The 72,089-nt window shown below is 41.7% G+C and overlaps 2 protein-coding genes and 1 long non-coding RNA gene across 3 annotated transcripts; all 3 read left to right on the forward strand.

Annotated features, from left to right (window-relative positions):
• Positions 1–23,278: 23,278 nt before the first annotated feature.
• SERPINB5 (serpin family B member 5) lies at positions 23,279–34,555 on the forward strand (the record flags this gene model as incomplete). Its single annotated transcript, XM_081322496.1, is given in 7 exon segments — positions 23,279–23,446; positions 25,494–25,595; positions 25,598–25,633; positions 27,807–27,924; positions 31,772–31,914; positions 32,808–32,975; positions 34,143–34,555. Coding segments are annotated over 7 exon segments (1,128 nt in total). The 3' UTR covers positions 34,536–34,555.
• Positions 34,556–41,645: 7,090 nt separating this feature from the next.
• LOC308664944 (leukocyte elastase inhibitor-like) lies at positions 41,646–55,375 on the forward strand (the record flags this gene model as incomplete). Its single annotated transcript, XM_081322495.1, has 7 exons — positions 41,646–41,831; positions 43,386–43,493; positions 44,803–44,922; positions 46,414–46,531; positions 49,036–49,178; positions 52,050–52,205; positions 54,971–55,375. The coding sequence occupies 7 exons, from the start codon at positions 41,646–41,648 to the stop codon at positions 55,373–55,375; spliced, it is 1,236 nt and encodes a 411-aa protein (XP_081178621.1).
• An 8,729-nt stretch (positions 55,376–64,104) lies between these two features.
• On the forward strand, positions 64,105–67,203 carry LOC308666891. The gene is made up of 3 exons (XR_014026188.1): positions 64,105–64,125; positions 65,594–65,696; positions 66,471–67,203. It is a non-coding gene; the product is annotated as an uncharacterized lncRNA (long non-coding RNA).
• The last annotated feature ends 4,886 nt before the right edge of the window (positions 67,204–72,089 follow it).

The raw sequence follows: 72,089 nt of genomic DNA on the forward strand, positions 1-72,089 counted from the left end.
TTGTGGTCGTAAGCCAAGGACCACCTCTACCTTATTCCTTATGCCTTTTTATATTTATGTGAATCTGTTGGAAGGTATATATTAGAGATTTAGAGTGAGACAAGGTTTTCTTTAACGTTCAGCTAGGCAAATTTTGTGAAAACAGACCTTTTGTGCAGGAGAAATAAATTTTCAGTTGTTGTTATGTACATTAGAAAAATAGGCTAAGATGTTTGTTTAAAAGACCTAAGTGATAATAACATTAAGAAAAAATAAAAACGCCCTTCAATTTTGTCTTCATAATCTTTTATTAATATAAATTATTAATATAAATATATTTATTAATTTATACTGAACTCTACTTAAACAATATATGTAGGCATACAAGCTTATATCGAAATGAAAAATAAACACTAAAATATTACATTATTATAGGTAAGTCCTCTCACCTATTTGGCCTTATCAATTTCCCCCCCCAAAAAAACCCACTTCTGCTTGTAAGAATTCATACAACAAACTAAATCATATTTTAACCATGGTTTGTTAAATGGCCATTCAAATTTTTCCATATGCTAACCCAAAAGCACATTATGAGTTACGTAATGTTGTTGTAATATAATGAATGAGGTAGATTATGGCTAGCATAATGATGAGATACAGTTGATAACTGTTGTTGTATTTCTGCAGTTCTGGACTTTCTGTCAAGCAATAACATTCAATGTTATTTCATTCTAGTATAGAGTGATAAAATAGTCTTGCAGCAAATGAAATGTTTAGCAAAACAAAATTATCAGATCTGAGATGCAGAAGTTCAGATCGTTATTAGTGATTCTTTGCTCTATCTGGTGGTCATCCAAATTTTTGTATCCCATCTCCAGATATCCTATTAATAGTGATAATCCACTAATATCTAAGAATAGAACTATTCTAAGATAGTGTTGCTCACCCTGATTCAGATAGCTGATGGATTCAAAGGAGTGATGAAACTCCTAGCTGACATTCATTCATGGCTAATTACACCCAAACATAGCTAAATCTGAATGAACAGCTGTAGCATGCAAAGTTTCCTAACGTTCTTATTTTCCCAGTAACACCTTTTCTATTCCTTTTCTGAGGGTATCTTTTTGTCCACTGCCATTTCCTTCTCTCCCTCATGGATCAGGATCACATTTTGCTACAGTTAATGAGTTGTGTAGGAGCTGAAGGATTTTTGAAAGTCTTAATATACACCATCTGTTGAATCATTCTGTCCATATTCAATTTGTTTGCAATTGTGGAGGTGTTGGCTGCAAAGGAACTGGCTAGCTGGATGGCAGTAACTAGCAAACTTTGACAGATTTCAAAGAGCTAAGCAGCTAAACTGGGAGGTCATCTGGAAATATTTGGTTGTATGTAAAGAACCCACCCCACCCCCAAACCAAAAAACAGTCAAAGTAATAACAAACCACTTGAGTATTATTGCAAAGAAAATTACTGGAATATATCTGAATAGAAAGGAAGCACCAGTTTGGTGTAGTGATTAAGGAACCAGGCTAGAAACTGGGAAATCAGGAGTTCTAGTCCTGGGTGACCTTGGGCCAGGCGCTTTCTCAACCGGAGGAAGAAGGCACAGGCAAACCACCACTGAAAATTTGTCAGGAATACTGCAAGGCGTAGTCCATACAGGTGCCAAGAGTCAAAAACTGACTTGAAGGCACCACCTCCCATGAATCCATGAAGTCACAACTTTCCATCACTGCAAAGTGACGGAGACCACACGGGAGAAAGAAGCGAACTGGCAGTTTTGCAGTCCACATAAGCTTCCCTGAGAACTCTGATAGGCATAGTGGCAGAATAGTTCTTTTAAAAAAGTGTATTGGTATGCATGTGCACATGACTAATGTTTTTTTCCATTTTATAGCAAGGCATTTGCACAAGCCACCTAGTTATAAGAATGTAAAGTTAAAGCTTAAAGCAATCCAGTGTAACTGCTTTTAATAATAGAGACGAGGCAATTAACTTCTGTCTGTGATCCAGCCTTTTCTCCCCACTTGCAAGCTAGACCATTCCTTTAAACAAACGACTTTCCTGTGAGTCACCCTTATGCAAAATACCGTAGGTATTGTAGGAATTATTAGAGAATCACCTGTCTCTAGGGCCATCTGAGGCATTAATAGGTCAGACTGCTCCCAGCCCCTAGAAAACCCACTCTTGATAGGGGTGTGTGTGTATGTGTGAAGACCTTGACAGAGAGCCAGTGCCAGCTGTGTTGTTGAGTCCCAGGAATTGTATGTATTAAATTATAGGTTCCCTGTAAATCTTGATAAAGCCAAGTCATTTTATTGTCTACTGCAGCTTTAAGAAATGTACAGAATTAAAAATTGCAGTTGAGCTGAGCATTTTGCTTAGCCTGGGGAATGATTGTATCAGTGTGCAACTTTTGGGTGTCTACAGATTCTTGGAAGAGAGAAAGAGAAAACTATTAAAAACTGTGCTCTTCCTATAAAAAAAGATATACCTTAGGCCTAGGTTTTATTTTGGGCGTACTGAAATTTAGTATTTGCAAATCAACTGAGTGGTATTAGTGTATATCCACTCACAAATAAATAACAACAGGGGCAAGACCGCCTGGTCTGTACATCTGACTCTCTTCTGGTCAGTAGATGATATTTCAAGGAAGGATAGTTGTGTTTAGAATGGTCTGGCCATATTGGAATCATCCAGCAGGGATGTTGTGCAGGCCACAAATTGATTGAATGAAGATCTGCTTTGATTTGATTGTCTATGGAGATTCTCAGTCATCCAGGTCATGGCTGTCGCAAAGGTGCTTTTTCAGGAGGCAGCTGGACTTTCTGTTTTTTCTTTGAAGACGTTTCGCTTCTCATCCAAGAAGCTTCTTAAGCTCTGACTGGATAGTGAGGAATGGAAGGATTTATATTCCTTGCAGACAGCGGGGTCATTTGCATTCTTTTAGAGAATCGCTGAGGCCATTTGGAGGTTTATCTGTGCCCTCAGGGTCACCTGAGTAGTGCAAATGAGTGTGGAGCCTTCCTGACTGCAGGATGTTTTCTGCCCTGTGTCCCTGTTGAACTATTGAAGACAGATGCAGGCTGTTGGGAATGAGTCTATGTTGTTTGCATCTCAAACTGAAGTGCAAATGGTTCCTATAGTCTGCAATGTTTTCTGGAAATCCATTCATACTCACACACCATTTGAAGGGTGTTCATTGCAAAGTGCATAGCTACATGTCTATGGAGATTCTCAGTCATCCAGGTCATGGTCATCCCAAAGGTGCTTTTTCAGGAGGCAACAGCAGTTTCTTGTTTTTCTTTGAAGACATCTCACTTCTCATCCAAGAAGCTTCTTCAGCTCAAATGGTTCTTCAGGAACCATTTGCACTTCAATTTGAGATGCAGACAGCACAGACTCATTCCCCACAGCCTGCACCTATCTTTAACAGTGAAGGGACACAGGGCCGAGAACATCCTGCAGCCAGCAAGGCTCTACAAACATTTGCACTACTCAGGTGACCCTGCGGACACGGATAAACCTCCAAATGGCCTCAAGGACTGTCTAAAAGAATGCAGATGACTAGCTGTCTGCAAGGAATAGAAGTCCTTCTATTCTCCACCATCCATTCAGAGCTGAAGAAGCTTCTTGGATGAGATGTGAAACGTCTTCAAGGAAAAACTAGAAAGTCCAGTTGCTTCTTGAAAAAGCACCTTTGCGACTTTGATTTGATTGTAGAGATCAGGCAGAGGAAATGAAATGGCTCAGGAAAGCATCATCATTTTATTCCAATGCAAGCCCTTCCCCTTTTATATGTGCAATTATGCTGTTGCAGGTGTAGAACACATGGCACGAAGACACAACACCACTTTCATCAATGTGATGATTTAGCTTACAGATGCCTATGGCAGTAAGAATTGAGCAAGGGTGGATAGGTCTGCAGTGTGCACACCTGAGTAATAAACCAAAGGATCTGAGCCAAGTTCTGAATGCCTTTTAAAATTTGGACTGTACTTTTTTTGCTCTGAGTTTTTTATTGATACTAAATATATTATTTTTGCCTTAAAACAGACTCCCCCCCCCGCTCCTTGGATCAATGGAAACTAAATAGCTAACAAGGTTAATTACTATTGTTTATGGCATTTTAAACTCTAAAACACTTAGTTAAATACATAAGATGAGTAGCATTTAATGTTTTAGGTCAGGGCTTTTCAACCTGACCAAAAAAAAAGGGGGAAAAAAAATAAAATACAGGTAGTCCTCGACTTACAACATTTCACTTAGTGACTGTTTGAAGTTACGACGGCACTGAAAAAAGTGACTTATGACCATTTTTCACACTTATGACTGTTGCAGCATCCCCAGGGTCATGTGATTTACATTCGGATGCTTGGCAACTGATTCATACTTATGACGGTAAGTGTCCCAGAGTCACGTAATCACCTTTTGCAACTTTTTTGACAAGCGAAGTCAATGGCTGGGTGGGGCAGCTCATCACTCAGGTTGCAGGGTGCCTGTGTGGGGGGAATCCATGGGTCTCTGGTGGAGGGGGGTGGGACTGGGGTGGGTGCCCTCCTTCCTTCCTTCTCTCCCATTGTCCCTTCCTTCTTTCCTTCCTTTCTTACCTCCTTCTTTGTCCCTTCCTCCTTCCCTTCCTCCCTTCCATTGTCCCTCCCTCCCTCCCTCAGGTTACAGGGTGCCTGTGTGTGTGTGTGCTGGCGGGGATCCATGGGTCTCTGGTGGAGGGGGGTGGGACTGGGGTGGGTGCCCTCCTTCACTCCCTCTCTCCCATTGTCATTCTTTCCTTCCTTCCTTACCTCTTTCTTTGTCCCTTCCTTCCTTCCCTCCCATCTCCCCCTCCCTCCTCCCCTTCTCTCCCTCCCCTCCTCCCTCCCTCCCTTCTCTGGGAGCTTGAGGTTGCTAAGTGAGGCCAGTAAATACTTGCTGCAAGGAAAGCAATTGGGACGGCGCAGCAGAGGGAATTGGTGTTTCTCCGCACGCGCTGATTAGCGCGTGCGGAGAAACACCGGATCTCGAGCTCCTCATACTAATTGCTTGCCTTGCTGCAAGGAAAGCAATTGGGACGTGCAGCAGAGGGAATCGGCGTTTCTCAGCAAGCGGTGATCAACAGAAAGCAAGCTGAAACAAACAGAGGGAGACTGTCAGGAGCGTGAGATCAGCGCAGGCTTTGAAATGCCGATCTCGTGCTCCTGGCAATCTCCCTCGATTTCCACTCGTGAAGGTCGGGACCAGCCTTACGGAATCGCCAGAGCTCCTGTGGGCTTGGGAGGATGCATACACAGGGCCGCTGATCAGCTGACGATTCTGTACCACTGGCCCCGACCTCCGCCGATGGGCTCCAGTCGGCGGAGGTTGGGGCCAGCTGTACAGAGTCGCCAACAGTGCGGGCGGGAGGGAGTCAGGCGGGTGCACTTTTCCCTCCACATTCTGATGGCTTCGCCTACCTTGGCGTGGATCAGAAAAAAAAGTGGGCCTTGATTCCCACCTGCTGCTGCGGGATGAGTCCTGGGGACTCATTGCCACTTTGCTTTCCCCTCCATAAAGAACATCGGGAAGAGGAGAGGGAGGAGGAAAAGAAAATGAACACCTACCTGCCAAGGATGTCTCTGTCCCCTTCAGGCTCAGGCTTGCTTCTGGGGGAAGGTTACTGACAATGAGTCCAAGGGGAAGGCAGGGCCTCACTCTTCGCCTGCAGGCTGCTGGCAAGCAGCATGTTTTCTGGCAGCAAGTGAGCTGGTAAAGAGCGGGGGGGGGGGGGAAGGCGGCGGGGGTGTTCTGTTCCAGCCTACGACCGGCCCTGTTGGAATGTCAGGGACAACCCCTTTTTTATATTCAATAGGCTGGAATTAAGCCAACCAAATTTATTTGCAAAAACTAAACGAAACAGTTCAAAATAGAGTTAAACAAATACAGAACGAGAGTGTCAAGCCCTACGGGCTCGACACTACAAGGGGAACCAGGGGAGCACATCCAGCAACGCCCACGTAGCACCGAAGGCCCAGCCGCGCCCGCACCCACCAGCTGTTCGGCGGACGAACGCCGGACCCGCGGCCGCACCAACAGCTGATCGGTGGCCGGAGACGACTGTGAGCGGCCGCAGAGGACCCACGCCGGCACAGACAGCTGAGAGGCGGCCGGAAACGCCTACCGGTGGTCGCGCAGCTCGATCAGCTGGGAGGCGGCCGGGGACGTCTACCGGTGGTTGCGCGGCTCGGTCAGCTGAGCGGCGGCCAGGAACAGCCACCGGCGGTCGCGCGGACCTCACGGAACTTTGCGGAACTGATGACGGCTTGGCGGACGTGGGCGTGGACGGCTGCTTCGCGGTCTCGGTGGCTGTAGCGGCATGCAGGCCGGCGGCGATGCGGGGCGCTGTACAGCTGCATCCGGACTTTGGGGACTGCCAGGGGGCCAAGGGTGTGGTGCAGGGTGTTGCGGTGGGGGGGGAGCACGCTCGGGACCTTAGGGGGGAGGTGGGCTTACACTTTTCTTCACGCTGGGGTTCTCGGTGCCGGTGGGAGGAGCTGGGCGTGGGTCGATGGGGTAGGGGGGTGGAGTATTTACGCAGGCCAGGTGGATGCTGGTCTGCGCGGGGAAGGGGTGGGGCCCATGGGTGGGGCTGCTGCCTAATTACAGGCACGGGATAAAAGGCGTGTTGGGGCGTGTAGTTCCCAACGCTGACTTTGCATTTGCATGGATATCCTGTTAGTAAAGGTTTTCTTGCAGTCAACCGTGCTATGTTGTCGTTCTTCAGGCTTGCGTTCTCCGGCGTAGACGTTTTGTTTGACAGTAAGTCAGCGTTTTGTTTGACAGTAAGTCAGCGTTCCCTCATCACAGCGCTCCTTGTTGTTGTGCTCCTGACTCCAGCGTGCCAACATGGCTGAGGGGACTCAAGGTGGTGTGCCTGTGGCAGGGGGGGAAGAGCCAGCTGGGGTTGCTGTGCCCCTTGAGGTGGGGTTGAAAGGCCTGCCTTCGGCCCGGCGCTTGGCCTGGCTGTTTATACCACACGTGTATCGCTTACACGGGGCGCCTAGGCGCGTTATCTCGGACTGGGGAGTGCAGTTCACTGCCAGGTTTTGGCGTGAGTTTCTTCGGTTTATAGGATCGTCCCAAGGATTGAGCTCAGGGTACCATCCCTGCACTAACGGTGCCGCTGAACGGGCCAACGCGGCAGTAGAACAATATTTACGCAGCTACATCTCGTACCAGCAGTCAGATTGGGCGGACCTACTGGCGTTTGCGGAGGTTGCCCACAACAACGCTGTACATAGTAGCACTGGCCTTCCACCATACACAGTGGTGTCGGGCTACGCCTTCCCTCCCATCCCCGAGTGCGACCAGGGAGCGACCTCCCCCTGCCAGCCCTGGGAGTGGATGCTGCAAGTCAGGAAGGCGTGGGCAGCAACCAAGAAGGCACTGGACAAACAGGCCAGCATTGCAAAGGTTCAAGCGGATAAGAAGCGCCAGCCATTCTACACCCCAGGGGTTGGGGATTGGGTGTACCTGTCCACGAAGTACCTGCGCCTGCAGATACCCAGCAAGAAACTAGGCCCTAAATACATAGGCCCCTTTCAGGTTACTCACATCATCAACCCAGTCACAGTGCGTCTCAGGCTGCCCAAGTTCCTTGGCAGGGTGCACCCCGTATTCCATGGGAGCCTGTTGAAACCAGCTCCCGTTCCTGTCAGGGGGGAGTCAGTGGGCCCGGGGCCTGTGGGGAATGGGCAGTACGAAATACAGGAGATTCTGGACTCCAGGGTGCGGAGGGGGCGGCTGCAGTACCTAGTGCTATGGAAGGGGTATCCGGCTACGGAGGCGTTGTGGGTGGCGGAGCCAAACGTTCAGGCTCCTCGGCTGGTCAGGGCTTTTCACCAAAAGCACCCCAGTAAACCCTTGGGAGGGGGTCGGAGGGAATCTGCTGCTCATCCTGGTGCATGTATAAATTCTGTGTCTTGCCTTCCAGGAGGAGCTCTGGTAGGAAGGGCCGACTGTCCAGCCCTACGGGCTCGACACTACAAGGGGAACCAGGGGAGCACATCCAGCAACGCCCGCGTAGCACCGAAGGTCCAGCCGTGCCCGCACCCACCAGCTGTTCGGCGGATGAACGCCGGACCCGCGGCCGCACCAACAGCTGATCGGCAGCCGGAGACGACTGTGAGCGGCCGCAGAGGACCCACGCCGGCACAGACAGCTGAGAGGTGGCCGGAAACACCTACCGGTGGTCGCGCAGCTCGATCAGCTGGGAGGCGGCCGGGGACGTCTACCGGTGGTCGCGCGGCTCGGTCAGCTGAGCGGCGGCCAGGAACAGCCACCGGCGGTCGCGCGGACCTCACGGAACTTTGCGGAACTGATGACGGCTTGGCGGACGTGGGCATGGACGGTTGCTTCGCGGTCTCGGCGGCTGTAGCGGCATGCAGGCCGGCGGCGACGCGGGGCGCTGTACAGCTGCATGCGGACTTTGGGGACTGCCAGGGGGCCAAGGGTGTGGCGCAGGGTGTTGCGGTGGGGGGGGGAGCACGCTCAGGACCTTAGGGGGGAGGTGGGCTTACACTTTTCTTCACGCTGGGGTTCTCGGTGCCGGTGGGAGGAGCTGGGCGTGGGTCGATGGGGTAGGGGGGTGGAGTATTTACGCAGGCCAGGCGGATGCTGGTCTGCGCGGGGAAGGGGTGGGGCCCATGGGTGGGGCTGCTGCCTAATTACAGGCATGGGATAAAAGGCGCGTTGGGGCGTGTAGTTCCCAACGCTGACTTTGCATTTGCATGGATATCCTGTTAGTAAAGGTTTTCTTGCAGTCAACCGTGCTACGTCGGCGTTCTTCAGGCTTGCGTTCTCCGGCATAGACGTTTTGTTTGACAGAGAGTATATCAGAAGCTCTTCAAACGGTTGCCTTCAGCAACCAGCACCTCCCACACATTCCCCTTTTAAACAACAGTCTCAGGGCGTGGCTTCTCTTTGCCTCCTCCCGAGGTGCCTCATTGCTTTTCTTTGTTCACTTCTGCTAGTCTGCCTCCTGCTTCGAGCGTCCCTGGACAGAGCCAGCTGTGGATCATCTTCGTCTAATCTTTCAGGCTCACACAGCTGGGGCTGAGGAGGAACAAGATGGGAGGGGCCTGGCTGAGAGCTCTGCGATGCATCAGAACTTTCCTCTGCAACCAAAGGCTCTCCAAACCCCTCCTTCTCCTCCTCTTCAGAATTGTCCAACTCAGCTGCCGAAACCACAGGCTGATGCTGAATCACAACAGGGGGGAGGCGGGGGGGGGGAGGAAGGCAATGCTGCGTACCACCAGCCATGTTCTCACGTACCACCAGTGGTACGTGTACCACTGGTTGAAAAGCCCTGTTTTAGGCTGATACATAAAGAAAAGTCCAAACACAACATTATAACAGAGGATGTCCTGCAGAGCAATGATGAAAAATATTTTTAAAAGAGTAGGAGGTGTGATAACAGTATTGCTTGAAGAATATATCAAATATTTTGCATGGTGGCCATTTGGAATCAAAAAGTAACAGAGATCCCAACAAGATACCTAGTGCTTCTATCTAAGTTTATTTTAAAACAGGAGTGTCCAACCTTGGCAACTTTAAGACTTGTGGACTTCAGTTCCCAGAATTCCCCTGCCAGCATTTAAAACATTGCTTTCAAATTGAAGCTCTGCTCTTCAGCAATGTGTATTTATTTCTTAAACATAGGGAATAAATCAAAGGAGTAAGGGACTGGGAAAGTTAGTTATGAGATAGTTTCAGCTATAATGAAACAAAACAAAATTCAAGGTGTGGGATCTTTGTTTTATCATTTTTATTAATCTCTATTCAATGTGATGTTCCTATCATTTGTAGTTTACAACCACACTTGAAACTTTTCTTCAGTTTGATGAGAAAGCATTTCTGAGATACTGAAATGTTACACTCAGCCTATTTGGGTGGGAACCATACCTTGCTTTCCTATTAGTCTACATCAGATAACATAGACTCAGGCTACCTCTGGTTTGCAATAGCTGATCAGCCAAAACATTTCTAATTTTCAACTAAAGAGTTGCAGTAGGCTTCCCATTTCACCTTTCCCATGTGCCCCTGCTAGAAATAAAAACAGGAAGAAAAAAAAACATATGCTAGCTAGAGCAATCCCATTTCAAGTCAGTCTGTATTTGGAAGCTGGAGAGTGGTAGTTCACTGATTGTTTAGCTGAGAGTGGACTGCATAAGGAATCAGGACTAGGATAAGTCAACCAACTACAAACCTTTGTGCCAAATCATGGTCAAGGCATTCTACTTTAATCATAATTTGACTAATGCTCAAGCCAGAAAACATACTGAAGGCAGATCTACCCCATCACCCAATGCTTAAGAATATGAACTGATGATACTGTCCTTCACTCATTACAAATGCACCCTCTACCTGTTTTTTGAAAGTTTGCAAAGGAGTGGTTTTCCCTCCCAAGCTGGAATGCAGATGGTTTGTGGTGCTTCCTTTTATCTCAGGGGCTGCCACAAAGAGGAGGGACTCAAGCTATTCTCCAAAGCGCCCAAAGGCAGGACAGGAAGCAATGGATGGAAACTAATCAAGGAGAAAAGCAACCTAGAACTAAGGAGAAACTTCCTGACAGTTAGAACAATTAACCAGAAGCTGTGAATGCTCCAACACTGGAAGTTTTTAAGAAGAGACTGGACAGCCATTTGTCCGAAATGGTATAGGGTTTAGGCAGGGGGTTGGACTAGATGACCTCCAAGGTCCCTTCCAATATTATTATTATTATTATTATTATTATTATTATTATTATTATTATTATTATTATTATTATTATTAATCTATTGACAGTTCTAAATCAGATTGGCCATTTTGCACAAAAAATGCCCATTGAATTAAGATGGATTTGGAGTTATGAACATGTGATTTGCTTAATGATCATGGTGGCTTAGTTTGTGACTGTTGTAGAAATGGTCTCAGGGTGACTCAACATACGACTGCAACAATTTATGGTCAAAATTCTGGGATCGGGCTTGGCCATAAGTCAAGGAATACCCTTTGGATCATGGATGTCAGAACTGTCTTCTAGTAAATAATCTATATGACATTGGTGGGGGAGTGAGTTGACTGGGTACAGTTAGTTTGATTTTTTTAAAAATCTGGGGCTAAACTTAATTCCTCCTTGATTAACTCAATTTTTGAATTTGTGCAGGTTGTTTACTTCTGTGACTCCCAAATCAGTATGTCATGGAAATGGGGCTTTGAATTAGAAAGCAAAGCATGATAAGAGCCAAGTAAGGATGGTAAATGGTGAGGAAGATTTTTCTGACTTTTGAGATTTCTTTATTGTCTAGTCCAATTCATATCAATTCATTTCAAGAAGCATGAAGCTCATTCATTCATTCATTCATTCATTCATTCATTCATTCATTCATTCATTCATTCATCTATCCTGTTTCTAAGCAGCCCACCTCCCTCAAAGGTTTAAACTTGCATGATGGGGTTTTAGGCTTTAGTTTCATGAATGCCAGTATCTGACTTTTCATGAGACCTTCTTTGGCTATTTAAAATGCTGTATCTTCATGGATTACTGCCTTGTCGTGGCGAAGGGGCTTGCGTAATTCAATGAAGCTATGAGCTATGCCGTGCAGGGCCACCCAAGACGGACAGGTCATAGCTGAGAGTTCTGACAAAACGTGATCCACTAGAGAAGGAAATGGCAACCCACTCCAGTATCTTTGCCATGAAAACCCTATGGACAGTACCAAAAGGCAAAACGATATGACGCTGGAAGATGAGCCCCTCAGGTCGGAAGGCGTCCAATATGCTACTGGGGAAGAGCAGAGGGCTAGTACTAGTAGCGCCAGAAAGAATGAAGCGACTGGGCCAAAGCCGAAAGGACGCTCAGCTGTGGATGTGTCTGGTGGTGAAAGGAAAGTCCGATGCTGTAAAGATTTTTTCTCCATAGGAACCTGGAATGTAAGATCCATGAATCAAGGAAAGCTGGACGTGGTCAAACAAGAGATGACAAGACTGAACATCGACATCTTAGGTATCAGCGAACTAAAATGGACAGGAATGGGTGAATTTAATTCAGATGACCATCAGGTATACTACTGCGGGCAAGAATCCCTCAGAAGAAATGGAGTAGCCTTCATAGTCAATAAAAGAGTAGGAAAATCAATACTGGGATACAATCCTCAAAATGACAGAATGATCTCAGTTCGAATCCAAGGGAAACCATTCAATATCACAGTAGTCCAAGTCTATGCCCCAACCACCAGTGCTGAAGAGGATGAAATTGACCGGTTCTATGAAGCCCTACAGCACCTTATAGAAGTAACACCAAAAAATGATGTCCTTATCATCATGGGGGATTGGAATGCTAAAGTAGGAAGCCAAAAGATAACTGGAATAACAGGCAAGTTTGGCCTTGGAGTACAAAATGAAGCAGGGCACAGGCTGATAGAATTTTGTCAAGAGAATACGATGGTCATAGAAAACACTCTTTTCCAACAACCCAAGAGACGGCTCTACACATGGACATCACCAGACGGTCAACACAGAAATCAGATTGACTATATGCTCTGCAGCCAAAGATGGAGAAGCTCTATACAGTCGGTAAAAACAAGACCAGGAGCTGACTGTGGCTCAGACCATGAGCTTCTCCTTGCAAAGTTTAGGCTTAAACTGAAGAAAGTAGGGAAAAGCACTAGGCCACTCAGGTATGAATTAAATCATATCCCTGTTGAATATACAGTAGAGGTGACAAATAGATTTAAGGAATTAGATCTGATAGACAGAGTGCCTGAAGAACTATGGACAGAGGTTCGCGACATTGTACAACAGGTAGCAACCAAAACCATCCCAAAGAAAAAGAAATGCAAGAAAGCAAAATGGCTGTCTGAGGAAGCTTTGCAAATAGCTGAGGAAAGGAGGAAAGCGAAAGGCAAGGGAGAAAAACATAGATATGCCCAATTGAATGCAGAATTCCAGAGAATAGCTAGAAGAGATAAGAATGCCTTCTTAAATGAACAGTGCAAAGAAATAGAAGAAAACAATAGAATAGGGAGGACCAGAGATCTTTTCAAGAAAATTGGAGAGATGAAGGGAACATTCCATGCAAAAATGGGCATGATAAAGGACCAAAATGGCAGGGACCTAACAGAGGCAGAAGAGATTAAGAAGAGGTGGCAAAATTACACAGAAGAACTATACAAGAATGAGCTTAATGTCCCAGATAATCACAATGAGGTGGTCACTGACCTCGAGCCAGACATCCTAGAATGTGAAGTGAAGTGGGCCTTAGAAAAGCTGAGCAACAACAAAGCTAGTGGAGGTGACAGTATTCCAGCTGAGCTATTCAAAATCTTAAAAGACAGTGCAGTAAAAGTGCTACACTCAATTTGCCAGCAAATTTGGAAAACTCAACAGTGGCCACAGGATTGGAAAAGATCAGTTTACATTCCAATTCCAAAGAAAGGCAGTGCCAAAGAATGTTCAAACTATCGCACCATTGCACTCATTTCTCATGCTAGTAAAGTCATGCTTAAAATCCTACAAGCTAGACTTCAGCAGTATGTGGATCGAGAACTACCAGAAGTACAGGCAGGATTTCGAAGAGGCAGAGGAACTAGAGATCAAATTGCTAACATACGCTGGATCATGGAGAAAGCTAGGGAGTTCCAGAAAAACATCTACTTCTGCTTCATTGACTATGCTAAAGCCTTTGATTGTGTGGATCATAACAAACTGTGGCAAGTTCTTAAAGAGATGGGAGTACCAGACCATCTTATTTGTCTCTTGAGAAACCTATATGCGGGTCAAGAAGCAACAGTGAGAACTGGACACAGAACCACTGATTGGTTCAAAATTGGGAAAGGAGTCCGGCAAGGCTGTATACTGTCGCCCTGCCTATTTAACTTATATGCAGAGCACATCATGAGAAAGGCAGGGCTAGATGAATCAAAAGTTGGAATTAAGATTGCTGGAAGAAATATCAACAACCTAAGATACGCAGATGATACCACTCTAATGGCAGAAAGTGAAGAAGAACTAAAGAGCCTCTTGTTGCGGGTGAAGAAGGAGAGTGCAAAACTTGGGTTGAAACTTAACATTAAGAAAACCAAGATCATGGCATCTGGCCCTCTCAATTCCTGGCAAATAGATGGGGAAGAAATGGAGGTAGTGACAGATTTTGTTTTCCTGGGCTCCAAGATCACTGCAGATGGGGACTGTAGCCAAGAAATTAAAAGACGCTTGCTCCTGGGAAGGAAAGCCATGGCAAATCTAGACAGCACACTAAAAAGCAGAGACATCACCCTGTCAACAAAAGTGCGTATAGTCAAGGCTATGGTCTTCCCAGTTGCAATGTATGGCAGTGAAAGTTGGACCATAAGAAAGGCTGAGCGCCAAAGAATTGAGGCCTTTGAACTATGGTGCTGGAGAAGACTCCTGCGAGTCCCTTGGACTGCAAGGCGATCAAACCAGTCAGTCCTAGAGGAGATCAATCCTGACTGCTCTTTAGAAGGCCAGATCCTGAAGCTAAAACTCAAATACTTTGGCCACCTAATGAGAAGGAAGGACTCACTGGAGAAGAGCCTAATGCTGGGAAAGATCGAGGGCAATAGAAGAAGGGGACGACAGAGAATGAGGTGGCTGGATGGAGTCACTGAAGCAGTAGGCGTGAGCTTAAATGGACTCCAGAAGATGGTAGAAGACAGGAAGGCCTGGAGGAATGTTGTCCATAGGGTCGCGATGAGTTGGACACGACTTCGCAGCTAACAACAACAATCTTATCTTATTTAGAATGAACCATAGTGAAAACTATTTCCAGAAGTGCAGAATAGAATTGCAGTTAATCTCTGACATTGTCAAAGCAAAATAAGCACCAAATGCCAAGGCTTTCTTTTAGATATGTACAGGATTAAAATTAAGAACATTTGCCACGATTACTTTATAGTACTTTATAACAATTAGATAATCACTTAGAAGTTTGATAGATAATTACCCCTTCCCCTCTTAATCATATTGGCTTGACAGGCATGCTAGTAATAAGCATGTTGATATCCCTAATGTAAATGCTCTCTGATTGAAGTAATAGGGCTCAGAAAAAAAATCAAGAGATATATGGCCAACTATTTATCATTTAACTATCAATTGTTTTTTTTATCTTCCTCCAATTACAAATACTGTTTTTGAAATTGCACTGAATAGCAAGGAATTATAACTGCCACAATTTCACTTTAGTGGCTTATTTACACATACATTTTTGTGCTAGATGCTAGTGACAGTGGTACAGAACAGTCATAACCATGGTATTTCACTGCATTTAAACTATTTGCAATCAATTTACCATCTATCCAACTGTAGTTTGGTTAATAGGTAACATTGAAGGTATGTTCTGGAAAATTCAACTAATTTTGCTATGGTGAAGTTGGGGGAAGAGAATGTTTCACAACATGTTTGAACAAACTACTCTAATACTTCAAAGGGAGTGGCAGGGCATTAGCTGGCATGAAAACTGAAGAAAGAGCAAACTTATTATAGGACTGGCATTTGTACATAGTGCTAGATTGCTATCTAAGAGTTGCTTCCAAGATGTGCATAGTATTTGTGTCCAGCGTTAGAATATTCTCACCTAAAAACATCCATGTGCTTTCTTTTTGTAAAGGTTGCACCATCTTTTCAATGGATGGATGCTCTGAGATACCTTTCTGAGGGCCACATCATAGGCCACTGAAAACATTTAGCCCTGATGACTTTGTCATTTTTCTTGAAAAGAGCCCCAAAGGTAAGGAATTACAATTTTGATCTGGGAGAGGAACCTTTTTATCTACATGTCCTCTGTTAAATAACAATCCATTTGATCCGATGCTGCAGTGCGCCCTGGGCAGGAAAAACCTGTTGTAGTTGTTAATGGGAATTAGATCTCTACACATTGATTACATTTGGATATAATCTGTGAGTTAGAATTTCAACAATGACCCCAAAATTCCTCCTATACACATATGTAGATTTTATTTTCCAACATAGCTGTTAGCAGGAGACAAGAAACATTCATTTCCACTTCTATTTTGGATTGACTGCAGTCTACTGTGTCTTCTGAATGCTAAATTTGGCTTAAGGTTAACTGTTGAGACTAATCTTAACTTGCTCTGCTTAATGAAAACAAACTTCAAGAAGTATGTTTTGAAATTAACATTAATACAGTCAGTCTGAGTTTGGATGACCCAGCCAGCTGTGGTTAATTGTAAAGGGAAATAAAAAAAATTCAAATTCTTGTAGCCAGAAAAGGAGGGGAAGTGCATAATTTGGGAGGGGGTTAATGTTGGTCTTCCGATGCTAATTTGTGTTTCTCTACGGAGGATCCACTTTGGACAGAATGTTTGGGCAGAAACATTGATTTCACCTGCATTAAAATCCAGGATTTGCTCAACCACAATAATAGCTCTTAGCAGGCAGTGTTTTTCCCCCTCAAAAGCTTCTCAAGGACTACAAAATGCTGAGCCATACTGAAAGTAGAAAAATCAGACTTGTTTCTCTATGTTCTAATGCTCATCCCCCCCCCCACACACTTTTTTTAAGGTATAGTATTGTCTCTTTTGAGATAGCTGCAACATCTCAGAGTCGTTTCACCCCAAACACATTTAGAATAGAATCCATAACCATATAGTCTGGTCTTGCACTACTTCTTAGTCTCTTTACCAAAACTTCTTAGCAGTGAGAAAGAAACCTTTGTAAAATGGCTTCATCCTGCTGGAGCATGTTACAGCTGTTGGAAACTTTTTTACTTTGCCTGTTCGGCCTGAATCCCATCATGTGTGAAATGCCAAAAGGGGGGGGGGGAAGAGAGAGAGAGAGAGAGAGAGAGAGAGAGAGAGAGAGAGAGAACAAGCACAAAACAGGGTGTGGCATCAGCATTCAAGTGAACTAATGCAGTTCAGTCTTTGTGCTTCATACTGTCACCAGTAACACCAGTCTTTCGATTGTGCTTTTTTTACACCTTTCTTTTCTCAGTTCAGGAAATAGAGCTGCTACATAAGGTAAGTGAGGAATATCTTTTTACGCCCTTTGTAGACGTCTAAGCAAATACCCAGGATTCCTTATATAGGGCCCAGTGGGGCTGAAAATAAAAAAAGAGGGGGGCACTGCAGGAGAAATGGAAGGAATTTACCATTTTGTATAACTTCATTTGGACGATAACTGTCAGAGTGAATAGTTGCTGGAACATTTCTATCGTTGTCTTGTTTATACGCTGTATTGCTCGTATTGATCTAACCTGTATGTGGTACAATAGTTTACTTTTAGCAAGTGTTTTGAAAATCACACCTTACAATGTGGAACAAGAATGATAAGCTTTCTTATAAGCTTGTTTGACTGGGTGGTGAATAACCTTATTGTATCGTATGGTATAAGGGATGCGGTGGCTCAGTGGGTTAGGACACTGAGCGTGTCGATCAGATGGTCGGCAGTTTGGCGGGTCGAATCCCGAGTGCCGCATAACAGAGTGAGCGCCTGTTACTCGTCCCAGCTTCTGCCAACCTAGCAGTTTGAAAGCACGTAAAAATGCAAGTAGAAAAATAGGGACCACTACGGTGGGAAGGTAACAGTGTTCCGTGTGCCTTTGGCGTCTAGTCATGCCAGCCACATGACCACGGAGATGTCCTCGGACAAGCTCTGGCTCTTCGGCTTTGAAACGGAGATGAGCAATGGCCCCTAGAGTCGGAAACGACTAGCACGCATGTGCGGGGGAACCTTTATTGTATGGTAGGCAAGACTTCTTATGCAATTGTCCTGTTTCATTTATAGAATTTAAGGTTTTTGTTTTTTTAAATAGTGTCTTCTACTTGTGATCCTCCTGTGCTTCCACATTACTGTCTCCCCCCATCTCTTTCTCCATTTTTTCCAAGGTCAGACAAATCAGTTAAGGTAGAATAGCTATCTAGTGCAGGGGTCTTCAAACTTGGCCTTTTTATGACTTGTGGACTTCAACTCCCAGAATTCCTCAGCCAGCATGCCAGGCTGAGGAATTCTGGGAGTTGAACCCCACAAGTCATAAAAGGGCCATGTTTGAAGAACCCTGATCTAATGCCTTCTCACTGGTTGCATTAGGAGCTGTCCATTGGAATCATCCGAAGTGTATGAGATTGCAAGTAGAAACTTGATTAAAGGTGAGATTTTTCATAGGGGTGTGGGCCTTTGACTCAGCTTCTTTTTATATTGTTCATCAAATAACAAATGCTAGTCAGAGTAAGAGGACGGCAAGACTGATCTTTCTTTCAGCAGGACAGGATCATTGTCTGTTCTTGTGCTTCTATATACAGAAGATTACAAGCATGTGATGACTGTTTCTGGCTCTTTAGATTGTATCAGGCATGAGAATGGGAATGAATGAGTCTAAAGTTTGCATAAGGAATACTTTCCATTTGACCTGCATTTCCCTTCCTTCCCTTTTCTGCATGAAAAGAAACTCAGTTGGAATCTGAGGAGGAAAGTAAGGAGCCATTAAGTTTTTCCACCTCGTATTATATTTTTTTTAATCCTGAGGAGGAAAACCAGCTTTTATGATCTTATGCAAGCATACAATATTTTAATAAAAGTGAAGTCTCTCACTTTTAGTCTGATGGTAAAGCCACGGACCTCCTTCTTTATGATGTAAAGGTAAAGGTAAAGGTTCCCCCGCACATGTGTGCTAGTCGTTTCCGACTCTAGGGGCCGGTGCTCATCTCCGTTTCAAAGCTGAAGAGCCAGCGCTTGTCCGAGGACGTCTCCGTGGTCATGTGGCCGGCATGACTAGACGCCAAAGGCGCACAGAACGCTGTTACCTTCCCACAGTAGTGGTCCCTATTTTTCTACTTGCATTTTTATGTGCTTTCGAACTGCTAGGTTGGCAGAAGCTGGGATGAGTAACAGGCGCTCACTCTGTTACACGGCACTCGGGATTCGACCCGCCAAACTGCCGACCTTCTGATCGACAAGCTCAGCGTCCTAACCCACTGAGCCACTGCGTCCCTCTTTATGATGACTTGGCTTCTATTCATGCCATTTATAAATGGTGATTAAGGTTTTGGACCAAAAGACTCAGATTCAAGCGCACCCTTAGCCACCAAACGTACTTAAACTAGTTCACCAGTTTGCTGTTATGGAGATAAAAGTGATTCTTATGAAAGCTGCTCTGAATTCTTGAAGGAATGATGGATATAAGCCCTGCAAGATAGTTGAGGGTAAGAAACCTGTCCTTCAAGGCTATTAAGTATGCATTCTACATCAGAATATAACTTGAACAAACGTAATTATTAACATAGCCCAAAACATTTTATTGACTGAGGCAAGGAACCCAATGGGAACCTGTCTCCTTATACAAAATCTGCTTTGACAATACTAGTGTTAGGATTGTGTTCTTCACTACACCTGTACAAAGCAGTATCAGCCCTTTGGGGTAGGCCAAATCAGGAAAGAGATTCCACAAGAAATACTGGAACTTTACTTCAATGTTATAAGGTATAATAATAGTATTTTGAAAGCCTGGTATAATTTTTCTCATACAACTATTATACTCAAGAGAATCAAGGTGAGGCAATCTTGAGTTTCTTTCTCATCCCCTCCTCTCTTTCAAGGTAAGCTGTTTATATAACTGCTTTTACATTCACACTTCCACAAGCAGGCAGCTTAAAGGAGAGCAGAGCGTCCCTTGTAGCCGTTTCCCTTCAAGAGCCTTTTTGTCATCTTCCATGATTTGCTGCCTTGACAGCAGAGCCATCCCTGTTTCTAAATCTTTTCCCTAAAAACAATTTAATTAAGATGTAGCATGAGGCCAGGGCACTAGGAGAACTATTACATGTTTTTCAATATTTTAGCATCCCAAAAGTAGCCAGTGAGCCTGAGCCAATGCCAGTCTATATGTCTCTTGTAATTTTTAGCTGATGAAGATGAAATTATGTTTATTAACTTATTTTTAAGAATCTGATAATGATCCAACTCAGTTGTGCTCTTGCTGCTCATGGGGCTTATAGGATCATTGTTAAGGCATGGCACAGTTTGAAGAACCATGATGCAACAATGGTGCTCTCTTGCTCAAGTCAAGAAAATCTGGGTTGGGTCAAAACTTCATGGGAGATCCCTGGGGACTGCATGGCTGCAGTTCCTTCTGCTGGACCATGGGGAAAAAAAAGGCAGACTATAAGTATACTAAATGATTGTAATATAAAGTTTAGTACCCCCATTATCCTCATGATGTGTAGAAATTATTCCAGCATCTTTTTTACTTGTGTTGATGGGATAAAATGAAAAGCTGCAGCTTTCTCTAGAGAACCTCATGCTCTGGCAATTTCTCATATTTTATGCAAAATCTGAGTATATATGGATACATGGAAAACAAAGGTAAATCTTCCATAAGAGTGAGTATATTTTATATTATCCGGGAAGCTTGAGATTAAACAATACTTCTGTGGATCACACACAGCAAAAGTAAAAAAATACATAATGTATAATGCTTTACTGCATAGCTTGTAAACTAGCACAATTATTGATCATATAAGGTTGCCCTTCCAGGGTTTAACAGATCTTATGTTGGTACTTTTCTGGGATTGCAAAGACAACCAACTTGTCAAAGTTCTTGGCAAGCCACAGCCCACAGTTTGTGAGCTGTCTGTTCAGATTGGTGAATCACAAATTATGGAGATTTCTCCCCTCGCCTCTCTACATAAGATGGGAGCATAAAATATTTATCTCCTCTATTTGGTGTTGTGAGCAGAAGCACTGGGAAATTTGGGGGGGGACATGTAGAGCAGTGGCCCCCCAAACCCTTTTGGGCACTAGTTCCATGGAGAGATTTTTTTCTGTGGACTGAAGGAGGTGTGGTTTCTCATGCTGCCTGCATCCCGTGGATGGGCTTCACACTTGTTTGTACGGCCCGGTTTCTGGCATGCCGTGGCCTGGTGCCGGTCCATGGACCGAGAGTTGGGGACCCCTGATGTAAAGGACTGGCATAACTTTCTAATAATTTGGGAGATAACTCTCAGCTTCTGCTACAGTAAATTAAATGTCGAAAATACTCTAGAAAGAGCCCAGAATGATTTTTGTGTGGAAAAATACTATATGTCAGTCATATTCCTAAGCTTAAGAACTCTTTAATTCTATATGTGGCTGTTGTACAGCTAGTAGAACTGGAGGTTCTGTATAAACCAACCAAGAAAACAAAAATTTCAAGATCTCCCAAGCCTCAAATCACTTAAAAAATGAATTTAATTGAAATTTTAAAAGAGATTTCTGGAGAAGAGCAAGATTAATAAGTAAAGTAGTTCATCCCAGGGATTTTAGTAAAATGTGGGTGTGTTTCAAACTCGCTGTACTTCAAAGATGCTACTATGCCTTGAGCAATTGATTAGAGGTGCTGACTTAAGCATAATTCTCCATACGAATTCCTTAACCAGTATGTCAGTTATTCCCTGGCTCCACCTTGCTGAGGTTTTCCAGTGACTAATAGCTTCATATTCTTCTTTCTGAATAGTGCTTCATTGGGAAATTGATATTAAATATGGCCTCTAGGTCTATTGCTGAGCTTTCTTACACTGCTGCTTGTTTCCTAGGGAGGCTTTCAACAGGGGAAATTGGATGGAGATGTATCTGCACTAAGCCAAGTTTTATGCATATAAACAGTGGCCTGTTTTGCTTTCTTCAGTTGCTGCTGATTTTCCATTGCCGCCTTCTATGTAGTATATTACTTTTCATGCTATCTCAGTCGCATGAGAAGGGTAATGCTTCTGTGTTCACCTAGAACAGGGGTAGGCAACCTCGGCTCTTTTATGACTCAAGGACTTCAACTCCCAGAATTCCTGAGTCAGCTATGCTGACTCAGGAATTCTGGGAGTTGAAGTCCATGAGTCATAAAAGAGCCGAGGTTGCTTACCCCTGACCTAGAACAAGAATATGTGAGCATATTTTGTTTTCTGCAGTTGTTACTGAGTTCAGGTGCCCTTTGACACGCCTCATCTTTGCCTGTTCAGAAAATTGTTAAGATTTACTTTTTGGAGAACTCTTTTTAAGCTGTAAGTGGATTGTGCACAGGTGCACAGGATTCTTGTATTTTGTATGAGACAAAGCATGCACCATGTGAATTGCTAGTGGGAAATGTTCTAGTCCAGTGTCATCATAAATATCCATGTGACCTATGAGTTATACTTGGGAAAGTTTTCAAATATTTTTGTTTTAACACTGATATGGATAAGCCCACATGAGGATTTGGCCACCTCAGTCAAGACAATAATTGTTACATCTAAAGCAAAATAAAATAAAATACTAAATTAAGCAGAACATTAGTTAATTGCTTGTTTAGGCACACAATTTAAACACTCTGTGTCTTTTAAGAGAATAAAACATGAGTTAAGAGAGAATTCTGAGGTGGCACTTAATGGGGATGACCCTGATTCTTCTTCATCTTGTACTGACCAAAAGGGTGTAGTAGTGTATAAATACTGAATTAAGGATTATCGGAATCTCCTCCTGGTAGGATATAGTAAGATAGGGGAAAGGTTTTGCCTACTTTTGTGACATTTCCCCCTCTAAGTAAGTCTCTCTGCTATATTTATAAAACTTGCTTCAATAATCACTTCCCAGGTCAAATTCCTCAGCAATGTTCATACCACCCACAGAAACACTTCAACTCCCAATAACAATTCCTTTCACATTTTATGAATTCAACAATTGTAAATTCTCTTTAAAAAGTATATTTGTGTGTGTCTGTGTGCGTGTGTGCATGTGTGTTTATGGCTGCAGTTTTATAGGTAGCAGTTGGATGTCTGGTATTGTATTATGATTGTTGTAGTGAGGTTTTTACCACTAATTAGTGGATCTAATGTGAAAAGGCAAAATATTCCCAAATGTTTAAATGTCTTAGAAAGAAAGCTTTAAATTTCATTGAGGTAAGGGAAAGCAATGAACATATATCTGATAGCCCTAATCTGAAACTTGGATAGATCTGCTTTAGCTTTCAGAACTGTAAGAAGAGAAATTTTGTCAGTTGTGTGGATTTCGTCTGCTGTAATGCTGTGATGAGATAATTCAAGAGGTTGTAGGGACTGTTTCAAAGCTTTTTGACTCAAGACAACTTTAGACCACATTGTGCCCTCCTTTCTATACATACCGCATGTAGATAGTATTAAATGTCATGATTGTTACTTCAGGTTAAACATTTGTTAACTTGTACTGCAAGGCTACAGTGCCATTCACTGTTTTTTGGCATGTGGGATATAAGAAAGTAGCAATTATTCACATGCAAGATTGTTTGGCTGATGAATTATTTTTCCCTTTTGATTTCAGAATCTTAACCATGGATGCGATACAAGCTGCAAATACAGCTTTTTCAGTTGATCTTTTCAAAAAACTGTGTGAAATGGACAAAAGAGCTAATTTTATTTTTACTCCACTTTCCTTATCAACTTCTCTTGCCCTGGCGTATAAAGCAGCTAACGGTGACACAGCGACCCAGATTAAACAGGTAGGATGTTTACTTTAAACATAACTCTTACTTATTGTTTGGGAATATTATTGTATATATTTTTCTATTTTTCCTTTGCTACATAGATGATAATTGACCCTTCTATAAATTCAGGTATTGTTGTATTCTTCCATTAAATCTTGGCTTGGTTTAGCAGCAAAGGTGCTCAAACATAAGGCAGGAAACAGAGTTAAACCTTAAGATGAAACAAAGACAACATATTGCCACATATTTTGCCTTAAAAAAAGAGGTTTACAGAACCTGAAAGGTCCCTTAAATATTTCCTATTGTTTATAAATTTTTCTTGTTCTCTCCTCCGCTTAGTGTGGCCACTTGGTAGGGCTGCATTTGCACAAGGACATAATGTGTGGGTTGACATTTTGTGGTTGTGGATACTACTACTACTACTACTTATTTTGTCTAAATCTAGAACTAAATTGTATTAGCAATATCTTGATATCACATAGTTGATAAGAAAATATTAAGGAAAGCTACTTGGGCCATGTAAAATACCATGTTTAGAAGTAGTCACACTTTTTAGAAGAGCAGAATATGGAAATAACATTGTAGCTCTCATATGCATTTTCTTGGTTCAAGAAAATGTAGTTCCTCACACTTTCACTTAGGACCCTTGCATTAAATGTTGTTGAATTAATCTATTATAGAATAACTTAATAACAGAGTTAGAAGGGACCTTGAAAGTCTTCTAGTCCAACTCCCTTCTCAAGCAGGAAACCCTATACCATTTCAGACAAACTGTTGTCCAATTTCTTCTTAAAACTCTCCAGTGCTGGAGCACCTACAGGTTCTGGAGGCAAGTCATTCCACTGATTAATTGTTCAAACAATTAATAATTAATTGTTTAACTATTAATTAAAGCTGTCAAAAATTGCCATCCTGATTTTATATAAAGAATTCCCACAGCTGAAACCTATTGTATTTAACAGGCATTAGCTATGGCATTGCTAATCTCTGCATATATATTTTTTATATTAATCCCATTTATATCCCGCCCTTCTCTGAAGACTCAGGGCGGCTTACACTCTAAGCACAAATCAATGTGCTTAGCAATAGCCTTCATTCTATGTATATGCCTGCTTATTAGGGCTTTTGCCCCCCCCCAGCAGCATTATTACAAAGTCAGCTTATTGTCCCCAACAATCTGGGTCCTCATTTTACCTACCTCGGAAGGATGGAAGGCTGAGTCAACCTTGAGCCTGGTGGGACTCGAACCTGCACTAATTGCAGGCAGCTGGTGTTACTTAAGGAGGCATTAGCCCACTGCTCCACCAAGGCTCTATGGCAGCAAAGGTGAAGTAAAACTATCAAGGCAAACCGAACTGCCTATACATTGATGGAGCTGAATTAATTCAAAGTAATTAAATTTTTTGCTGTATTCTTGGCCACAACTATAACTTAAGTTAAAAGAGGTGAAGCCCATACAGGGAGGAAAAGGTTATTAGGGGCCATTTGTGAGTACTAGTTGCTGGTGAAGGTGTCACTCTTCATGTCCTACTTGCATGCTTCTCAGTGACCTATTCTTGGCCACAGTAAAAAATAAGAAGCTGGACAAAATATCAGATAGGAAAGAACTCTTAGGTAAAGGTAAAGGTTCCCCTGCACATGCGTGCTAGTCGTTTCCGACTCTAGGGGCCGGTGCTCATCTCCGTTTCAAAGCCGAAGAGCCAGCGCTTGTCTGAGGACGTCTCTGTGGTCATGTGGCCGGCATGACTAGATGCCAAAGGCGCACAGAACGCTGTTACCTTCCCACAGTAGTGGTCCCTATTTTTATACTTGCATTTTTACGTGCTTTCAAACTGCTAGGTTGGCAGAAACTGGGACAAGTAACAGGCGCTCACTCTGTTACGCGGCACTCGGGATTCGACCCGCCAAACTGCCGACCTTCTGATCGACAAGCTCAGTATCCTAACCCACTGAGCCACCGCGTCCCTAAAGAACTCTTATGTTTTGTTTAATTGGGTTGAAAGCACTATGGCAGAAATCTTTACTGAAATCCATATTTAAACTGGTATTTGTTTATTAACAGGGGCTCCATCTAGAAGATGTCAAAGATATTCCATTTGGATTCCAGACAATTACCTCAGATGCTTCCAAACTTAGCTCATTTTATTCATTAAAAATGATTAAGCGCGGCTTTATGTAGAAAAATCCCTTAACCCTGCTGTGGTAAGTTGGGAAGAAGTAATAGTAATTATTGGTTGACAGTTACCATCTAAATTCCATAATTAATTACATTATGTTCATGGGTTGCTTTACTAAATTTATTATTTTTTTTAATCTATAGGTATTCTCAATTTATGACTGTAATGGAAATGGCCCATTACTGTGGTCAGTTGTGATGATCAAAGTGGGTCATCACGCGACCGATCCAATTTTACGCCTTTCCCTTCCCCCCCAGTAGTGAAGTGAATCACCATGTTCGTTAAGTGAATCTGAAGTTGTTAAATGAACACCCTGGTCGTTAAGCGAACACATTTTTCACTATTGGATGTTTTTATTGAAAACTAGAAGTATAGTAAACCATTTTCCCAAGGGGCTGATAACATTCTGAGAGTTCCAACCATGGAAATTGTTCTTGCTTGGCGGCAAAAGCGATGCATGAAATTGCAGCCCAAATTAGAATCGCTACAGTCTCTCTCTCTCTCTCTCTGTGTGTGTGTGTGTGTGTGTGTGTGTGTGTCCAACTTTGGCAACTTTAGCACTTGGTGGACTTCAGTTCCCAGAATTCCCCAGCCAGGATTCTGGGAGTTGAAATCTACAAGTCTTAAAGTTGCCAAGGATGGACACTGTTGCTCTGCAGGATCTTAATTATAGCTTGTAGTTTTAAATGAGAATTACTGGAATTCAGTTGTCATAAACTGGGTTGTGGCAAGTAGCGCTTTTCTGTTGACAGAAGATGTTATTAGAAGCTTCAGGCAGTAGAATAAAAACAGAAATTTGGGGTTGGGGTTTGTTTTTCTTTTTTGGCAGCTTGATCTTACGCTAAAGAACTGTAGAGAGAATCCAGGGGGATGTGAGTATGAAAGCTGATTTTCTCCTTTTTCTGCTGCCAGCAGTCCCCAAAGAAAATTCCCTTGAGGAATATGAGTTTGAAACAGACCTGTAGTTTTTAAACTTCTGGTTAACTTATGTATTTTTTCCTTTTATCTTCATTTTTATACGCTAACTGAGGAATTTTTCAAGTTGAGTTTTGCACATTTGAAGCATATGCCACAATAGATATTCATTTGATTTTAATGCGCTGGTGTTATTGAATTTTGAAGCAGTTCATCTTAAGTCCAAACACTATTGATGCAAGGCCACTTTTACTAATGTGGAGAACATACAGGTAGTTCTTGACTTATGACCACAATTGGGATGAGAATTTCAGTTGCTAAGCAAGGCAGTTCTTAAATGAGTGTCGCCTGATTTTACTACCATTTTTTTTCCACTGCAGTTGTTAAGTGAATAAGGCAGTTGTTGAGTAAATCTGGCTTTCCCCATTGACTTTGCTAGCTGAAAACCTGCCGGAAAGGTAACAAAGGATGACCATGTGATCCTGGGATGCTGTTGCATCTGTCATAAATACATGCCAGTTGCCAAGTGACTGAATTTTGATCACAGGACTACAGGGAAACTGCAATGGTCCTAAGTGTGAGGATCAGTTATAAGTCACATTTTTCAATACCATTTTAATTTCAAATGGTAATTGAATGAATGGCTGCAAGTTGAGGACTACCTATATATTAATGTTCAATGTTTAATTTGGAATTAAATTGATTTATAATTTTTATTCAGCTTTAAAATAGGACCTGCCCCATGTTGTGTATGATAGTATTGTACACTGGATTAAAAAAAAACACTTTCCAGTTTGCTTACTTTGCTGCCTTAATATTTCTTGATCAGGGAAAAATTTGAACCCATTGAAGTTTATTACGGTATAACCTATGTGTTCTAGGCAAAACTATTTAAATCAGATTTAATTTAATTCATTATGAAAGCAGTTGATGGAGATTTGTAAATGGGACATTTCTTGCGAAGTGCACGAGAGCAAGAGTCATCAATATTTGGGCCTCTTGACATATTTGGCTTTGGTTCATGGAAATACAAAAACATAAATAATCACATGTTATGGATTGTGCAGGTTTGGCTTAGAGATTGCCAGTTGCCCCCCAAAACTGCCTAGTGTGCCTGATGGTTTCCAGTCCTCCTGTGTCTCTCTGTATGTAGAATCCCAGTCAAAGTCCCCACCCTGTTGTTATTCAAGTTTAAAATGTGCGTCATAGTTTTGTCCTTGGTCTTCATTTTCATGTTACCGACGGGGAAACTAGGTCTTAACCTGGAGCCGTCTCCCTTTCAGGAATTCATCAGTTCTGTCAAAAGGCCCTTCCCATCAGAATTTGAAGTTGTAGATTTTAAAGAGAAACCAGAAGACACCAGGCTGCAGATCAACAAATCTGTTTCTGACCTTACTGATGGCAAGTGCATTCTTTATCAAGAGATCTCTTTTAAGTCATGAATTGTGATGTCCTTGAATCAGGAATTATCCCTTCAGATATAGAGTTCATCCTACTACATGTTTGCTTATTTATGGCTTCTGTGCTAATAATAGAGTACCACTACACCAATACTAATAAGTTTGAATATATTTCAGTTTTAAAATGGAAGTCCCTTTTCCCTGGTAAGGTTAGGCTTTTTTAAAGATTACCTTTCATTGGCATTCAATAAATGGCCTACTGTGTCAGCAATATGAAAGCCTTTCAGTGTAATTAAGCCAAGATTTTTTTGGCACTACATATCACACTATTATTTATTTATTTATTTATTTATTTTATTAAATTTTTATACTGCCCTTCTCCCGAAGGACTCAGGGCGGTGAACAGGGCATATAATAAAAATACAAAAGTACAAAAGTTAAGAAAAAATTAAATTATTGCCCAAGTAAAACGGTAAAAATATACAAATATTAAAACCCTAAATTAACTCCCCATCAGGCCAGGCCAGCTTGTTCAAATAAATGGGTCTTTAACCCGCTCCGGAAGGAGCGGAGATCCGGTGCCATCCGGAGCTCAACCGGCAGTTGATTCCACAAAGCCGGGGCGCCCACAGAGAAGGCCCTCCCCCTGGGGGCCACCAGCCGGCATGCTCTGACCGGAGGCACCCTGAGGAGGCCCTCTCTGTGGGAACGCACAGGGCGGAGGGGAGTCGACGCCGGCAGCAGGTGGTCCCCAAGGTATTCCGGACCCATGCCATGTAAGGACTTAAAAACCATCACCAAGACCTTGAACCTCACCCGGAAGACAACTGGTAGCCAATGCAGCTCGCGGAGCAAAGGTGTAACATGGGAGTACCGGGAAACTCCCAAGACAACTCTCGCGGCCGCATTCTGTACCAGTTGGAGCCTCCGAGTGGTCTTCAAGGGAAGCCCCATGTAGAGAGCATTGCAATAGTCAAGACGAGAGGTCACGAGCGCATGAGTGACCGTACACAGGGCATCCCGGTCCAGATAGGGCCGCAACTGACGCACCAGGCGAACCTGAGCGAAAGCCCCCCTAGTCACGGCTACTATGTGGTCTTCTAAGGTAAGCCGTGAATCTAGGAGGACTCCCAAGTTGCGAGCCCTATCCACGGGGGGTAAAAACTCACCCCCCACAGAAAGCGATGGAACATTTTGAATGTCCCGGGATGCCGGAATGTACAGCCACTCAGTCTTGTCAGGGTTGAGTTGAAGTCTGTTCCTCCCCATCCAGACCCGAACCGCCTCCAGGCAACGGGACATCACAGCGAGGGCATCACTGGGGTGGTTTGGGGTCGAAATGAAAAGTTGGGTATCATCAGCATATTGATGATACCCAACTCCAAAACCACGAATGATCTCACCCAGCGGTTTCATATAGATGTTGAACAGGAGAGGCGAGAGAACCGACCCCTGAGGAACTCCACAAACGAGAGACCTAGGGGTCGATCTCTGCCCCCCTGCCAACACCGACTGCGAGCGTCCCAGGAGATAGGAGGAGAACCACCGAAGAACCGTGCCTCCCACTCCCAATCCCCTGAGATGACGCAGCAGGATACCATGGTCGATGGTATCGAAAGCCGCCGAGAGGTCTAATAGGACTAGGACAGAGGAATATCCCCTATCCCGGGCCCTCCAGAGATCATTCATTATATCCTATTAAACTATTATTTTTGCATATAGTAGACAAATAGAAAAAATGTCATTGTTTTTTCAAAGGTATGGAAAAATAGTGTATGCATTTAGTGCAAAAAATAGATTCTTCCTCACTTCTCCCTAACCAAGGGTTGAAAATCCCTAGTAACATTTTTTTTCTGGCTATGGCATTGCCTTCATCTCATTCTCAGCCCATTTCTAAAGTCATTGTCACCTGCTTTAATTTTAAAGTTGTCTTTTTCCTCTTTTCCTGAAGCATTTTTTCCCAGAGATATAATTTTGTAATGCTTCATTGACCATTTGGTTGCTGATGGAATCAAGAGTTGTGATCTGCCCAACTCCTACTGGTCACTTTAGGCTTCCCTCCCATCATTGATTCTGTCTTGGGGATTTGGGCTTCGGCTGTACAGAGGCATCTGTATCTATAATGCTTGTCCAGGGCACACCATACTACTAGTTGGGTATTCTGCTGATTCCCTGTAAACATGGGCTTGCATTTGAAAGAGCAATACCTTATGCTACATAGATCATTTAAACCCAGAAAGAAAGTTTCAGCTGTGTGTGGCTAGTTCTGTCATGATTGCTTGTTAATACAGATTCCTGCTGCTTCTGCAGACAAAGGTTTTCATATAGCTAACTTTTTACTATTTTTATTATTTATATTTGGGAACTTGTACAAGGGCACCACAACTACTAGTGACCAGGCAATGGTCAGAGAAGAATTTGCAATTTATATAGTGGTTTGTACAATATGCCACAGATAGTTATGTCAGAACTGTCCTCTGCGGTGGCTCAGTGGGTTAGGACACTGAGCTTGTCGATCAGAAGGTCGGCAGTTTGGCGGGTCGAATCCCAAGTGCCGTGTAGCAGAGTGAGTTGCTGTTACTCGTCCCAGCTTCTGCCAACCTAGCAGTTCGAAAGCACGTAAAAATGCAAGTAGAAAACTAGGGACCACTACGGTGGGAAGGTAACAGCATTCTGTGCGCCTTTGGCGTCTAGTCATGCCAGCCACCATGACCACGGAGACGTCCTCGGACAAGCGCTGGCTCTTCGGCTTTGAAACAGAGATGAGCACCGGCCCCTAGAGTCGGAAACGACTAGCATGCATGTGAGGGGGAAACTTTACCTTTACCTTTAAATACAGTAGCTTTGCAGCAGCTTCATTAGCTCTTTGGGGGTGACCAACTTGCATGTGAAAATATAAAACTCCTTAAGCTAGGTGACATTAATGGATAGGTAGGATTAAAACCACTTATTAAAACAATTTAACTAGAAATTAAGAATGTCTGATCCATTCTTTTTTGGAGAAAAGTTAGAAAGCCATAATGAAAGACTTCTGATGAGTGCCAGAACTTTTATGGAATCAACATGAAAAGCTTTTTGTCTTCTCCTTCTTTTTGCTTATTCTATTAAGGGCTACTCAGTTCCTCCTTTTGGGGAGAAGACCCAGTTTCCATCTGTCATTGGTTTCGTAATGGCTAGAAATGACATCAAGTGTTTTCCTCTGGCCACACAGAAATTAGCTCTCATGCCTACAAGGCATAATTTTAGATTTGCACAGAGAGCAAATTGAGGTTTACACTGTTCAGCTGTTGGCATTACTGGGTCAATTACCTAACAGAGATTCAGTTTGCTTCTTACATAGATTTAAAGCTATGCCTAATCATGTCCTAATGAGACCATTGGTTCTTTTTAACCAGTATTATCTACCTTTAATGACAGAAGCTGTTTGAGATTGGGACTCTCTGGTATTCTATTATGTGTAGACAGAAGAGCAGATTGTACGAAAATGTTGGGTGGATTGTTTGTTTAATCAGTGCTAAATAGGTTAATTTTTCATAGACTGGTATCCTTAGTTTTACTAGGCTAAATTTCCTATCTTCCCTATACAGGCTGGATGGGGGAACTGCCAGTCAAGTACAATTGAACAACATCAGATGGGCAAGACATCCTTAAGGATCAAATCTTTTTCTTAAAGCAGAAAGTGAGAGACTCCATAGTACTATTGCTAAATAGCTAAATGCTTCTTCTAGAATCTAAATTCTTCTGGAGAGACAGAACCTTGAATTGCCTTTTCCTAGAAACTTTGGCTGTTCTTGCCCCGTATCTGTGATTGCACCTCTAATGAAGTATTCTTGCCCTTATATCTGCAGGTAAAATGGAGAACATTTTAACTGAGGAGAGTATCAATGATGAGACCAAGATAATCCTGTTAAATGCAGCCTATTTTATAACAAACTGGATGAAGAAGTTTCCTGAGGCACAAACCAAGGAATGCCCGTTCAGAATAAGCAAGGTATAGGAAGAAGCAACCTGAAACTTTTTAAGACAAAAATGAAACGCTACAGAAAAGCCTTCAATTTCTTGCTGAGTTTTAAACTAGCCTTTACTTCAATTCACATAATCCAAAATCAGCTCTAATGACTGATTTTATAGCTAATGGCCCAAACCAATGTCTCACAATGGTTTATTTATGATCTATCCCTCAAAAAACCCAAATGAAATGTTTAGAAGATATCAGAACATTCCTTTTTTGCAGTTAAAAGTGATGGGCTCTAAGATGGTAAAAATACAATAGGATTTTAGAACATTATGGAGAGCAAAAACATTGGGGGCCAATGTCAAATACTGTAGGTTACATTTTCTTTTTACAAAGCTTAGTTACTCCTTTTCACAATTTTGATTAGTAGTTCCTCATCATCTCTCTTTTTTTCACCTCTGTTATATATAGCAAATTCAATCCTTAATCCAAGTCAGGATTTCAAATGGGTTAAAATACATGGTGATACATCCTAGAATTCTTATTATCTATTCTTGCTATGAATCTAGATTCATATACCAGTTCTAGTTTAACAAATGTGGCACTGAATTTCAAAAAAAATAAGATGGTGAGATTAATATTCTCATGTGCATGATTATAAAGAAGCAAATACAATGTTGTTAATCACCCAGAATACTTTTCTTAAAAATTCTATTTATATTTAATAATTCAGTTGAAGGACTGAATTTCTTCAAAATATTAACTTTCATTTTACAGTGTACACATTTGTATTCAGCTGTGTAAGAATTTAACATTTGAGTTCTATTCTCAATTTGTATTTTCAATATATAAAGATAAATACATAATCAGGAATTTTGACCATAACTGGTATTTAAGTGAATTTTCAATTTCTGCTTTTTCCTTATTAGACTGAAACCAAATCTGTGCAGATGATGAACTTGGAAGCTACATTGTGCTTGGGCTACATAAACGATTTAAAAACCAAGATTCTGGAACTCCCATGTCACAATAAACATATAAGCATGCTTATCTTACTACCTAAAGATCTAGAAGATGATACAACTGGATTGGAACAGGTAAAAATAAATATTTGGTTAAATTTCAAAGTATTCTTTGGGGAGCTGCACATCACTCACTCTCATCCTTGAATGTTTCAAAACAGTCTGATTAGAAACGAATGAAAAATAGATTTATTTCCTAACGTGTCTTGCAGCCATTTGTTTAGTTCACTGAATGTAGCAGGGCCTTATCATTTGGACCCTATATTAATAAAAAGAAGCTGGACTGAATAGAATGAGAATACAGCTGGAAGGGACCTTGGAGGTCTTCTAGTCCAGGGGTCCCCAACCCCCAGTCCGTGGACCAGAATCGGGCTGCGACATGCCAACAACTGGTCCGCACAAACAAGCAAAGCCCCATTCATTGGATGCAGGCAGCACACAAAACCACACACCCTCTGGTCTGCCGAAAAACCTCTCTCCATGGAACCAGTCCCTGGTGTCCAAAAGGTTGTTCTAGTCCAACCCCCTGCTCAAGCAGGAGACCCTATACCATTTCAGACGAGTGGCTGTCCAGTCTCTTCTTAAAACTTCTAGTGATGAAGTACCCAACCTGGACTGGATGAAGGAACGGTTCATTAACTCAAATCACAACATTCCAGCAATGATACTACAATTGCATTAATGTAACTTGCAGCAGTCTCAGACAAAACACAGTGCCACAGTAGATTAAAGAACAGATTCATGCATTGATGAATCTAAATTTGGGTTTTACTGTTTTTTGATGTATTTTAACTTATTGCTGTTGTTGGGCATTTTGTTTAATTTCTTTTAATATTTGTATTCTTGTTTTTTAACATGTATTGCCCTGTTCACCACCCTGAGTCCTTCGGAAGAAGGGCGGTATACAAATAAAATTAATAATAATAATAATAATAATAATAATAATAATAATAATAATAATAATAATAATAATAATAATAAAAATAATAATAATAATAAAAATAATAATAATAAATTAACTTTGACTTAAAGTTAAACTCCTTCATCTATGATCAGTGGTTTGTCAGCTGCTCAATAAATTCCACTATGTATGACTGATGGGCAATAATACAGCACAATACAATACAGCACAAAACAATACCACACATACAATACAATACTATTACATTACCATGCCGCACAATAACAGTATCCAATTAGAGCTGATACTCTATCCACCCATTATTTTTCTTATCTCTTTAGCTTGAGAAGGAGATCACCCTGGACAAGCTGGTACAGTGGACGAATCCTAGTGTGATGGCGAACAGCAGAGTTAACGTGTTCCTCCCCAAATTCAAAGTGGAAAGTGAATATGATTTCAAACCCATTTTAGAAAGCCTTGGGATGACTCACATGTTTGATGAGAATGCATCGGATTTCTCTGGGATGTCGGAGTCGAAAGGCATTGTTCTTTCCAGGATCATTCACAAAGTCTCTCTGGAAGTAACTGAAGAAGGAGCTGAGTCTCGAGATGTTCCCGGATATCGGATCCTACAACACAAAGATGAATTTAATGCGAATCATCCTTTTCTTTTCTTCTTTAAGCACAACAAAAGTCGCAGTATTGTATTTGCTGGTAGGTTCTGTTCTCCTTAAACAGAACTGCCTGTAAAGAAACCTGTTATCAATTTTGTTATGAGTATGAAATATTCAAAGGTAATCTCGCAGTTTCTCCTGTTAATTGAATTGAATAACTTCCTGTTCAAGTGAATTTACAGAGGAGCAACCATATCAGTTAGTTGCAGCAAAAATAAGCATAGGGACACTTGAAAGATTAAAATAATTCATTACGGCATATCTTCTAGTGAATCATAGTTCAATTTATCAGCTAGATATCACACACCAAAGTTGGGAAGAAGGTTTCTTGTTCTTTATATATAAAATAAACCTCAAGTCAAATTCAGCAAAATGTACAGTATCTTTGATAAGTAGCAATGAAACAATATGCAAAGTTGTAATGTCTACAGAATACTGCAGTTTGTTTTATGCTCATTGGCAATAATGAATTTCAACTTTATTGAACTGTCTACTTAGGGAAGAGTTCATATGAGTTTCTTCAGACCTGAATTAGTTAAATCGCTAATTTGTCACTGGAACATTAGAAATTTTATATTTGTAGTGAACTTCATTACATTAATCAATATGTTTTTCCCCCCGTAAATATGTTTAACAGGGAAATATTTTTCTTTTGTTTTTTTATTATTTTTGGGTGATTATTAACGTAGATTACCTTCATTTGTTCCAAATAAAGCATTGCAAAAACTATATTTTCTCATTGCTGAAGTTTAAAGTGAAAAACAAAACTGTACCTCCTGCATCATTTGAAATCTGACTTCATATATCAGTGATAATATGCATTAATTAATGCTGTTACTTAACGCTGTTCTTTGTTATGGAATAAGTTTCAGTTCCAGGTTTGGATTTGTTGATGAGCATTTACGATTTTATGGCTCTTCTCTATTAAAGTTTTGAAATAGATGCTAAATCATATATTTAAAGAAGGTATTTGGCAAAAGAAGAAATTTATTCTTTGGGAGGGTGATTAAGAAATGCTAACTAAATGTTGGGAAATGTCAAATATGCCAAATGTTACTGAACACACCTCCCAATAGCCTTTTTAAACTTGACTGATGACAAGGCACACCAGGAGCCTCAATAAAATACGTGGTGGGCTACCATTTCTCCAACACTGCCTTAGGATGTAAGTGGAGGGGACAATCTGTGAATAGGGGCTGACTTGCTGTACTAAAACTGATTTACAGTGATCTATTGTGGTAAGTGTGCTATGGTGAGATGGAATTAGCTCAGCTACATTTGTGTTGTAGAAAATCAAGCTTGCGTGATTCTAGGCATTGCGTGATTCTAGGCATTGCCACAGCCAACTCACTGCGGCACACTCAGCATGGCCAACTCACCACAGCCAACACGCCACGGCCAACTCACTGCCGGATAATTTGCAATGGCCAACTTGCTGTGGGACAACTCGTTGCAAGACAAAAGTTACACTAATGTCAAAGAAATGATGAAAAGGAATCATTAAAGAAAAGATGCAAAAGGAAGGACAGAATGAAATGTGAATGGTAAAAATTAAAATAAATAGAATTGTTAAATTGTCTCACAGGGAGTTGTCCTATAGTGAGTTGACTGTGGTGAGTTGGCTTTGGCAGGTTGGCCGTGGCGATTTGACTGCAGTGAGTTGACTGTGGCAAGTTGTCCCATTCCCTTCTGAACACTAAAGTAGACCTGAATCTGATGTATTGAGTTCCCTTCTGTTCATATGCATGTCAGAAAAAACACTGCAAGCTTTACCTGCTGTAAATTAGGACATGGAATGGAGCAATGATAGCTGCACTCCCTTGTTTGACTAAATAATTGTATTTGCTGTCATATACTGTATATTTACAGGTTCTTGCTGTGATTGGGCCATGAATTGGAGATCTAGTTCAGATTAAGATACAGACATGGCAGGAGACAGCTTGCCCTGAATTAAATCAGGGCTTTTTCAGAAAGTAGATATATTCAGTGCCAACGAGAAGTAGGATTTTAAGACTATGAAGATTTAAAAAAAAAAGCTCAGAGGCTTAATGAATAGGAGTTAAGTTAATTCTGGCTACAGTACTATGCACATTTGGACAGAATATACTTAAACATAAATAGGACTGAAGCGAATTCAAATAAATCTCCTATGAAGAAAGAGGCATAATGAGCTGATAGGTCTTGTTTCAGCTGCTCTACTTGGTGAGATGTGCTGAACTTGGCCATGGTCCTTGTCCGTGGTATTGTCTGTCTCTGGAATGCTCCACCCCAATTAAGTAGTGTATCACTTTCAGTAACAACTGGAGTTCCATGTGTGTTTGGATTGGCTCCTACCTTCACCCAAACCCTAGCAAGCAGCCATTTTATTGTCCTTTGCTGCCAGGTAGAGATGTTTTTATTCTCCAATACAAACAATATAGGTTGATTTTAAACACACCACTTTTCTACAAAGAACCCCTCAGATTGCTGGTAGTATTGCAAGAATGTTTTACTGTGAACATTTTAAGCATTTTATAATTCAACCACTTTGGAATTTATTGTGATTTGAATCCATTGCAAGCCATGCAAAAACAACTTAGTTTTGTGGTGTGACCTAGATTTTAATTAAACAGATAAAAAATAACATACAAATAAATGAACAAAAACATAAATACTGTATTCTGAGTCTCAGCAATCATCCCCATTGCTGAGATAGAGGAAAAAGGCAGAAGTGTGCATTTACCAAACCTATTATTATTTCACATTGCTTGATTCTGGCACAATGGCCTCCTGTTAGTCTGCACTTCATGTACAGATAGTCCTTGTATAGCGACTGTCTCCTTTAGTGACCACAGTTACAACAGTAAGGAAAATGTAAAAAGGTTTGCTGTTACTAACAAAGGAAGGTGAATCCGTTAATGGTTTCCTGCAGATGGGATGATCTTTGAAAACCCTAAAAATGCAAATTATAAAAATAAATGCAACCTGGTAAATGCAAAGCCAGAATAGTTGAAGTTGGTTCAATTTCTCCAAACTGAATTACTCCAGGGCAGTGTTCTACTGCCTTTATAATGACTATCCATGTGAAACAGCCCAATTCAAGATGGATCTTAGTACTGTCAAGCTTACTCTGACTTGCTGAGGGTTGGGAGGTATAAAAATTCATTCAATCAATCAATATTATCCCACATATACAATTATATTTTAATATTATTACTGAGGTAAATTTAATTGGTATGTTCACAAAGATGTGTCTTTGCACATTGTCCAGACTGCAATATAGTCTTCTGAGAGAAGTGCTATGAGTGCTAACTTTGAGACGGAATGTTAGTTGAAGCGTCAAATTAAAATATTCCTCTTTTCACAGAGACTTTTAATTCACTGTACACTATTTGTTTTATTTATTTATTTTATTTATTTATTTAAATTTTTATACCGCCCTTCTCCCGAAGGACTTATATACACTGCATTTGTTTTAATAATTTCATTGATCCCATCTTGGGATCCCAGGTGTGTGAAGGTGTGGTTTAAAATAATGCTTACACTTGGTGTTGGTGTACACAAAACATATACATCCACACATCTCTATATATTCATTATAGGTAAACCTAGGTAAAATATAAACATTTACCACTTATTATTGTCATTTTTAAAAAAAATGGATTTGAGTTTTGATATTATTTAAAAATCTAATGATGTATTTTATTCCTTTAAAGCGACAGTCTTAAACAGATATTAAAGCCATTTGGACTAATCAGTGAAATTTACTCCAGAGCACACTTGCACAGGATTATTTTATTTCTTTATTTATTTATTTTATTATATTTATATACCGCCCTTTCCCGAAGGACTCAGGGCGGTTTACAGGGTGGTTAAAACAAAAAATACAAAAGTTAAAAACAGATTAAAAAAATTATATCCGTCCCTGAACAAATAAAACCCCAGTTAAAATTAAAATTAAAATTCTCAGCCTGGGCCAGAGAGCTCGAAGAGCCAGGTCTTCAGGTCCCGGCGGAACGAACGGAGGTCGGGGGCGGTCCTAAGCTCCACTGGCAGCTGGTTCCAAAGGGCAGGCGCCCTCATCGCGTCCGCAGACAACACCTATCAAGTTGCTAAATGTGTCTGTGAGTCACAAAGAGGAAAATTAATTATCCTCATTTCCTAACTTGTTAAACTTGTACAGGCAAGAACCTACTTCTTTTACTCCCTAAAAATACTCTGTTGTATTTGATATTATTTTGTTTGACTAAAGGCAGCCTAAACAAATTTTTATTTATTTTTTATTTTAATTCCATTTATATCCCGCCCTTCTCCGAAGACTCAGGGCAGCTTACAAGCTTAGCAGTAGCCTTCATTCTATGTATATGACTGCTTATTAGGGCTTTCATACACCCCCCAAGCGGCATTATTACAAAGTCAGCTTAATTGCCCCCAACAATCTAGGTCCTCATTTTACCTACCTCGGAAGGATGGAAGGCTGAGTCAACCTTGAGCCTGGTGGGATGCGAACCTGCACTAATTGCAGGCAGCTGGTGTTACTTAAGGAGGCATTAGCCCACTGCTCCACCAAGGCATTAGCCCACTGCTCCACCAAATGGGATTAAATAAAAGCAATGACTAAGATTATTTTAGAATAATTAAAAAATCACCCAAAATATAGACTCACATAATAATAATAATAATAATAATAATAATAATAATAATAATAATAATAATAATAATAACAACAACAACAACAACAACAACAACAACAACAACAACAACAATAATAATAATAATAAAGAGTTCAAAAGCTCATACAATGGGAAGTGGATAAACATTTCTCCAAACATCATGAAATCATCTGATTTATACAGCAATGAAAGGGTGTGGTAATTAGACTTCCCTAGAATGTTGAAGAGAAGCATTGAGTAAAAGCAATCTCTAAATAACCAAAGACAAGCAGCCGGTAAGTATGATTTTGTTTAAATATTAATGTGCCTAAATAATGAATGAGAAAGCAATGCTTTTTATAGCTAAGCGGTTGTGGGGGGAGGTGTGAATGTGTGAAAACAAAATGCTGTTTTAGGAATTCAGAGATTAGTTGAAAATTGAATACAAGATAGTGAAGAACAAAAGATAGTTATTATGTCAGTACAAACAAACCCAAGGTGTTGTCAGTTTTCTGAATGAACGTTTGTAAATGAAATGAAATCAGCGTGACTTTTTATTTTTAAATGTAAATATAGTAATGGCTGGGGCTATAGTGTCACCACAGATACTCTGTTTGGAAAGGACATGGCAGACACTGCAAATGGGACATTTACCAGTGTAGGTTTCCATTGTTGAGAACACGTTGGTAAGATCCCTAAAATGGGTAGAGGAAGGGGGAAAGTATCTCTTGGTATCCTAAATCCTGCAGAGCACTCTTGTTCCCGTGTGAATTTTCAACTTGCCATAAGAAATTCATTGAGAAAGAGGGGAAGAATTTAAATATCTGTTTCTCCAAAAAACAATGACTGGTTTGTCCATACAGTACCAAGAATACAGCTCCATTCAGCAGCATACAACATTGTTCTGCAATCCGGGTATTGAACCGGGAGACTTCAGCCCACCCATCAGACATGGGGCTACTTTTTTCAGCTCATAAACACCTATGGCACGATTTAAATTATTATAATTGTGACTATTTTAACTTCCTCTGGTTCAATGTTGTTTAATGTTATTTTAAAACTAGTGTATAGGTAGTCCTCGACTTACAACAGTTCACTTAGTGACCATTTTGAAACTACAACAGCACTGGAAAAAAGAGACTTACGACTGTTTTCCACACCTTATGACTGTTGCAACATGGTCACACGGTTTAAATTCGGATGCTTGACCACTGACTCACATTTGTGACGGTTGCAGTATCCTGGGGAGGGGTCATTGCAAACCTCTGACAAGTCAAGTCAATGAAGTGAAACCAGATTCGCTTAACAACCGTGTTACTAATTTAACAACTGCAAGTGATTCATTTAGCAAATGTGGCAAGAAAAGTCATAAAATGGGGCAAAATTCACAACAAATGTTTCACTTAGCAGCATCAGTGGCGTAGCGTGGGTTGTCAGCACCCGGGGCAATTTGCGCCCCCTAACCCGGTGACGTCATGGCACCGCCGAAAAGACATGCCCCGCAGCGGCGTAGACTTTCCAAGAAGAGTCGCGCACATGCGGGATGCTTCCGGGTCCCTCTCGAGGGCGGCTGGGCGGGGCTCCGACCTGCAAGAGCCGCTGCATTCAAGCTCGCACGTGAGCCCCGCTAAATAAAGCCACGCATGCGCACGAAGCTAGGCCAGCCGGCCAGCGGGTCCGTCTTCGCTCGGCCAAGCCTGCCGGGGCGCCTGCGGGGCGCTTGCGGTTGGCCTGAGCCTGGGCGGAGAGTTGGGCGCTTCTATTTATTTTATTCAGTTTATGTGGCCGCCCATCTCACCTGCCGGACTCGTTTCGCTTTGCAAGAAAGAGCAGCTCGAGAGCGGAGCCAAGCCGACTCTGTGCAGCCCTTGGGGCTCCCTGAGCAGCTCAGTGCGAGCGCGCCCCCCCAGATGTTGCGCCCGGTGCGGCCCGCCCCCCCTGCACCCCCCACGCTACGCCACTGAGCAGCATCAATTTTGGGCTCAGTTGTGGTCATAAATTGAGGACAACCTGTATAACTATTAGAAAATCAACATTGTCTCTATACTTCTATTGGTCTATATCAGTGTTTTTGAGACTTGAGGGATTCTGGGAGGTGAAGCCCACACATCTTAAAGTTGCACTGCTCTGGATAGTATGCAGTACTGCATGTTTGTTATGAATAACTATTTGCTGCTAAGTATATTAATCATCACCCAGGAAGCATCCTGCTTCCATTCCATTTTTCCTGTAATTTCCTAAATAGTTTGTGTGGTTTTTTTGGGGTTGTTTTTTTTTTGCATTCACTTTTTCTGTTCTTGGCTCACCTGCTCCAGTTGCAGGAACTTTGAATATAAAACACACTTGAAAATAATAGCTTGATAGTGCAGCTTGATAGATGTTTTCATGTTAAATAAATTTATTCTGCTCCCCCTCCCCCACCTTTCCCATTGGGTGTGGCTTTCTAGACTTCTACATGCAATATTCAAAACCTGTTGCTCCTGAGCATCTGGTTACTTATACTGTAGGTTTTTCTCTTCTTCTTTTTCCCTAGCTAGTCATGGATTTGAGTCTCTCCAGGCAGTCACTTTCCAAAGCCATTACTGCATTTGCTTTGGATCTTTACAATACGTTAAATTCCAATAAACTTTGCAAAAATGTTTTTTTCTCCCCTGCAAGTATTTCAACTGCCCTGGGCATGGTTTTAATTGGGGCAAGTGGGAACAGTAAACTGCAGATTGAAAAGGTAAGTAAGACCATTATAAGCTGCTTTTCTTCTTTTGGGAGGCACGGAGGCTAACTCAAAGATTTATCACATAACGGCTGAAAAGAAAAATCAGCAGTAATGGATTGTTGAGACACACTGAAGATTTTTGAGCAATAAGGTTGTTTGGGGTGGAATTATGGAAGCGACACATTTACCTAAACAATGTGTATTGCATCAGTTGTCTGCTTTGAGGAAAATAGACTGTGTGTGTTATTTGGGACTGAACTCCAATTTTATCCATTGTATTCAAAGTTAGTTGAAAAGGGGGTTGTAAAATTGAAGTTTTCCTATACCTTTATTTTTTTAGAACTCCCCCTTTTTGTTCTATTTTTATATTGAGTGTTAAATTTGAGGTTGTATATAACTACTTTTTAAAATTAGCACAGTAAAATAAACTCCCCCCCCCTGTTTCTGCTTTCTGTTCAGCATCACATAACTGATAACAGGAGAGAATAATCTCTGCACTTGAACCCTCCTCCAGAGGAATTGGGCTGTAATTTCCATTTTACCTAGCCATCTGGAGGGCATCAGTTTGAGGAACGTTGGTATATTCTCCACAGCCAAATTCAGTGACTCCAGATGCCCAATGGGTATTCCCTATAGGGTTATTCATCCATTCTTGAACTGGCAGAAATTGCTTTCAGGTTTGATGAAATTTGCTCTTCCTCCCATTTTGATCCTTTTCTTGCCTCTGTTTCCACTCACTGCAGTTCCTTGACTTCCAAACAAGATAATGGGTGATGCAAAGCCTAAACAATTTGGCACACCTTGACATGCCTTTGGATGATGTTGGAATAAGACGGAAAATATTATTCCACTACAGCTAAGGATGATTTAATCCTTTCACACTTGTGGGCTGGGGGGATGAGATGATATAAAAAATAAAATAAAATTGAAGGCAATGTCTTGAGTGCATTGCCAAAAAGAATATATGCCTGAAAACATGTTTGTGTTATGTTTAGGTAGAAATAGAGACCATTTAGTGGTGTTTGTTATAAAAAACATAAAGTTGTCACAAATCATGGCGATTTTGCACAAGCAACATAATTGGAATCTTGAGTGCCTCTCATGAGTGCCTTTGCAAATGTGGAAAATGGTGCAGTCATGAAGTGGACCAAAACAAAATAATCACACAAGTTGCTCTCCGCTCAAAGGCATTCCACAAATAAATATAATCAAGAGGATGCTGCTTTGTTTTGCAGTAGGTCAGCTTCATTTATATTTGATTAAAAATTTTTGTTGTTGTTGGTTTTTAGTTCAGGTGGAGACACAAACCAGTTGGGACCAACTCCCGTATTTGCAGATGCCATGTTGTCTGCCTGCCTGCTTGCCTGCCTGCCTGCCTGCCTGCCTGCTTGCTGCTTGCTTGCTTGCTTGCTTGCTTGCTTGCTTGCTTATTTATTTATTTATTTATTTATTTATTTATTTATTTATTTATTTATTTATTTATTTATTTATTTATTTATTTATTTATTTATTTATTTATGTCCCCTCTGTTTTACTCTGTACTGATTGAAACTACTTTTGTTATAGGTTCTACACCTTGCTCAAATTCCTGGAGAAGCAGGACCACTTGATTATGAAAGAAGAGTGGCAGAGCTTGTGCAAGGATCTGTGAGACAAGACATACCTCTTCCAGCAGTATGTCCAAAAATATTGTGAAACCCCACAAAAATCAAATAATTTATCAAATTATTTGGTCCTTTCAGTACTTTGCTCAATAAGACTTTATGGAGGGACTCAGGGCGAACTCTTATGTAGGGTTGTGGTGGACATAGGTTTCCAGTGTCAGAAGAACTACTCATAGCCTGTACCCTCTCAGTGTCATAGTAAGAGGGTAAACCATACTATACACAAATATAGGAAAACAATGAAAAATACAAATGTACTAACACTGTAGGAATACAACCAGCGTCCAAAAATTAGAGATAACATTAGGATTTGTAATGTTCATGTACCACTATATACAAAGTAGGTGATCTCACAGTAATAAGCAAGGGCATCATAGCATATTACCTGGGTCACATCCCAAAGGACACACAAAATGATATAGCTACACTCGATCCATCAACCAGAAAGGCACACAAATCACAACCCTAGAAGCCCAGAGCTACTTCTTTGGTCAAGTGTTATTTTCTGCTGTTTTTGAAAAACAGCACAAAAAGGACTGTACTTCTATCTCTGCCATTTTAGACAACAGACTAAAATGGCAAGAACCAGATAAAACAAGTCATTTATTTATGGAATTTGTCACTCATCTCATATCCAATAACTCTGGGCGACTTACAACACAGAATAAAAAAATTCAGACTAACATATAAAATATAAAATTCAGACTAAAAAGAGTCTGAACCTACACTCTCACTCAAGGCCTAGGGAAAAAGCCAGCTTTTCAAAATCTGTAATCAGATTGGGGGGCCATACAAGTCTCTGGGAGGATGCTATTCCAGAAAGCAGGCACCATGCATAACTTTCCACCCCTCCATAGTCTTAGTGGGAGAAAGATTCAAAATTTCTAGGGGAGAACTTAATGGCTCCCACCTGACTACCATAAGAACATGGCTGTCACTGTGGTCCTAGCTGAGCACAGAAGACTAATTTATTAGAAGGCAGACAGGTTACTTCTGGTGGCCTACTCTAGTTCATTCCTCTCTACCACAACACGTAGGGAGGCAGTTGTAAAAATGTAACATTGGAGGGTTATGTTTTCTTCAATATACCAGTTTCATTTTTAAAAAAAAATATATAATCAGGTGATTCAGGGAACTTGTGTGCCTCAAGAGAGATATTAGCAGATACCCTGACAGAAATGGGCACCAAAGTTGACTGCCCTATCGTGAAATATATTGAACCTTGTGATATATTTCCTGCCTTTTATACCAAGGAGACAGCAATATACCGGTAATTATTTTTATTCAGTTTCCAATCTTCTCTTTCATATCTTGACTAGGAAGGGACAATTTGGTCAGAATTCAAGCAACTCCTACTTCAGCTGAATAACCTCAGCCATGGTTACCAGCTGAAGCTGGCCAATAATTTGTTTATGCAGAAAGGATATCAATTTTTTCAGGTAAGACCCTTTTCCTTCTTTAAATAAAATTAGAGTTTTTGCGTTGCTTGCAAATATTCTAGATTCAGTGTACACAATCTTCATGTAAAGCTGTAAAATACCCATTGCTAGATCTGTCAGTCAGTGTTGGCAGTACTGAAATAGATGGACCAGTTACCTGACTCAAGTTCAAGGCAAGTTCCTACATCATTGTAATCCAAACACTTTCTTTAAGAAATAAAAGAAAGTGGAGAGCTGATATCCAAGACTTCCTCATTATTTGCAACAGTAACTCTAAGCCAGTGGTGGGATTCAAATATGTGAACGACCGCTTCTCTGTGTGGATGCCACTTCTGGAAGTCCATTCCGGCCCTGGGCAACAAAAAATTAGCTACCGGTTCTGCCGAAGTGGTGCGAACCGGCTGAATCCCACCACTGCTCTAAGCCATTGCTAAAAATGGTTGCTTGAACCATTTTCAGTTTGATTATTGCCTTAGACCCAACAGAAGACTGAAGTCACCATGAATATTTACCATTTCATCCCCCAACACTTAATGTCTCAGAGGAGCCTCCGTCCAATAGCACAGTGACCCCCCCAACCTTTTGGATGCCAGGTTCCATAGAGGGCAGTTTTTCTGCGGACTAAGGGGGCCTGATTTATGCACTGCCTGGGACCTGCTTATACCAGATGGGGCTTTGCTCGCTTGTATGAGTGAAGTGGGTCGTGGACTGGTGCCAGTCCACAGCCTGGGGGAGGGGCAGTTGGGGACCTCTGCAATAGCATAATGTTCTGGTTAGGGTTACTTGATGCCCAGCCAAAGGAGGAGATGCCATCCTTTTTTGTCCTCATGTCCTTCTTCCGGCAGCCACAGCTTTAAAATCAAATATTGTCCAGCTTTTTGAGTATTTTTATGAGCAGCTTTTCTCCACAGTGCAGTGCTTCTCTAATAGACTCTAACCACAAGTTAACAAGCCCTGCTGTTTAATTACTTGATTAATACCCACAGGTCAGCTTAACCTGCTGCCTGAAATTAACAAGATCTTAATCAGTTACAAGTTGAAGGCTTTTGGCTTCTCACTGTACTAGCATAGTTCTGTCCTTTCTGATGATGCTGGAATAAGTCATTTCATATTCTTATAGATCTAAATAAATTTTTGGCAATCTTTCACTGAAATTTTTGAGATCAGGTGAAAGAGTTAGGTTATCCTCCTTTATCTCCCTTTGTACTTCTTTCAAGTTGTCTACATCCTCCTTTGTTTGTTCATCTGTTTGGTTGCAGCAGATCTGAAGGTTTTCCCCCCCCTGTGGGACAGAAATTAGAACTCTTCCTGAGCAAGGCCTTGGCGGTTGGGGAAATGTATGCTCCTAGACTTGTTGGATTTGTGTCTTGCCTCTCCTTGTTAAAAAACAACAACAACACCCTAGCAACTCACAAACAAAATTCTGCTGACTAAAAATCTAAAACATGTTTTTCTTCCCTCCTCTCTCCCCCTCTCATTGAAATTTTCCAGCAATATCTCACAAGTACTAAAGAAATCTACAATGCTGTGGGGCAGATAGTGGATTTTTACAGTGCTTCTGAAGAAACAAGGAAGACAATTAACCTTGAAATTTACAGGCAGACCCAAGGTAAGAAAGGCAAGAATTTTTTGTCCCAACAATGGGTAGTCTTCGCTTAATGACTCCAAATGAGACTGGTAACTCTGTTGCTAAGTGACACGGTCACTAAAAATTACAACTTGACGTTTTACTGCTGGCTTCTCCCTTCGGCTCTGCTTGTTGGAAACCAGTTGTGAAGTACCTGAATCTTGGCCAGGTCACTACGGGGATGCTGCAATAGTCATAAGTGTGAGGACTGATTGCAAAGTTACTTTTTCAAAACTGTTGTAATTTTTAATGGTCACTAAGCAAGGCTGTTATTAAACAAGAACTACCTACTGTATATTCCATTCTGTGGACATTGCAAGAGAAATGGAAACTTTTCTAGGCAGGTGGAGGTAAGATATCAAAGCCTTGGATAAGCCGCAATTTTTAAAAAGAAATGGGAAAAAACCCTCCCTGAAAACCGAGAATTTTGCTCTTAGTCAGTATTACCAAAACAGAGCTAAATAGATCTACAGACATCTTCCTATTTTACCAATGAATGAATGAATGAACCTTTATTGTCAAAGTACAACCATGTATACACTGAGATTGGATGAGCCTCCCTTCATGCTCCCACCCCCCAACTCACAGTGACAACAAACCCTCCATCTTATTACACCATGTGAACTAATTGCACCACACACCGGCCTCCAAGTCAATTCTGCATAAAGTTTATAAAAATTATTTCCTGTTCAAAAGCCTAACAGCCCATGGATAAAAGCTGTTTTTCAGACTGTTGGTGCGGCTGGCTATATTCCTGTATCTCCTACCGGATGGTAGGAGAGTAAAGAGATACCGTCCAGGGTGTGAGTCATCCCTGAGAATCTTCCTCACCCTTCCAAGGCAACGAGCCCTGGCGATGTCATCCAGTGGTGTCAGGGGACAGCCCACAATGTCTTGTGCTGTGCTCACCACCCTCTGTAATGCTTTCCTATCCACGGCTGTCAGACCAGCATACCAAACCACAATACCATACGAGAGGACATTGTCTATAGTAGACCGGTAAAAGAGGGTCATTAGCCGTTGTTCTACCCTGTTCTTCCGCAAGACCCTGAGAAAGTGAAGCCTCTGTTGGGCCTTTCTAGCCACCTGGGTTGTATTAACTTTCCAGGTCAGATCTTCGCAGAGGTAGACTCCCAGAAATTTAAAGGAGGAAAATAGATTCTTACTTCTTATATAAGTCTTCCCTTATGCATCTTTTTCCATGTGACTTATTATGGATGAAAGCTTCTGTAGCCTATTAAAAAAAACGCTTTTATGAAAAGGGGAATCTAAAGATGATAGATGGGTTATAAACTGAAAAAATAAATGTGTAAGCATTAATGATTTCAGGGGGACTAGACACAAACACCAGACACTTATGGCATTGGCCTAAGGAACTAAATTTGGCTGATTCTCCCTGCACTTTCACACCTCTCTTCCACCCCCCTCCCCCCCAATTAAGCAAGTTCTGACTACCAGTAGTTAGTCCTTGGAGGAGAAATCACCAAGGAATTGTAGGACTATAGGTTTGACAGCAATATTGGGGGAAAAACATAGCAAAATAAGACAATGGCAAACCACAAGTTATTGCTGCCAAGAAACTATTTGTTGATGTAGTCTCCATAAATTTACTTGAAGGAGGCTTCCTCTTGTCTTATGCTTTTCAGTAGATGCTTAAAGATTCCTGGAAAGTCCGTGGTTTTGGACCTCACCCCTGGGAAGTCCTTGTCCAAATTCATATGAGTCTATATGGTATAGCTAGCCTTAGATGGAGGAAGATAAAGAGCAATTTCGTGCAGAACAGAGTTAGATAACTGATGGGCCGTATGAAACTCCTTGAAGATATGAGATGACAACAACAACAACAACAACAACAACAAAAGGGACCTTGGAGGTCATCTAGTCCAACCCCCTGCTCAGGCAGGAAACCCTATACCATTTCGGACAAATGGCTGTCCAGTCTCTTCTTAAAAATTTCCAGTGTTGGACCATTCACCGCTTCTGGAGGCAGGTTGTTCCGCTGGTTAATTGTTCTAACTGTCAGGAAGTTTCTCCTTAGTTCTAGGTTGCTTCTCTCCTTGATTACGTAGTTTCCATCCATTGCTTCTTGTCCTGCCTTCAGGCGCTTTGGAAAATAGCTTGTCTCCCTCTTCTTTGTGGCAGATATTAACTGACTGGGGAATTCTGGGAGTTGAAGTCCATACATCTTGAAGCTGCTAACACTGCTCTAGAATATTACCTGTTAGTGAAAATAAGCAATGTGGTTTGTCAGCTTTTCATTTCCTATTTTAATTTGTAGGTCTTCCCATCCATCAACAAGTCTAATTTCTCCTAGCCTACCAACTTTCCATTTCTTTATACTGACTTTTTAAAAACTGTGTGCTATGCAACATTCAGTATGCTTTTAGTCTATAAAATATTGTTCACCTTCCAGGGTTAAAAAAAGAAACGTCAAACACATGGTTCAATTTGTTTCCCATATCCATTCATATTTCTTTTTGTCATAGGAAACATTAAGGAACTTTTTGCTCCTGGTGTGATTGGACCACAAACGGTGCTGGTGCTGGCAAATGCCATTTACTTTAAAGCAACTTGGCAACATCAATTTGATCCGAAGTATACAACTGAAAGAAATTTTAGGCTGAATGAGGTATTGCAATATTACAGACGATATTACAGTATAGCAATATGTGGCATCTTAAGTATGTCATAATATGGCATAATATGTGACTATCTATTTGAATATAATTGATGTGCTACCAACATTTAAAGTTGTTCTATCATTCATATGTAGGGAACCTGTATCCTTTTAGATCACGGGTAGGCAACCTTGGCTCTTTTATGACTCATGGACTTCAACTCCCAGAATTCCTGAGTCATAAAAGAGCCAAGGTTGCCTACCCCTGTTTTAGATGGACTACTGTTTCCATAATATCTGATGAATAGGCACAGGTTAGGGCTAATGGAATTTGAAGCCCAACAACATCTGAAGGACTATCAGGTTACACATCCATTTCTAGTTACTGATTGGCTGACTTTCCAGTAACACAGAATACAAAAATAATAATCCCAGGGCTAGTGTACATCATCAGATAGAAGTGGGAAAGGCACCTACCCAAAAAAAGACCTGTTACCAATAATTTTCCCCTGATAAATGGCCATCCTCTATTCTTTATAATGCCAAATAAAAGAGACTCCATTATTTTATTTTGTACTGTTAGACAGTTTCCATTGAGCAAATACTTTTTACTACTCAGTCAAATCTCACTTCTCCTTACTTAAATCCAGTAGCTTGGACTCCAACCTTTTTAGTGTACAGTACAGAGAGAGAGACGCGGTGGCTCAGTGGGTTAGGATGCTGAGCTTGTCGATCAGAAGGTCGGCAGTTTGGCGGGTCGAATCCTGAGTGCCACGTAACAGAGTGAGCACCTATTACTCGTCCCAGCTTCTGCCAACCTAGCAGTTCGAAAGCATGTAAAAATGCAAGTAGAAAAATAGGGACCACTACGGTGGGAAGGTAAGAGCGTTCTGTGTGCCTTTGGCATCTAGTCATGCCGGCCACATGACCACGGAGATGTTCTCGGACAAGCGCTGGCTCTTTGGCTTTGAAATGGAGTTGAGCACCGGCCCCTAGAGTTGGAAACAACTAGCACGCATGTGCGGGGGAACCTTTACCTTTACATTTATAGAGAGAGAACTGTCTACAGTACAAAGATATTTTTTATTTCCTATCTTGCTTTCAAACAGTTATTTCAGTAGCTGAAGGCAGCACTCCTGTTTCTCAAATACTGCTGGAGATGCCAGCAGTTGTCTAAATAAAGTCAAAGCCATCATGGCAGCCATTTTGAGGCTCCTAATCTCAGGTTGAGACTTGAAATTCTTTAAAAACAAACCTGGATGTGATCTGCTGCAGATTAATGTGCAGCTACCCCCCTGGTTCTGTAATTCTACCCAGAGTAGCAGAATGGTACTATAGGTAATTCTCATTTAGCAACCATAATTGGGACCAGCAACTTGGGTTGTTAAATGAAGTGGTTGCTAAATGAAACTTACTTTAGGTTTCCTTTGCTTTTACAGACCTGTACAAGTTCTAAATGAAAGGATTGGTCATAAAGTTATGTTTTCAACCCCATCGTACATGCCAATGGTCGCTAAATGAGGCAGTAGCTGAACAAAGACTTTTTGTACACTGAGCACAGTGGCCAACCTCAGTGCACACTGGTAGGGTGACCACTAGGTGGCAGTAGAGAAAAGAAAAGAAAAACCTGCTACCTATTAGATTTTGTAATGTGGATTTGGCAATTGTACTTCAAAGACTTGCTCCATCCCTAAGAGAGTTCCCCGAGGCATAGTTATTACTGTTTGTCCTCAAGAAGGGTTTAAATATGCAAGGTCTGGCCAGCTGAAGAGATGCGCTCTCTGCAATATAAACTCCAGCTCTTGATTAAAGCTGCGATGGAGTAGTTTTGCCATACGATCCAGAGAGAGCACCCATGGGCACAGGCCACTTTTTGTTAGTTGTCTAAACAGACCACCTTCAGAAGCTTTAAATCCTAGGCTGAACCTAATATCGGATGTTGCCAAACAGAACATACCACCTTGAAAAACCCCAAACAGCCACTAGCAAGCTTTTTGATCTGCATAATGCCTTTTTTTAATTGAGGGAAAGTCAAAACTGTTCCTCCATCTGCCGCTGGATTGACACAATGCTTTCTATCACTCAACACCACAAAGGGCAGGTCTAATAAAAACAAGAGTGGCTATCCAGCTTTCTCTGGCCTAGCCTGGTAATCCTATCAAGGAGGAACTCTACATAACTGTTTCCTCTTTTATAAGCAACATGAGTTTGGACTCCTGCCTGACTGAGGTCTGCTCACTTGGAAAATGTTTACTTGTTAATTATTGCTCTGCTGGTCCACAGAGCTATTGCTGTACTCAGGGGTCCTTGGTGCTCTCTGAGTTTGCTTGTTTTCTTGCAGACGTTTCATTACCCAAACTAGGTAATCTGCAAGAAAACAATCAAGTTCAGAGAGCACCAAGGACCCCTCAAGTCAAGAGCTACAAATATTCTCCTTTATGATTATTGTAGTATATGTATAAATCAGGCTTAAATCAATGCATTTTTAAAGGATTTATCCTTATGATTTCACAAGGGATCTTCCCGTTGCTTAAAAAAAAAAACCAGATTCCCACAGCAGTAGGATACTATATTTTGGGAAATTTGAAGATTGTAATATAATGTATGAAACAGGAAAACAAATTCCCTAAAATATTATCCACATAAAGAATGAGCATAATAGGAGAAAATAAAATTGGTGAATGGAGGAGATTTCAATCTCCTATATTTACAACATATCACACATCTAAAATTTTCTACCCTGTAATTGACATCCCTTCTTTCAAGTATAACCACTTATTTTGCTTTCAGCTTCCAAAAGTTGTAAACTGTACTATGTCGGTCCTTAACATGAGAGGATGTTTTATATCTTAAACATGTATCTACTCCTATCTTTGGAAACAGAATGAAACTAAATCTGTCCATATGATGTATCAGAAAGGGATATTTAAACTGGGACACACAGATGGAAAAAATGCCCAGATCCTTTGCCTTCCATACATTGGTGAACTTTTGTCCATGATTATAATACTACCAAATGACATTCACCATCTGGAGCAGGTAAATCCAAAGCACATCACTGAAACATAAAACTTTATTTCACATTTTCTGAACCTACTTCAAACTTCATAATACATACATAAAACAGTCAGTCAGCTTCTACATTTTTAATTTAGCCAATAAATATTATGCTTCTTCTTCACTGCACAGTATCTCAAGACTGCTTCAATTAATCATACTTTTCCATTATGTCTAAAATAGGAGGCTATAACTACCAGGATAAAAATTAATTAGATTTGAAGCAAACTTCATGATATCAAATCCTGGTTTGCTTCATTCCTGTCAGGCATGGTTTCCTTGTAAAGGCATAACGGCCATGTGCAAACAATGTATTAAACCAAGTCAGGTAAAGTCCTATCAGATGCATTCTCACCATGTATAAATCTTGGATAATATTCCTCTTACTGAGCTTTTTATAGAGCAAATAAATGAACAAGTAAATTAGCACTTTGTATCATGCATGCATGTCTGATTTCTAAGTTTATGGTACAGAATATTTTGCAAGTTCAGATTAATTTAGTAACCAGGTTAAGCATGTTGTGTGAATGCAGCCAATCGGAAGCTACAGTTAATTCACTCAGCAAATTTAGAGAAGTGAAAAAGAAAATGATGGCTGCATAAGCATAAACCAAAGCAGTGGCACCTTCAGGGCCTGAGCTTGGGAAACTGATTCAAGGTAGATGAGTTACCGGCAGTGGTGTTGAAGAAAATGTTGTACCAGGTTGTTGATTGAAGCACTCTTCAGCCTACAGTTTAACAGCATGCTTGTAGAAGCAGCACCATCCTTGTAGTAGCAGCACCTTTCGGGCATTAGAGGGAGCTAACAGAAAAGAAGAGAGAGGAAAGTAAGACTCAGTCTTATAGAATGAGACATTTGTTTCATGAGAAATTCTATCAGCTACCTGTTCACTGTTGTTCAGTGTTTGGTAAATAATTCAAGCTCGATAAAATCAGGGTTTAAATGAAGGAAATGCTCTTTCTTATTAAAATGTGTTTATATAAGGATAGAGGTAAAACCCAACTTATCGAGTAAAATCTAATCTCTATGTGACTGTAGAGATTTACTGTTAAAATGATAAATTTCTACCTGGATTTAGTTTGTTTCATTCATTCATTCATTCATTCATTCATTCATTCATTCATTCATTCATTCATTCATTTGTTCCAGGATAGCTGTGTTGGTCCACTGCAACAAAACAGTTAAGCTTTGTAGCACTTTTAAAGCTAACAAATTTATAATAGCACAAGAGAGGGATGAGTAAGGTGAAGACCACACATGAGTCCAACAGGCATTGTGTAATCACACAGATCCCCCAGTTGTTGCCAGGAACCCAATGCCACTTTTCTCACTGTACTCATGAAATAAGAGGCATAGCTTTTTGCTTCTTAAACATCCCCCTAAATCCTGAAATGGAGCAACGTTCTTGCTTTTTCACATTGGCAATACAGTTGCAGGGCCTGAAGATGCAAAGGGATGAAATTGCAGTCTAGAGCTGTAATGGGCTGTGAGAGTAACCTTTGGAAACAGGAGGAAGAGCTGCAGGCTAAACAAGGATCGCACAAGATAAATCTGCATCCAGAGAAGCAATGAGGGTGGGGGAGCATCTTGGAAGGACCCTCCCTAGTTTCCTGGAAGCTAAAGGAGGAGGAGGAGTCAGTGCTTCCAGACTTACAAGATTTGTTTCTGTAACCTTATCATAAAGGTAGTCTAAGTATTCATGGTTTTGGTTACCTGAGTGGGCTAACTTGCAGAGCTGACAACAGGAGGCAAAAAAACACTCACTCACTAGCATATAGGGCGGAGGTACAAAAACTATCCATATGGTGTAGTAACAACAACTTGCACCTAAACATCGGCAAGACGAAAGAAATGGTGTTAGACTTCCAGAGAAAAAAGGAGGAACCTGCCCCACTTTACATCGGGGAGGACTGTGTGGAGAGAGTTTCCTCCTTTAAATTTCTGGGAGTCTACCTCTGTGAAGATCTGACCTGGAAAGTTAACACAACCCAGGTGGCTAGAAAGGCCCAACAGAGGCTTCACTTTCTTAGGGTCTTGTGGAAGAACAGGGTAGAACAACGGCAAATGACCCTCTTTTACCGGTCTACTATAGAGAACGTCCTCTCGTATGGTATTGTGGTTTGGTAGGCTGGTCTGACAGCCGCGGACAGGAAAGTATTACAGAGGGTAGTGAGCACAGCACAAGACAATGTGGGCTGTTCCCTGACACCACTGGATGACATGGCCAGGGCTCGTTGCCTTGGAAGAGTGAGGAAGATTCTCAGGGATGACTCACACCCTGGACGGTATCTCTTTACTCTCCTACCATCGGGTAGGAGATATAGGAGTATAGCCAGCCATACCAAACAGGCTGAAAAATAGCTTTTATCCGTGGGCTGTTAGGCTTTTAAATGGGATATAATCTCTGTGAACTTATGCAGAATTGACTTGGGAGGCCGGTGTGTGGTGTAGTTGGTTTGCATGGTGTGGTAGGATGGAGGGTTTGTTGTCACTGTGTGTTGGGGGGAGAGAGCACGGGGGGAGGCTCAGCTAATCTCAATGTACACATGTTGTACTTTGACAATAAAGGTTTATTATTATTAAGGTTCAGGATTGCAGGATATGCCATCCAATTGAGATTTATGATAACTTGCACAACTAGTTCAGTTTAAATGAAATTACACCCTATTTCACCATATGGATGAAAGATAGGGCCTGCTCTCCAGATGCCCCATCACTTACTGCCAATTACGTTTAAACTACACAGGTCGAGGCTGCCATGACCTGCAAGAATTTAGCAAGCTGGCTTTCTCCAGGAAACCTGAGGGAGCATCATGTGGAAATATATATACCTCGCTTCAAGTTAGAAGCCGGTTATGATCTCAACCTGACGTTGCAAGGATTGGGCCTCATCGATGTATTCAGTGAAGCAAAAGCAGACCTCTTGGGAATGTCACCTTCCCGCCAACTCTTCTTGTCCACGGTCGTTCACAAAGCTTATGTGGACGTCAACGAAGTAGGGACGGAAGCAGCAGCTGCAACAGGTGTCGCAGTCTCCAACAGGAGCTTAGAACACCATGAATTATTTGTGGCCGACCACCCCTTCCTCTTCTGCATTCTGCATAATCCGACAGGCACAATTCTTTTCCTTGGGAAACTCTGCTGTCCTTGAAACTCAAACAAGTATTATTTTTTTTCTTGAAGCTTATTAAAGCGTACTCCAAGCCAGACATTCCTCTGGAATAACTTGATCATAAAATGACAGTTATAACGCACTTTGAATATCTTACTTAATTTCATCACACACAGACACAGACACTGTTTTGGTAAACATTTCATGTTTGATTCACTAATATGTGCAGCATTATTTTTGTGAAAGCACAAATAAAAGGAATTATACCTGTGTTTCCCTGAAAATAATACTGGGTCTTTTTTTTTTGCCTCCAAAAGAGGGACCAGTTCTTATTTTCAGGGCTTGTTTTTACTCACCTCCTGCACCGACAGCCCTACCCAGCCGGTCTACTTCTTCTGCAGCCGAAGGAGCAGCTGCATTCTGCAGCTGCATTCTGGTCTGCATTTCGCAGTCAGGCCTTTCCGGAAGGCCTCTGCAGCCAAGTACCGAGCTATGGATTCAATCCATTGTTCAGTTCTCAGCAGCAATTGCTTTTCCAGAAATGCAGGCCTGGCTGCAGAAGACAGCTCAGGAGAAGTGGGCCAGTGAGGATAGGCCTGGCTGCAAGGTAAGTGGGTGCGGGGCACATGGGGCAGATCCCCCCCCCAGCTTGATTTTTAAGTGTGTGCCTCACCCGAAAACTAAAGCTTATTTTTGGCTTATATTAGGCCCACCTCCCAAAATCAAGCTAGGGCTTATTTTCAGGGTAGGCCTTCCTTTCAGGGAAACAGGGTATACAGGGAACAAGGTATGCAGGTATGTGAATCATCTTAGCAGCACCTAGAACAGTCTTCTCCAATCCAAAACGCTCAAGATACGATGGATTCCCTCTCTCCCCAAATGTTGAGAAATGTTGCCTGAGAAGTATACAGGGTATAGGTCAGGGGTAGGCAACCTTGGCTCTTTTATGACTTGTGGACTTCAACTCCCAGAATTCCTGAGCCAGCCAGGAATTCTGGGAGTTGAAGTCCACGAGTTATAAAAAAGCCAAAGTTGCCTACGCCTGGTATAGGTCAATGTATTCAGAGGTCACTTGGTGGCAATCTAGAACAGGTAGCATTGTGGCTGAGGAATTCTGGGCATTGTAGTCTCTGCATCTTAAAGCTGACAAAGCTCAGAAACACTGGTCTAGAAGAATTTTATTTTCTCTGAGCAAGAAGTCACTTTTCATGCTGAACCTCAGCAAATAACATACAGAATGCAGAACAGAAATATATTTTTCCCCTGCAATTTTCTGGTACTGAAGTGTAATAGAAATAGCTTAAAATCACAGAGGTAAACTTCAAGGTTTATACACCTTAAATCAGGGGTCGGCAACCTGAAAAAGCAAAAGAGCCACTGGGAACCGGTTCCATCACACATGAAAAAAGTGGGAGCCATGCGCGTGCATCCACGCACGCGCATGCGCACGGTTTAGAACCGGCACCAGCAGGTCTCCAAACCGCACCTCCGCCCGAACACCAGCAGGTCTCAACACGGGTGTTTGGGCGGAGCTGCGCGCGCACCTCTCCAAACCTTTGGAGAGGTGCGCGCGCAGCTCCGCCCGAACAGCGGTTTGGAGACCTGCTGGTGCCAGTTTAGAAAGCTGTTGCGGGCTGCGGCAGCTTTCTAAACCAGCACCAGCAGGTCTCCAAACCTCACCTCCTTCCGAACACCAGCAGGTCTCCAAACGGGTGTTCGGGTGGAGGTGCGAGAGAGGTGCACGCGCAGCTCTCCAAACCTTTGAAGTGGTGCGCGCGCACCTCCGCCCGTTCGGAGAGGTGCGCGCGCACTGGGCGACTGGGAGCCGCAGGAGACGACTCAAAGAGCCTCATGCGGCTCCGGAGCCGCGGGTTGCCGACCTGTGCCTTAAATACATCAAATTCTCCCAAAGGAACAAACAAAATGAATACATGTAATAAACCTAGATGGAGTGCAAGCTCCATGAAGGGAAGTCTTTAACAGATGGAATAGAGCATATGCATTATTTCAGTAAACACGGTACTGAAAATTGAAATCTGCAAAATTGCTCACTGTGCTGTGATGGAGATTTTACAAAAGTGTGTTGAAATTGGACAACTTAACCCATCTATGGCTAAAAGCTTGCAGACATTTTCTGTTGCAAAGATTTTATCTTTTTTTATTGGTCATTTGAAGCCCTGCGAAGTTCTTCATTTCTCAGTTTGGATTTTCCTTCTCCAAAGCTCACAGTTACCCTGAATCAATTGCAATTACAGAGCAATTAACATGCTAAAGAATATTTGTATTATTTTATCATGTTTACATTCTGTCAACTATAGCACTACACCAGAGGTCCCCAATCTTTTGGGCACCAAGGATCAGTTCTGTGGAGAGAGGTTTTTCCATGGACCGGAAAGTGCATGGTTTTGTGTGCTGCCTGCATCTCGTGGATGGGGCTTTGCTTGTTTGTGCGGCCCAGTTGCTGGCATGCTGTGGCCTGGTACTGGTCCATGGACCAGCACTACACCCTTCATTCACCATTGTTCCCTTTATTACTTTTGCTGAAAATTAACTTCTCATCTTCCAAATGTAACTGTCAAGTTTTTGATGTATGGGTTTTTCAAGTGACTCTGAGGCATTGTTTACCTTAAAAGTCCTTTATTAGCCTAATATACCGGCAAATGCTTGCTTGAAGGAGGCTGGAATCTGAAATCTCCGCCCCTTGCACAATATAATTAAACACAATTCTCCACCTTTCTAATTTTGTCATTAATCATATTCTCCAATTAATTTAAACAATCAGCTTCCCTTCCATTAGAAGAACCACCAAAGTCTTGTCTTCTTTAGAGAGACAAATGGCCTTCAAAGTGCATTCCTACTCTTCCCTCCCACCAATTTTAAACTAAAACAATACACAAGTCTTAAAGCAATACACAAGTTTAACATATGAAATAGCTACTTCTTCATCTCATGTCAAGCAATAACATTCGATGTTAGCAGGGTTGACAGTAATCTCATATCCAACAAAGGAACAACTCAGAATGAGAACATGGTGATTCGTGCTAGAATAAGGTGTGGAATAGTCAGATGAGACTAAAAGCATTTGGTTTATCCCAAAATAAGGCAGGGTATAGTATTTGCCTGACCTGCCTTGGCAAACAACATTGCACAACAAGAACAATACTTCTTCACAAAATACTCCCATCAAAAAAATATAACTGCTATAAGCTTGCAACATATAATAGCGTTCTTTTCCTCCCCTTTTTCTCAGCTGCCAAATGTAATGCTGTGGTTTTAAAATGTAACCCTTTTGCAAATGAAAGTTTCTAGGTTGGTTGCCAGCTATTGAGCTATTGCGTTTTCAGAGCTTAGAGAAGACGCAGGATTGCAACAGGCTTGATAAATAAGGAAATACAAACGAAAGAAGAAATCTTTAGATGTGCAGAAACCTTGCAATGTTAGAAAAAAAATGTATTCGTTATAAAAGGAAGAACCTTTTTGATTAGGGCTTGCCTCTTCTCCTCTGTCTCGCAGTGTGTGTGCGTGACAAGAGATTGGGAGATCCAGCTATTTCTTTGATCAAAGGAATACAACTGTGTTCTTTACAGCAGGCTCGTGTGTATCAGAATTCTGAGGTGAAAAGACCATACACTACTTTGTCAGCACTAGAGATGTTTCTTGCTGCCCTCCTAACTATGCCTTTAGGAAGTGACAGGAAAGAGTGTAAAATGCAGTCACGTTGGGTGCAGCCAGCAGAGTGCATGTGTGTGCACATCTTTGATATTTGTATCTAGTTTTGGGAACCTGAACAAGAATAATGGTCCTATTGACCTAATTCCACTTCACTCTTTATTACTTTCCCTGCCTGAATTCACCAGAGGGGAGGAGGGGCAGTGTCTAAGGATCTGGAGGTGGGATTAAGGTGGGATTTAATGCTGCAGCTACCTTCCTAAAGAGCAATGAAGACTTTTATGGCTGCCTGGTCAGCTGTGGCCCTGTCTAATATAATATATGGTCCAATGCATATAAAAGTCTTACTTTGGGACTGTTTTTTTTAAAAAAATAGGATTTGGGTAATATAGTATGTGAATTGGGGAAGCAGTAATAACTCATTTGGAATAATCAGATCATTATCAGATTGATTTTGACTTTCAGTTACCTGTAACCTTCCTAAGACTGGGAAAGTAGACCAAACATTGAGATCCACTCAATACTTCTTGGTTCAATCCACCCCCCAAAAAATGGTTATATTTTTCATGTGCAACTGTCTGGGAAATCCTAGTTTATTCAGTAATGTTCCAGACCAGCGGTCCCTAATTTGTGGCTTCATGGCCCAGTTGTGAGGGAGGGGAGAGGGGAACTGAGCTGTGTGAATGACAGGCCAGCATGCATGCACGGGTGCACAACTTGACTTGCAGGAGCAGAGGGCCGACATGCACACACATGCGTGCGCAGCCTGACTCAGTGGCGTAGCGTGGGTTGTCAGCACCCGGGGCGGGGCAAGGCAACCGGAAGCGGAAATAGAGGGGCGGGCGGGCGGTGACGTCACGGCACTGCTGAAAAGACACGCCCCACAGCGGCGTAGACTTTCCAAGAAGAGTCGCGCGCATGCGGGATGCTTCCGGGTCCCTCTCGAGGGCGGCTGGGCGGGGCTCCGACCTGCAAGAGCCGCTGCATTCAAGCTCGCACGTGAGCCCCACTAAATAAAGCCACGCATGCGCACGAAGCTAGGCCGGCCGGCCAGCGGGTCCGTCTTCGCTCGGCCAAACCTGCCAGGGCGCCTGCGGGGCGCTTGCGGTTGGCCTGAGCCTGGGCGGAGAGTTGGGCGCTTCTATTTATTTTATTCAGTTTATGTGGCCGCCCATCTCATCTGCCGGACTCATTTCGCTTTGCAAGAAAGAGCAGCTCGAGAGCGGAGCCAAGCCGACTCTGTGCAGCCCTTGGGGCTCCCTGAGCACTGCGTTCAGCAATGAACCCACATTTCGGACTCTTTCCCGCCCCCTTTGCGGAGCTTTGCATCTAGAACTCCTTCTCGGTCCCTGACGAGCCTTTTTCACTGATTTCTCGCCACAGGTAGTCCGCGCAGAGTCCCGCGGCGCTCTCCAAGCAGGAAGCGCAGGCGTGAGACCGCGTGCACTTGTTCACTTCGGGTTTTGGGTTTGGACCAGATATTTTCCATCGCCGGCTATCACGGAGCCGAACCGGGCGACTTTTAAGGAAGGCTCTTATTCTGGAGCAGTCCGGTGCGTTGAGAAAGAAGGGACCCCAGTTTCTTCCTTCGCGGAACTGGAATCCAAAGTCACCCTGCCGCCGCCCTCCCGCACGCCCGTCCGTCCGTCCACTACCCTTTCTGGCTCGCTCTCCCGGAGCGGATGAAGGAGACACGGGAGGGGGTGGGGGCCGGGAGAGGGGGAGGGCCTCTGCAGCAGGGGGCCTCTCCTGGTTGGGCCCGCGTGCGCCGCCTGTCACTGGGCGGCGTGTATGTCGGCGGCCTGGCCCCGCCCCGCCTCTTCGCAGCCCGCGGCGCAGACAGAAATGACACAGAGCCTCGGTGGCTACCGAGCAGCTCAGTGCGAGCGCGCCCCCACCAGATGTTGCGCCCGGTGCGGCCGGCCCCCCCTGCACCCCCCACGCTACGCCACTGGCCTGACTCACACAAGTTGAGCTGGGTGCGCATGTGTGTCAGCCCACCACTCATGGGAGCTGAGCTGCTTGTGTGCATGCCTGCTGGCCCACTGTTCACATGAGCCGAGCTATGCATCCATGTGTGTGACAGCTGGTTCAGACTCAGTTCCAGACCCCTGTTGCTAACTATTAAAGCAACTTTTAACTTAATCAAGCCATGGCTCAAATTCAGTGGGGGAAAAAAATCAGCCCTAATTCTTCAAGAGTTGCTATCAAGTTATTTTGCATTTTCCAGAAGTCCAGTGACTGGAATGGAAGGGCATGGAGGAAGGAAGCAAGATGTAGGACTTGGATTAGAATGCTATATATGCCATTTTCATTAATGATATGCATTATATCATTAATGCAGTGAGCTAATAAATAGAATGCATTTCTATGTATATCTATGAACATGCATAATACATCACATCTAAAATTGTTACAGTTCCACCCTATCTAAGACTTCCTGTTCCAATTTTTTTTCTTTGAGCAATTGGGCAAAAAAAAGGTAAAAAAACATTCCCCAAGAAGCTGCAATGTATCATTTCTCAGTTCCAGTTTTACCCAGCTTCTCATTTCTGCAAATAAGTCAAATCCATCCAACTGGAAAGTTTTTTGTAAATGGGGCAAAACGCATTTAACAAATGTCTCACTTAGCAATCTAAATTTTGGGATCAATTCTGGTCATAAGTAAAGGACTACCTGTATATATAGGGGGGACGCGGTGGCTCAGTGGGTTAGGACGCTGAGCTTGTCAATCAGAAGGTCAGCACTTTGGTGGGTCGAATCCCGAGTGCCGCGTAACAGAGTGAGTGCCTGTTACTTGTCCCAGCTTCTGCCAACCTAGCAGTTCGAAAGCACGTAAAAATGCAAGTAGAAAAATAGGGACCACTACGGTGGGAAGGTAACAGCATTCTGTGAGCCTTTGGTGTCTAGTCATGCCGGCCACATGACCATGGAGACGTCCTCGGACAAGTGCTGGCTCTTCGGCTTTGAAACAGAGATGAGCACCAGCCCCTAGAGTCGGAAACGACTAGCACGCATGTGCGGGGGAACCTTTACCTTTACCTAAGACCAATAGAACAAATTGTTAGATTATTACTAAAATGTTAATTAGATGATATGTCTTATATATCCCACCTTGCCCTGCCTTTACCTTTACCTGTATATAGTTTTGAAAACAATGTGCATAAATAATTTTAGGAAATGTTGCTGCAAGAAATGATCTAAATACAATTTAATTTAATTTAATAATTTAATAATTTAATTTGTATATCGCCCTTCTCCCGAAGGACTCAGGGCGGTGAACAGGGCAATACACAATAAAAATAGAATACAAAAATTAAAAAGCCATTAAACATTATGCCCATAAAATTAATACATATTAAAATTAAAACTATTTATAAAAACCCAACCCCATCCCGTCAGACCAGGCCAGCTTGTTCGAAAAAGAAAGTTTTGAGATTGCGCCGGAAGGAGCGAAGGTCGGGGGCCATCCGGAGCTCAACCGGTAAGCGGTTCCAATTGCACCTTAAAATGCATGTGCAGCTGAAACAGCAAGTGTGCAGGTTGAGAAGTTTCTTAATTTGCAGCAAGTAAGGTTGTAGCCTGGAGATCCTTTCATTATCTATTTTTATGGTTTTTGTAAGTTGGCTTACAAGAAGCCAGAGTTGGCTTACAAGAAGCCAGGAGGCACAGAAAACAGTGATATATGCCATTGTCTTCTACCATTTAGACCAGCATTTCTCAACTATGGCAACTTTAAGATAGATGAAGCAACTCTCAGAACTCCCCAGCCAGCATGGGGCTGCCCTTGAAGATGATCTGGAAGACACAGATGGGGCAGAATGTAGTTGCCCACCTACTGACCAATACTAACCAGCCGAACAGAAAAGTATCTGTTACTTATTTGTATTCCGCCTTTATTATTTTTGCAAAGAACTTCAGAGGGGGGGGGGAGGGAGAGAGAGAGGGAGAGAGAGAGAGAGAGAGCATGGTGCTACAGTCATAAGTATGAAAAATTATCATGTCACTTTGAATAATGTATTTGTATTCTGGATGGTCATCAAAAGGAAGTAAATTCAGCTGAGTTGGAAGTGCTTACTCATATGCAGATGCCTCTTTAGGGTGAGAGTTATAGCTTGGAGATGTTTATTTAGGCCGTCTTCAAATGTCTGTGAAGAATGCTTTTCAGAATCACCTTTCCTGATTATGCAGTCTAATAATGTATGTAACAGGATTAGAGGTGAATATCATTCTCATGTTTGTAAGCAAACATTTTTATTGAACTTGTTGTTGTGTTTATAGGAGTTTGTCCTGTGCCTAATTGCCTCACTTGTATTTTTTTTGTATTTTTGTATTTTCTTCTCGCTTCCCAGAATTTCCTGCCTTTGGGGGAAAGGGAGGGGGGGGAATTTCTTGGACAAGGTATCTCTTCCTAAACTGAGCAGGCTGTGCTTCCCTGAAAGGAGCTAATTACAAGTTAACTCAGCTCTGCAACCTAGTTCATTATTAGCCAGGAGCAGCTTAGCTCCTATCTGAAATTGGCATGATCCTAATCAATTCCTAAGTGGCTCAGAACAGATTAAAATTGCTGGGAAGGGGGGGCTAAGGCACTCCTTTTGGTGGGTATTCCCTGTTGCATGAGTTGCTAAGGGTGCCACATTTTACAGGACATCAGAACAGAAAAGGCTTCCAAAATATACAATATGAGTGTAAAATTTAATAATCTTTGTTTGTTGTTTTAGAATTGTTTTCCCCCCCCAGATGTAATGTATTGGACTTTGTCTTGTCAAGGGAACACCAGGTGGGTTAATTGCTGGTAGGTTGCTTCAGCAGGGAAGCTGGCTAAGGCTCCCAGCTCCTCAGACAACCCGTCTCCAGCACTGCCATTGGCTGCCTCTAGGGCAGCACTAGGTTGCTTTAAACCTATTGGCCACCGCCTAGAGGCCAGGGTATAAATTGCTGCATTCACAGCTCTGTTTCTCAGTTCAGATCCTGCAAGCAATAAACAATGATCTTTGCTGAACTCACTCACCTTGCCTGTCATTGAAGCAACGAACCCAGTATCTAACACTATACTTTAGGAAAAAGAAAACCCACAAAGTTAAGTCAAGTGGTAGCAAACAGCACAGCAACCAGATATTGTAAGTAACAAAAAAAAAAGAAAATTAGGTTATGGACCTCAGGAAGTAGATAAGATTATGAACGCAAGACGAAGGTCTAATAGGAAGAATCTGAGCAAGCAAATCCCATTAACTCTAAACTTTCTAAAATTAAATGCCGAGATAGGATATTCTGCTCAATGTTAATAGGTGGTAGGATGAATGAGCTATGTGTAACTTAGCACTGTTGCATACATTTGATGTGTTTGAACAGCAAAAGGTGGTGGGTTGGCAAAAAAAGGGTGAGAATGATTTGTCATATGGGTATCTCACTGCAGTTGTTAGAGCTGTGATGTGATAAAGCCATATATATTTGTCAGAAGGAAATGGAAGGGTCTTTTTACTTACCAATATGAAGCTATTGGATGACACATTACAGAAATCTGATAATTTATGCTGGAAGGAAGCCTGAGAAGTTTGGTATGTTTCTGCTTAAAATTTGTATTTCTACCTCTGTCAGGTGCAAGCAACTAGTTTTATTCATGAAAGGTTCAAGTCAATTACTTTATTGTGTTCTACCTATATTACAACAATCTTCCTAGTCCTGTGTTCTTTCTTGAGAATAAATAGATAAGATCTTTTGGAATGTTTTTTTTTGGGGGGGGGCGGGGCGGTTAGGGTTATACCTCTTGTGGCTGTGCAAACACCCAAAGCTAGTTCCTTGTTTGACTATTCCTTTCGGCCTACCTGGCTGGTAATTTCCCAACAACTTACTACTTTGTCCACCTTAGATTTACTCCACCTTAGAATAGGAATTGTCATTAAATATTTGTTTACTTTCAAGAAAACATCTTTGAGATTATAGCCTTGAATGCAGGCCCAATGAAATGATGATAGCAAACTATTATTTGGCCTGTATTTGTGTGATGTGAATTATTTAATAAGGCACAAGGGAAACTCTACATTTCAAATGACATTGAAAACGGAAATGGCTCTTTATATAGACTAGGACTAGGCTACAGCAGGCAACCAGATTTGGATGAGTAGTTTGGAAGTTCATTGTAGAAGGAACTGTCCCACAGCATCCAGAATTCATCATTTAAATTCATTATTTAAATTCATTATTTAAATTCATTATTTAAGCATCCAAGTTTTCCAGCTTTCACCAAAATTGTAAGTTTGGGGACATTCAATGATGTGGTTCCTATCTGCAAAGTAAGAACGGTACAGTTCAGGAGAATATATTGCTTAATTTGGCCGCAAATATAGATCAGCTGCATCTATATGTGGTAGATCCTAAGGGTGAGATTATCCTGCTGTCTAAGGGAGCTGAAGTGTGGAAACCTTTGTTACAGTCATTAGGGGCATGTCTCCAGTGACATACATGGGAAATATAGAATATACTATTTTTTTTTTTAAAAATGTAGTTATATAAGGTGTAATTTTGCCCTGAGCCTCCCAGGTGGAATAAAAAAATATTACTATTTGTTCACAATGTCATTCTTTTTAGCTGTCCAATCAAAATAAAGAAGACATCAAGACAGAAACAGATTGTGAAGAGCCGACAGGCCATAGTACTTAAGAAGCCAGTGAGAGAGACCACTCTATGCCCGGTATGTAAGAGATGATGTTGCTTCATGGCTGTATCTTTTGTGTGTCTTTGTGTATGCATAGGTATGTAGTTGTATTGACAAGCAACTATAAAACAGTATAAAACAGATGAATGTCATCTTTGCACATATATTGGCACTCTGGGAAACAAGCGCGCCCAAAAGTTGCATGGTACAATTTCATACTATTCATAAAGTTCAACACTGTTGAAAGATTTCATCATTATACATTCTGGAATTGCAGTAGGTGGTCTTGGATTTCATAGAATTGAATTATGCTGATTTTAAAAAATATTATTCTTGAACCAGGAACTGCAATACAAATCCCTAATGTTTTGAATTCTGCAACTACACAGCAAAGCATTATCCTAATACAATGACTTTCCTTCAATCAGACAACATCAATCATTTTTCTTCATACTTCCTTTTTCTATTCTCAACGCTTCTTCTCTACTTCTCTTGTAGATTTCCTAAATTTGGTGCCTTTCCACCCTAAAGCCTTTCTGACTGGGGATTATGGGAAGGAGCTACAGTATGAGTATATCTAAAGCGCATCTAGTTGGTGAAATCTGCAATCAGTGAACTTTTAAAGCAGTTGAAATACCAGCCAACACACAGAAAATGCAACAAAGATAATAAACGTACAAGGCAACATAGCCTGCTTTTTTTTTTAAAAAAAAGTTCATGTTTGGGGCACTGTTTTAAAAGTAAAGATACATTTCTTGTTCTGTCTCTAATTTCTTAATTTTATTTTCACAATGTCCCCTTTGTTTGCAGTTCAGGAAGCTATAGAGAAGCCTTTGGCAAATGAAGCAAAGGAAAATTTCTTCCTCCCCACTTGTAAACAAGATGTCAACCCTACGAAGATCCATTTGACCCAGGTCCTCACTTCTACTATATCACAGCTTAGCGCTGATGACAATCTATCTTCTACTGTTCCACCTGGGAACAAGCCTGTTCAGGAGTATGAAGCACTTGAAGCTCAGAGCCAAAAGGAGATTCCTACAGAAGGTGAAAGTTTTGACAACCAATGCCAAAGTCTGGAAAACCAGAGTCGGCTGCTAAACTGCAATCTGGCTTCTGAACATATAAGGCTGCCTTCTATAGCAGCGAGCACGCGGTGGCTCAGTGGGTTAGGACGCTGAGCTTGTCGATCAGAAGATCGGCAGTTTGGTGGGTCAAATCCCAAGTGCTGCATAGCAGAGTGAGTGCCTGTTACTCATCCCAGCTTCTGCCAACCTAGCAGTTCGAAAGCACATAAAAAATGCAAGTAGAAAAATAGGGACCACTACATTGGGAAGGTAACAGCGTTCCGTGCGCCTTTGGCGTCTACTCATGCCGGCCACATGACCACGGAGACAAACGCTGGCTCTTCGGCTTTGAAACGGAGATGAGCACCGGCCCCTAGAGTTGGAAACGACTAGCACGCATGTGCGGGGGAACCTTTACCTTTACCTCTATAGCAGCAGAAAACATATGCAGTCCCTCACTACCGCCATCCTGCTGTATCACAAACCACGTGGAAACCAAGAATCCCATCAGAAAGCAGGGGAACTCTTCCTTTATCTTTCCTCCAGATTCTGAGATGAATATGATAGGGAAATAAATTACCGTAATACTTCCCTATCAGAGGGCGATGGACTGTGGTTCATATGACGCATGGTAAACATCAGGTAAAAAATAAAACAGAGGCATATTCTACTGTATATACAGTAAAACTTTAATTGGAAAGCAAAAAAAGCTCCTGACTACATCCTCCCATCAGACAGAATACAAAAAGAGTAAAAAAAAGTGAAGTGAGAAAACTTTTGTAGACATGCGCACTGAACAGCAGTGCTAGGCATGAAACCATAACATGGCTGGACATGTGACGATCACCTTGGTTACATTGATAAGATTACTATGCAGCTGGCAGAGAAACAAAATGAGATGTGCGGAGCTGACAAACACCTAAAAAAACCGCAGTGACATCCCTTTCTTTTGTCGGTAACGCAGATCTCAGATAAGGCACATCTTGTTGCGCAGATACTCATGCTGAGCTGTAGGAAGTGGTTTGTTCAGCATATCAGCAATCTGGTCATGTGTAGGCACATACTGCAATTTAACAAAACCTTGTTTAACTACTTGTCTTATATTTTGGTAACGGATGTCAATGTGTCTAGACCTGGAACCTGTAAAGCGGTTGTCAGATATATAAACCACAGATTTGTTGTCTTCCATCACAGTGATCAGTTGAATCGGGTGTGTACAGATATCTGTGACTAAAGCATCAAACCACGTTAGAGAATTACAAGCATCTGAAACACAAGCATATTCAGCTTCAGTAGATGAACAAGAAACAAAATTCTGTTTACGCACATGCCAGTAAACAGGACATCCATTTAAAAACATCATATAACCTGAAGTACTTTTATGTGATTGCTTGTCACTCGCCCAATCAGAATCTGCATAACAACATAACTCTGCATAGTCAGTATGTGTGGGTTCTAACAACAACTTCATGTTGTTAGTGTGTTTTAGGTATCTCAATAGTTTCTTAACACATGTCCAATGAAACTGTTTTGCTTTGCCTACGTGTTGTGATAGGAGATTAACACTAAGTGGAATGTCGGGTCTAGTCCAACTGCTAATATACAGCAGCGACCCAATGACTGAGCGATAAAGTGTTTGATCCTCGAACTCAGGACTTGGTTCAGGTGTCAAGTTGTGAAAGTCGGTTTGCAAACTTTCCAGGATTGCTACTTTATGTTGTAGGGTATATTAGCACAATCTTGAAAACTTGTCCAAAACCTTCAGGGTCTACTTGTAAAGGACAACATGGTCAAGGTGGGTCAAATCCCAAATCTGGATTAGACTGATGGTTTCCACTGGTCAACTATGTACCCAGAATAAACATGGAAGCACTCACTTACATACGTGCCTATATTCAGGACAACCACTAGTTCACCTAGAGATGTGTGTGTGTGTGAGGGAGACGTCATGTACATTAGTGTAGTGGAATACATAGAAGATCTTGGGGGAATGAGGGAAAGAGATGCTGCCAAGTGAACAATCAGACAAGAGAGGCAGAAGGCCCCAGTGGCTTAATGGCCAGAGAAACAAACTTAGCAAGCATCTGCCCTAATGGACCAAACAGTTAAAAGTGGCTGTAGGCAAGTTTGTACTTTCAGATCTGCAAGATTGATGCCAGCCTCCCAGAGAAACCAGACAGGAAACACAATTAGATGAACTAATTCCACTTTTACTCTAAGGCTACATTAATAGTAAGTCTGACAGTACAAACTTCACACACCCCCTCCAAAAAAGTACAAACCCACATAGAAGCTTTACTCTACCGATATGAATGGTTAAGCGCAAATAAGGCAGCAGATATAAAAAGGCAGGCAATACGATGGTTTGTTCCTCCATAGTAATTAAGAATGGATTTAATGCAGATATCACTAAAATTAATTGGATAACCGAATCCAACATCATGTTTTTGGAGCCATTACGAACACGTAATGCATCCTTCCCAACAGAGACAACATTGTCTCATTTTATACATAGAATCTGAGGTCATTTCTGAAACTACACCATAAACCACAACAGCATTTTCCTATCACAGCTGATCTTGCCTGCCTATTTTTGTTCATTTATTTGCTTAGTATTCTAGAAAGCCTTCCCACTCCCGATTAAAATATTCTTTAATCTTAATATTAAAAAAAAGAGACAGGATAAAATATTTCTCCTAAAGGAGAAATGGAGAAAAAAATCTTAACAAAAGCAGAAAACAGCCTCAGTCTTCCTGCTATAAGAAAAAAGTCTCAAGCAAAAGGGCCAGTCCTCAGATTTTGAATGGATATTCAGAAAGACTGGGCCAATCTATTCATAAAACAACTTCAGCCTCCACAGCTGATAGGATTAAGATTTTACATTTCCCCCACCTAAATTCTAAGGGCAGGACATGACCTTTAGGACATAATAGGATTAACGCAAGGCTTACTACATTGCACAACCTTCTGGAGCACCTCAATCAGAAGGTACAAAAACCCACCCACTCTCAACTCCATTTAGTCAGCTGTCCCAGAAATGCATGGTTTTGCTGGTTCTGCTCGTCAATAAACGAGAACCTTCTTTCCTAAGCAGCTAGCCTCCATTTTATTCCCGGGCTGGAACTGGACCTGATTTTTCTTTCAACGGTATATACTCCAACCCAAGGAAAAGTGAACAATTTTGCAACGTTATGCTCCATTACCATCTGGCATTGTGTTGACCGCATGGATACAAGCAAGTTACTAAAAGACAAATCATGTTAAAGCCTTTGTCAGTGACCCAATTAAAATAATCTGGTACAAAAATCTGGCATATCTCCAACTGCAACTGAAATGTTCACAAAACAATATATACCTTTGTCCAGAAAGTATGTTTTAATTGTAACAAAGGACTGTATCAACTAAAACTTGAATAATATCCCATGCAAGTCAATTCAGAACCAAAGATGAGTAAGTCACAAGTTGTCATTCTAGAATTGGACTCTGTAAAAGTTGTTTGACCCTAGCATTTGAAAGCTCCAGCAATTATCAACCACTGAGGAACAAGTCAAGACCATGGTCCTGGACAGAGTGATGTTAAAGAAATTATTTGCTTCAACACCTTCATAGGAAAACTCAAATTCCCTTTAGCTTGGATTGGAGTTCTCCTTCTCAATACATTGATTGGAATATATATTTATCTGGTAGAATTGTTATTGGAAAATAATACGTTTTCTTTGTTTTTCCAAGTTCAGCCAATATTAGCTAAACAAAGTGGGGACTCAGGGTTTGCTGCCAGTGTCAAAGGAATCAAGGTTGCAGATGCAACTGCATAATGGAACCCATCCCAGTTTTATAATGAGTGACACATGCAAAAGGGGGTGGGGCCTAGATTGCAGAGTCATGCAGTTTGTTATTAATTTATGCAAAGCTGAGAGTTGCTGGAGAAACAAACAGGATGCCTTTCTTTCTTTCTTTCTTTCTTTCTTTCTTTCTTTCTTTCTTTCTTTCTTTCTTTCTTTCTTTCTTTCTTTCTTTCTTTCTCTCTTCTCTCTCTCTCTCTCTCTCTCTCTCTGAAGACTCTGTACAATCTCACAACTTCCTGATTATATGCAAAATAATTTATGAAATAGAAGCATATGCATCCAACTATGAGGAAAAGGAAGTTACAAGTTTGATTTACATATATTTCATGCAGTACATGCCAGAGAAAAATAATTAATTTGTTTTCTCATCTCTAAGCCTATTTAATTTATTAGTCTCTTTTCTATTGCTTCCAAAAAACCAAATATATTAAAAGGCTTTCTTCCGTGCCTCCTTTTATGAGCATATAAAGAAAATGGGGAAGGTTTTTGAGGGTGGTCAGTCTGCAGCTGATGAGAATCCTAGAGGAAACAGAATTGAACCCATGTCAATCAGGTGTCAGGCTGAGATTTAGTACTAAGATAGTCTTAGCAATGCTTGCCAATGAACGGGGGTGGAACTGGGATGTCTGTGGTACATCTAATCTTGTGCTACTCAGGAACTTTCAGTAACATTAACTATGATATCTTTCTGAGCTGAGTCAAAATGGTGGGGATTGGGAGGTGGGCACCATTTTATGGTAGTTCTCTTCCTTTTTCAAGTTGGTGTTGGTTGTGGAGGACAGATCAATCCCTAGACCCAGCAGCTGTGGCTTCACATTTTTGTGGATGCAATAAAATAATAATGGGTCCTTGGGAAAGATTTGATATGTGGATAAAAATGCCAGTCTAAGCATCTGGCTGACTGTGTGACCAACATAACAATAATAACACTCCAGACTTAACAACCGTTGATAAGAAAGAAAAATGTCTGGATAGCGGATGCTATAGTACCTGGAGACAGCAGAAGATAAGAGAATGAACTGGAGAAAAAAATCACAAAATAAAAAAAGTTGCAAAGAGAAGTATAAGGACTGGCAAAAAAAGAGAGCAAAGATAGTACCAATAATAATAGGTACCCTGGGTACAATCCCAAGTTTGAATACATTGGCATTGACAAATTCACTACCAGTCAATTGCAAAAGCCAGCTTTACTTGGAACAGTTTTCATCATTCGACAATACTTTAACAACATGAAACAGCAACATCTGCCTATCCTAGGTGGATAAAAATGCCAAATCCAGTTTAAACATCTGGCTGACTGTGCAACCAACCATAATAATAACAACATAGCTAGCATTATCTATGTAAAAGACTACACATATATGTTGATATTTTATCGACAAAGGAGATTGTTCAGATACAAGCGATTACAGCACGTAATAAATTCCTAATAAGGTTCTGTTCTTCCTATTATTTATTTATGCTATCATTCCTTTATACTCTGAGCTCTGTATAATCAATAACAACAGTTGTATGGATGG

Source organism: Vipera berus (assembly GCF_964194415.1).
Source record: "Vipera berus genome assembly, chromosome: 3".
Classification (NCBI taxonomy): Eukaryota; Metazoa; Chordata; class Lepidosauria; order Squamata; family Viperidae; genus Vipera; species Vipera berus.